We start from the raw sequence: 60,948 nt of genomic DNA on the forward strand, positions 1-60,948 counted from the left end.
TAGCACAAAGACTGTAAACAGGGGGAAACAGCTAGCCTGGCTCTGTCCACAGGTAACACATCCACCTACCAGCACTTCTAAAGTTCACTGATTAGCACATTATCGGTTCTTACACTATACTGATTAAACCAAAGAGAAAGCATGTGTTAATTAGTGGGCTTTAGGGGTGCTGCTGGGTGGATTTAGTTACCTCTGGACAGAGCCCGGCTACCTGTTTTTTTTTCATGCCAACATAGCTTCACATTTAGCACACGGACATGAGAGAGGTTTTACCTTTAAACTGCTACTGTTCGTTAAAAACAGTCTTTTGTTCATGCTGAGGTTGAAGACATTCTGTCTGAATCTTAATGTCTCAAACACTATAGGACTCTACACTAAATATTACAGTGAACCAGCAGGTTACAGGACACTACACTAAATATTACAGTGAACCAGCAGGTTACAGTGTTTTAACACAGACCTGTGCAGCTGCACGTCTATCTAAATGACTTCAGTAATTTGAATGCAGGCCTATTGTGTGACAAGTGTGCATTGTAAGTTGTATAATGTAGAATAACATAAACATAAATATTGGATCATAAATTGTGGTCATAAACTCTGAGAGTATAGGCTATTTCACAGCATTTATTTCATGTGGTTATCCTCATATTCTGTTTGGTATGGTTTATGGTACAGCATGGGAACACTAAGCCATATTGTGCTCACATGCTCACAATGCAAATATTAACACGCTTGTTTTTTTACAAGGTTTTATCATGGTCTCCATCTCAGTTTAGCTTGTTAGCATGCTAACATTTACTACATTTACTAAACTAAGTACAGCTGAGACTGATGTCATTAGTTTTGCAGGTATTTGGTCTTTAACCCGATGATGGTGCTAGAGGAAAAGTTAAAGGATCAACACAGTTGTTACAATTCATCCAGGACCAGGACTATATGAACCAAAATTAATGGCAATACATCAAATTACTGGTGTACTCAGAAATGGAGAAAATGTGAGGAAGAAGAAGAAGAAAGGCACTTTATCAATCCCCGAGGGGAAATTAATTTTTTTTACTCTGTTATATACAGGACACACACACACTTGCACAAACAGGACCTATATACATGCGTTAATGAAAGAGATGTCAGAGCGAGGGGGCTGCCCCTGACAGGAGCCCTAAGCAGTTGGGGGTTTGGTGCCTTGCTCAAGGGCACCTCGGCAGTGCCCAAGAGGCAAACTGGCATCTCTCCAGCGACTAGTTCACACTCAGTACTTGGTCCATCCGGGGACTTGAACCGGCGACCCTCCGTTTTCCAAGCCAAGTCCCTATGGACTGAGTTACTGCCGCCCCCAAGTGCACTCTAGGGTGTCCTTCCACCAGAAAAGACAGTATTGTGCCCTCTAGGCTACCCTCAAAAGTGAGAAAACATGATGCAGTGCCCTCTAGGGTGTCCTACATGCTAAAAAACTTTCTGCACACTGGTGCCTTTATTTTTTGGCCCCTGCTACTCACACAGCCTGAGTCACTGTGAATGGAATGTCAACCTCATGGTGGCATGAGATGAAAAGTTCTGGGTATCATCAAAGTCATTATGATTCATCCCTGGGGAACATAAATATCTCCACAAACTTTCATGTCAATCAATCAATTGTGGAGATATATTTCAGTTTAAAACTAAGTGGTGGTTAAAAAGCTCTACATGTAACTCGTTTACACACATGCTAGGATATACAGTATGGCCTGTAGCGGGCATAGTAAACACTGGTCTGTAGATGTATTATGAACAGTGGCACAGACCTGGTCACAATACATCAAATTCATTTATGACACAGTCTTAGCTCTGGTTGCACCATAGTCTGGATTGGAACAAATAATTCAAAACTCTTTGTATAATTGGTTGGTTTTCAGTATGTAACGTAAAGTTATGGTAACTCGGTCCCCTAAAATACTTTTTCAAGTTTTTGTATGTGTTGACATAAAAATTTCAATTTCAATTTATTTTTGTATAGCGTCAAATCACAACAGAAGTTATCTCAAGACGCTTTATATATAGAGCAGGTCTTAGACCGTACACCATAGTTTAGAGACCCAACAAGATCCACCAAGCGCACTGTGGCCAGGAAAAACTCTCCGATTACTGGGAAGAAACCTGGAGCAGAACCGGGCTCAGGGTGGGCGGCCATCTGCCGAGACCGGCTTGGGGGATAGACAGATAGAGAGAGAGAGAGAGAGAGAGAGAGAGAGAGAGAGGGAAGCAGCCACAATAATAGCCCAGCAGCTGTAATAACTAATACAAGTAAGACTAATAACACAAAACCAATAGTAGTGGATGTAAAAGAGTGATAATACAACTATCAGAATTAATATCATTGGGTTGTCCTCAGACGGGCTTTCCAGCGGAGCTTCCAGCTATCTCAGTCCACCATACATCTGGCTAGCTCGCCAGCATCTCTCCTCAGTACGTCCATGTATGTTGGTGTGGGATGTCCCTGTGACCGATGCCCATGCGTTGGTTCCCGCAGCATCAGCATGTTGCTGGGAGTTCTTGATGTCTTTGGCAGTGACCGAGAAGTCTCATTCTCCAGGCTGCCACTTTGTCGCTAAGTGTTGGTAGTCCCTCGTTAGCCTTGGTAGTCCCTCGTACAGACGGAATTACTGAATGATGGTAGCAGTTGGTATCAAGCAGGCACCGGACGCGGTAGCAGATGCAGCCACAATTCCGGTGACATCCAGATCCAGGTGAAACCCCGCTCCAAGTGTACCCCTGCTTCCAGGTATAACCTCGCTCCAGGTGTGACCCCGCTCCATGGTTATCTGCGAGACAAGGAGGCACAAGGACTCCGGGGAAGGAATGTAGTTAGTAACAATGAATGGGACATGAATATATCCAGAAGGAGAAAGGAGCTCAGTGTGTCATAGGAAGTCCCCCGGCAGTCTAGGCCTATAGCAGCTTAACTAGGGGCTGGTCCAAGACAACCCTAACTATAAGCGTTATCAAAGAGGAAAGTCTTTAGCCTACTCTTAAATGTAGAGACGATGTCTGCCTCCCGGACTGAAACTGGGAGCTGGTTCCACAGAAGAGGAGCTTGATAGCTGAAGGCTCTGGTTCCCATTCTACTTTTGGAGACTCTAGGAACCTCAGGTAACCCTGCATTCTGGGAGCGCAGCGCTCTAGTGGGGTAATAGGGTACTATGAGCTCTTTAAGACATGATGGGGCCTGACCGTTTAGCGCTTTGTAGTTGAGGAGGACGATTTTAAATTCTATTCTGGATTTTACAGGTAGCCAGTGCAGAGAAGCTAATACAGGAGTAATATGATCTCTTTTTCTAGTTCTTGTCAGTACACGTGCTGCAGCATTCTGGATCAACTGGAGAGTATTGAGAGACTTATTGGAGCAGCCTGATAATAAGGAGTTGCAGTAATCTAGTTTAGAGGTAACAAATGCATGGACTAATTTTTCTGCATCATTTTGAGACAGGATGTGCCTGATCTTCACAATGTTACGTAGATGAAAGAAGGCAGTCCTTGAGGTTTGTTTTATGTGAGAGTTAAAGGACATGTCCTGATCGAAGATAACTCCCAGATTCCTTACAGTGGTGCTGGAGGCCAGGGCAATGCCATCTAGAGTAACTATATCATTAGATAATTTGTTTCGGAGGCGCTCAGGGCCAAGTACAATAACTTCAGTTTTGTCTGAGTTTAACATCAGGAAATTGCAGGTCATCCAGGTTTTTATGTCCTTAAGGCATGCTTGAAGTTTAGTTAACTGGTTTGTTTCGTCTGGCTTGATCGATAGATATAATTGGGTATCATCTGCATAACAATGAAAGTTTCTGGAGTGTTTTCTAATAACATTGCCTAAGGGAAGCATATATAAGGTAAATAGAATTGGTCCAAGTACAGAACCCTGTGGAACTCTGTGACTAACTTTGGCGTGCAGGGAGGACTCATCGTTGACATGTACAAACTGAGATCGATCTGATAAATAGGACTTAAACCAACTTAGTTCAGTTCCTTTAATGCCAATTAAATGTTCCAGTCTCTGTAATAGGATGTGATGGTCAATGGTGTCGAAAGCAGCACTACGATCTAACAAGACAAGTACAGAGACAAGTCCTTTGTCCGATGCCATTAGAAGGTCATTTGTAATTTTCATTAGTGCTGTCTCTGTGCTATGGTGCATTCTAAATCCTGACTGATAATCTTCGAATAAATGATTGTTCTGTAGAAAGTCACACAGCTGACTGGCAACTGCTTTCTCGAGTATTTTGGAGGTAAAGGGAAGGTTAGATATAGGTCTATAGTTGGCTAGGACCTCTGGATCGAGAGTGGGCTTTTTAAGAAGAGGTTTAATTACAGCTACTTTAAAGGACTGTGGTACATAGCCTGTTAGTAAAGACACATTGATCATATCCAGTAAAGAGGTGCTAACTAAAGGTAAAACTTCTTTAAGCAGTCTAGTTGGAATAGGGTCTACAAGACAGATAGATGATTTAGATGAAGAGATCAGTGAAGTCAGTTTGTGGAGGTCGATAGGAGAAAAGCAGTCTAAATATATTTCAGGTTGTACAGCTGTTTCTAAGGTTCCTAAGTTTGAGGATAAATTGGTACCAATTGACGGTAGGAGGTGATTAATTTTGTGTCTAATAGTTAGGATTTTATCATTAAAGAAACTCATGAAGTCACTACTACTGAGGGTTGTAGGAATACATGGCTCAATAGAGGTGTGGCTCTCTGTCAGCCTGGCTACAGTGCTGAACAGAAACCTGGGGTTGTTCTTATTTGTCTCTATTAATGATGAGTAATGGGCTGCTCTGGCATCACAGAGAGCCTTCCTATATGTTTTAAGACTATCTTGCCAGACTAAATGAGATTCTTCCTGTTTGGTGGAACGCCATATCCTTTCCAGTTTCCTCGATGCTTGCTTTAATTTGCGTGTTTGAGGGTTATACCATGGAGCTGACTTCCTTTGTTTTATTAACTTCTTTTTTAGAGGGGCAACAGAATCAAGTGTGACTCGCAGTGAGTCTGTAGCACTATCTATAAGATGATCAATTTGGGTAGGGCTAAAGTTAGCATACGAGCCCTCTGTTATATTGAGACATGGTATTGAATTTAATGCTGATGGAATCACTTCCTTAAATTTAGCTACAACACTATCGGATAGACATCTAGTGTACGCACTTTTGTCTGATGGTGTATAGTCTAGTAATAACAATTCAAAAGTGATTAAATAATGGTCTGATAAAAGAGAGTTCTGTGGAAAAACAATTAAATGTTCAATTTCAACTATATGACATAACAAGGTCGAGGGTGTGGTTAAAGCGGTGAGTGGGTTTATGCACGTACTGCGAGAAACCAATTGAATCTAATAAAGAGATAAACGCAGTACGGAGGCTATCATTATCAACGTCCACATGAATATTAAAATCACCTACTATAATGACTTTATCTGTTTTCAGGACTAAGCTTGATAGAAACTCTGAGAATTCAGATAGAAATTCAGAATATGGACCTGGAGCACGGTACACTATAACAAATACAATTGGCTGTAGTGTTTTCCAGGTTGGGTGTGAAAGACTAAGAACAAGGCTTTCAAATGAGTTATAATTTAGTTTAGTTTTAGGGTTTATTAATAGGCTTGAGTCGAAGATGGCTGCAACTCCACCTCCTCGGCTGGTGTCTCGAGGAATGTGAGTGTTAATATGACTCGGGGGGGTGGATTCGTTTAGGCTGACATATTCTTCCTTACACAGCCAGGTTTCAGTAAGACAAAATAAATCAATGTGATTATCTGATATTAAATCATTTACTAGTAGATCTTTAGATGACAGAGATCTGATATTTAAGAGTCCACATTTAATTCTCCTGTTCTGTTGCTTTATTGCAGTGCTAGTGTTAGATTTTATTAGATTATTATGTTTAACTCCTCTTCTGTTTACTTTTGATCTAATTCATTTAGGTGGGGCAGACACAGTCTCAGTTAGGTTTGGGTTTAAGCTATGGGTGGGTAACTGCTCTAGTGGAAGCGCAGAGAAGTGTGAAAGACTGCAGCTCTGCTTCCTGGAATGACCTCTGGTTTGTCATGGATTTGGTACACTAACAATCTTGGTCAGATTTCTGGATAAGAGAGCCGCACCATCCAAAGTAGGATGAATGCCGTCTCTCCTAATCAGACCAGGAATTCCCCAGAAAGAGTTCCAATTGTCAATGAAGCTCACATGGTTTGCTGGACACCACCTCGACAGCCAGCTGTGGAATGACTTCATGCGGCTATACATGTCGTCACTGGTCAAGTTGGGGAGGGGGCCAGAGAAAACTACAGAGTCCGACATTGTCTTTGCGTATGCACACACCGACTGAACATTAACTTTAGTGACCTCCGATTGACGTAACCGGGTGTCATTACCGCCGACGTGAATAACAATCTTACTGTATTTACGCTTATCCTTAGCCAGCAGTTTCAAATATGATTAAATGTCGCCCGCTCTGGCCCCCGGGATGCAATTAACTATGGCAGCTGGCTTCGCTAACTTCACGTTCCTCAAAATGGAGCTGCCGATAACCAGAGTTGGTTTCTCAGCGGGTGTGTCGCTGAGTGGGGAATATCTGTTCGAAACATGAAGTGGTTGGTGGTGAACCGTGGGCTTCAGGGTACGACTATGCGTCCTTTGGGCAGTCACCCAGCCTCCCGGATGCTCGGGGGTGCCGGGGGGACGGCTAGCAGTAGCTACGCTTGGCCGGTCCGCACCGGCTAGGGGCTGGCTAACTACAGAAGCTAGAGATAAAGTGCGGAACCGGGCTTCTAACTCACTAACCCTCGCCTCCAATGCAGCAAGTGCACTACACTTAATACATGTACCATTAGCTCTAAAGGAGGCAGAGGAATAACTAAACATGAGACACACAGAGCAGGGGAGAGCAGGAGAGGGAGAGAGAACAGGAGAGCAGGAGAGAACAGGAGAGGGAGAGAGAGAAGCCATCGCTAACAGCTAAGCTACTGCTAAGCTACTGTTATGCTACAGTACGATAGCCCAGCTAGCGTTAGCCGAGCTGAATATGTGCGGTTAAGTCTCTAAAAAGGAGCGAGTTATGAGTGCTTAAGCAGAACTAGTGTAGATATAAATGTAGCGGGTAATTAGCCGCTGTAGTGAAGAGTATATAACTATATTGCCCTGGATGTGCTACAGCAGCTACAGAACAGTAACAGTACACAGAAAGACAGGCAACCGGAAATGAGGCAATACTCTTACCGCAAGCACGTCAGCACTAAAATACATCTGAGATGGATTTGCTTTTTTCTTTTTCTTTACCAAATGTCTATCTTGAGAGGTTTTGTTAGCCTGCTTGTTTGTAAAACATTTTCCACTATCTACTATAAAAATCATCAAGAAGTGTGTGGATAGAATAGACATCTGTGAAATATGTAAGGGATAATGTACAGCTAGCGGGTCATTGTTGTGAAAGAATCCCTGACAGGGCGATGCTACACCCTGATGCGCAGCGGAGGGGTCTCTCATCGCCCTGAAGGGGGTTATTTCACAACAATGACCCGCTAGCTGTACATTATCCTGCTTATTACACGGCTACTTACTGAAGAAATCAATATTTTGACACAAAAACGATCCTCCAGAGTCCGACATCAGAGCTGCGCCCATAGCAGCGGTCTGTTATACATAGCAACGGTCTGCTATAATTACAAACCGTAGAACGCCGTGATTGACCAATCAGAATTGAGTATTCAACACAGCCGTGTAATACAAAGCTATCAATTTCAGCACATGTTGATTAAGTTTTATGAGAAGGACCAACAGGAGAAGGTATGGATTACTGACATGTTCACATGACTAAGACTAGTTTCTCACAGATGTTACTATCCTAGTCTCTATTCCTGGTAAGAGTTATATGTGTGGTGGAGGACAGAGGACAGAGTGGCTGCTTGGCTTGTCCCCATGAGAACCACCTGCTTCAGAGGATGTTAAAGTCTAATCTAGCCTGCCTCTCCACAGCCTCACAAAGAAAGCAGTGTGGAGTAATCTCCAGCGCCTAATCTCTAACCTTAATCACTGAGACGCTGTAGAGAAAAAAAGCCACAGTCTTTTTGAACAAGCACCGCCAAATGGTGTGTGCAATTAATCTCCAATTCAGCCACACAAAACAGCCAATTTGTATGTTAAAGAAGGATGTTGGAGGAGGTAGAAAGGGCCAGTTGTAGTTGGACATTAAGGTCGGGATGAATGTGGTCTCCTTCAACAACAATCTGCCGCTTGGTGAATAGTGGTGTTCTGATGGTGAGCCATGTGGCAGGACGGAGAGAGGATATATGGCCTTGATAGAGGCACAGGGGCAGACAGAGCAGGGAGGAGGTGGGTACATGTAGAGGTCGGAGGTCAGAGTAAGGCATGATGGTTTCTCCTTTGTTCCCCATTATCTCCTGAAACACACAACTTGTTCTGGCACACGGCTGTTACACACTCTGCCATGGTGGTCCGACAGTAGACAGATGGCCAAGAGAATGTGTAACAAGTAGCAAATCTGGTGATTAGCTTCATGTATACTATGTTAATTATAGAACAATCTGACATTTTGAAGAAATGCTGGATTTAGCCCCAGAATTAACAAGAGTGGCACAATTTGGTCTGTTTGATTTCAGAAAGTCTCTAGATATGTTGTACTAGATATTTAGAGCCAAGTACATAACTGGTTGACCTCATATAGATGTAGCCATTGATAAAAGTAGCATCAGTGATTAAAATGTAACTAAATACATTTGTTCAAGTACTGAACCTAAGTGTAATACTTGTACTTTACTTGAGTATTACCATTGTATAAAACTTTATACTTCTATTTCATTACATTTCAGAGGGAAATATTGTTCTCATTTCTCTACTGCATTTATTTGAAAGTTGGAGTTACTGATTATTTAGCAGATTTTACATAGAAAAGCTCCTGAAATACAATGAAGTGCTAAAGATGACACCAGTGGTTACAAACCTTTTTGGCCCATGACCTCAGTGTCTGGATGTTTTAGATGTTTTAAAGTTGTTAGGAGTTCCACCATGACACATTTCCCCTCTTAACCTTTCACAGGGTTTCATTTCAATAACTGTTCATCATCCAGTATTTCACAAAAAACATAGATTAGATCAAAGTAAAAAATAAACTGATAACATGTATGTGTGAGAGCTTTGTTTTTTCTTCTTCCCTCTCCCATCAATCATCTCATATTGTGACCATTTGGAGGTTGAGAACTATGGGACCATTTCATGTCCATTGATGATAACGATAACATTTGTTTTTATCAAAAAATATAATACTTTACAGATTAGGAGAAAGCATATTATAAATCAGATAAACATATGTTTCATTACGGCCCGAGCACCGACAACCCCATTGAAACCGAAGGAATTAGGATTATATTTCTTCTCTCAAATGAATCGCCTTCTTGAGGGCCTTAACATGCTCGAAAAGTTGTTAAACTTTGCACACTTATCAGACACAATGCAAAATGTGTTATTTTAAGGGTCTCGGGCTTGGGTGTGGCAAAATGGCTCGCTAGCGCCCCCTAGAATATTGGAAAAATTCAGCCCCTCCCTCCTGTTTCACCTACATGAAATTTGGCAGACACATGTAACATGGAGACGCACAAAAAAGCCTCTTGTAGGTATGCCCAAAACCCAACAGGAAGTCAGCCATTTTGAATTTAATGTGACATTTTCGCCCATTTTTAGTGTTTTATAGGCCGTGTACTTTAGCAAACTCCTCCTACAGATTTAATCAGAGCGACTTGAAATTTCCCGACTTGAAAGGTCCCGGGCGTTAATCCTCCGTTCTCTCTAATATCAAGCGGGGATCGACTCCTCTGGTTCTATAGAAGTCTCTGAGAAAATGAGCCTACTTCTCTCTTGATTTATTACCTCCATAAACATGAGTTTATGGTCTCGATCGCTAGTTTCAAGTTATCTTCAATACAGCATGATGTTCATTTAGTAAATCACGGTCCCATTTAGAGTCAGATAGACCATAAAGCAGGGGATGCTTTAGGGCGGGGCTACCTTCTGATTGACAGGTCGTTACCACGGCGTTGTCCAATCTGGGAGTTGTTTTCATCTAGAACTTTAACCCTTTCACAGTGTGCTTTCACTTCAAAGTTAACTGGAACTTTTTGGTCACTTAAAAATGTTTTATTCAGCGTTGGATTGTACGTAGCTCCAACCTCTCCTGTCACTTCTGGTTGCAAAAAAACAAGATGGTGACGGCCAAAAAATAAGATGGCGAAGGGCAAAATGCCGAGCTCGAGGCTTCAGTACCAAACCAATGGGTGACATCACGGTGACTACGTCCACTTGTTATATACAGTCTATGTTCTCACAATGACTCTGCTGATTAGCTCATACTGTACCACAGCTCCCTCCACCCCTCCAACCTCCTCCCTTTGTACTAAACTTTCAGTATTGTTGATTTAACTAAGATTGAATGTTGGTGTATCTTGAGGGGGTATTAGTTCCAGTAGAACTAGCAACTGATATGATTGGCCGTTAGAGCACCGGGGGTAATGACTTGAAGTAACTGTGTGCATGTTGTTAGGGGGGCATTTCTTTTAATTTCACCTTCATTTTGTCAGGGGTGAGGAACGCCCTGATCACATTCACACAGTTACACATTCTCACCTGGAAGCTGCAGTGGGGGTAATAATAAGCTGTTCTGCTTATTGTTGAATGCAGAACAGCACTGTAGCCTACATGTAGGATCTGACGGTTGGTATTTGTCCTGCCTCTCCTCCATTGTGATTGGACGGCTGGGTAAAAAGTGACAAAAGCAGCATTTTATCCAAAGTTGAAAATTTTTCAACTCTCAGAAAAAGACACTTAACGTGCAGCGCTCAGCTCAGAATAGATGCTCAGCTCAGAATACCTCTACATGCTGCTGGTGTTTGTAGCATAGTATAAATATGTGGTGCTCCCATTGCAAAGAGTTGAAAAAGGAAAAAACGTGAACATAGCGGTTATGGCGGTCGCTTGCCATCCCCTGCGGTTTGCTTGTCAATAGCGCAGTATTGTAATATTGCGGTTATTGCGACAGCCCTAATTTGATAATCAGATGTGTGTGTCATTCTAACAGAGATCTACTGTGTAGTCCCTCGTCCAGTGTAAACATACCACAGCAACCAAGGCCTCGCCTCCGACTCTCGTAAAGATGCAGCCCACAGTCCAGGAGGGGCTTTTCATTACTCTTTCCGCCTTTAGCCTGGCTTTGATGAGGGGATTCAGAGATAAAGCTGTCTTTGCCGGGTGAAAACAGAGACACACATGCAGGAGGAGAAGGGAAGGTGTTCTGTTTCAGGAATTAGTGGTGAAAGGTTGTGAAAATAACACCAAGGCCCAAGCTGTGCGTGAAATCGTGAACAGAGGGATTAATGGGACTGTAAAAAGAGCATTAAAGTCCCCACCCCCACCCCACTTCACAAAGGTTTGTCTGAGGGTGGGACAACACACTGCTCTGCAATGTCTAGTGTGTGTGTGTGTGTGTGCAAGATGAATAGAGGCAATCGCCTCTAAAATTAGGCAGTCAAAGTTAACGTGATAACAATACGTTAACGCAAATTTGTTTTAACGCCACTAATTTCTTTAACGCATTAACGTAACTTGTGATTTTTAGGTTGTAGCGGCTCAGTTTTAAAGCTAGAGTGAAGATACTGGTATCATAGTAAACTATAAAACCTGATGAATCCATCGGTACCATGTCATACTAGCTTGTAGTGAAGGAGGTTAAATAACACTCCAAACTTACGTTAAACTTTGGCAAGGAAAAACTCATGTCCATTTTCAAAGGGGTCCCTTGACCTCTGACCTCCAGATATGTGAATGTAAATGGGTTCTATGGGTACATAGTCAGCACACTGACACACTGACAGCTGTTGTTGCCTGTTGGGCTGCAGTTTGTCATGTTATGATTTGAGCATATTGTTTTATTCTAAATGTGAAACCTGTGAGGGTTTCTGGACAATATCTGTCATTGTTTTTTTGTTGTTCATTGATTTACAATAATAAATATATACATACATTTGCATAAAGCAGCATATTTGTCCACCCCCATGTTGATAAGAAGATAAAATACTTGACAAATCTCCCTTTAAAAGGTACAATTTGAACAGATACAAAAATATGTGATTAATTTGCAATTAATGGCGATTAACTATGGACAATAATCAATCATTAAATATTTGAATCGATTGACAGCCCTAATAAAAACCAACAGTGATACAACCTCTTACCAGTTGGTAAGAGCTTTTACATTTGGTGTTCTGTTCAGTGTCTGATAGAAAATATCCTCCGGTAGATGGTTTGGACTTCTTAGAAACCGTTAAGATGAGAGAGAACCACAGGTTTCGTGTATACCATTTTAATGGAGTCAAGTGTACATTGTCAAAGTTAAATCATTATGTCATGACAATGCAGTTGTGATTCAACATCTCAAGATTTGAGGGAGGAGCCGATCCTATCTGACATTGGGTGAAGGCGGGGTACACCCTGGACAGGTCTCAAGACTATCACAGGACTGACACATAGAGACAGACCACCATTCACACTCCCATTCACACCTACGGGACATTTAGAGTCAACAATGAACCTAACCTGCATGTCTTTGGACTGTGGGAGGAAACCTGAGAACCCGGAAAAAACCCAGGCTAACACGGGGAGAACATGCTAACTCCACACAGAAGATCCCCAAGGGATTGAACCTGTGACCCTTTTGCTGTGAGGCAACAGTGCTAACCACTGCACCACCGTCTGACAATGATTCAGCTTTTATTGGCTAAAAAATAAACTGTTAACTGAGTGTAAACTGGTCGTCTCTCAACTCCAACTCTAATCTCCCGACTCAAGTTACTAATCGGACTATAAATAATTAGCAGCCCATGGAAGAGGAAGTCTTGTCCTGGATAACCACTGGTTACATCGGAACCAAAAATACTGGCCGTAAATATTTAGCCCTGAGGCTAAATCTTGTCTAGATCAATAACGGGTTCCAACATTCCCATCTACCTAGTACAGGTAGCAATAAACCCCCAGGAATTCATGCTGTGCATCAAAACCCCCAAATATGGAGATAAACTATGAAAAAAACAGCAGAGCAGCACCAAGACATGATTGTTCCCAGTAAGAGGGTTAAGATCTACCCCAATAATAAACCATGGGTCACCAAATCAGTTACGTCTAGCATAAAGAAAAAAAAAGTTGCTTTTCAACATGGAGTAGCATCAGATTTGCACTCAGCCACCAAAGAGCTTAAAATAGACATTTTGAAAGCAAACCCGAGCTATAAATCCAAACTGGAGAACAAGATGGCTGTTAATAACCTGGGGTCAGCTTGGTCCAGCATGAAAACCAGTGCTGGCCTCTAGAACACAATAAAATAGCACAAACATCACTTTTAAATAGCTTTAATTCAGATACTGAATTTGCTAATGCTCTTAATTGTTCTTATAATCGTTTTGATATGTTTGATTTTAGAAAAACAGCACTTTCCTATAAACCAGAGCCCTGGACCAGATGATATCCGCGGCCGTTTACTAAAGTCTTGTGCAAAAGAATTGAGCCTAGTTTTTAAATTATATTTGTAATCAATCTTTAGAAACACAGCATGTCCCCAAAGTCTGGAAGGATGCTGTTGTTGTCCCGGTTCCTAAATCCAACTGTCCCAAACTTTTAAATGATTTTAGACCAATTGCCCTGACCTCAATCCTAATGAAACTCTTGAAAAACTGGTACGGTCAGACATTTTAAAAAACACAGAACATGCACTTGATCCGCTGCAGTTGGCATATCGGCCTAACAGAGGAGTGGAGGACGCCACACTCACTCTGCTTAACCTGCTTTTTAAACACCTGGAGGGAAATGGGTGTCCTGCCTGGCTTTTATTCATTGACTTTTCCTCTGCTTTTAACACAATTCATCCCCACATTGTAACCCACAGGCTGTTAGAATATTTGAACTGAAGTAACACTCTTGTGGGCTGGATTTGAGACTTTTTAACCAACAGAACACAGAGAGTCAGAGTCAATGGGTTTTTATCAAACAAAGTGTGCTCTTCAACTGGCTCCCCACAAGGGTGCATGCTCTCACCCTTGCTTTCTATCCTTTACACTAATACTGTATGTGTCAGAGCACTTTTAAAAATCGAACTATTTTAAAGTATGCGGATGACTGTGATTGTTAGTCTGCCTCAGGGCAATGAGAGCAGCCATGGCCCTATAACTGATGACTTTGTCAAAAAAAACAAAGATATGATCATTGATTTTTAGAAGACATGCCTGTAAACCAGAAGTCACAACCATTAAGGGTCAAACTGTTGAAAATGTGCAATCATATTGTTACGTTCCCCTCCGTTTAAGGTCCAGGGGATGGAGGGAGTAACAAAACAAATTTGTAACCCGGGAATGAGAGGACTAGCAACAAGATTGTGTGAACAATAATCAGACAATTCATCAACAAAAAAATATGATAACAAAAATGTACAAACACCAAATGAAAACTACTCTGATATGTACAAGGACACAACTAAATAAGTATGGACGTAACCAATAATAAAACAATCAAATGAAAGCTAATGCTTAAAACTGCAGCGCAAAGCAACCCGAAGGTACTCAACTTAAATCTACTGCTCCACAGAGACAGCGAATGATCAGGGAGTAAAACAATTTAACACCACTTCCCAAAAATATAGCAATAAACACACTTCACAATAAACCACTGCCGACGCCGACTCCGACATACCCGCCAACCACGACGTCAACCCCCACACACAGTATCAAATACTGGCCACTTCTCCTCCGTTCTCCTGCCGTTATATACTCCGCCTTGATTACTGATCAGCTGCAGCCGTGTGCTTCCCTGGACTGCAGCTGCACAGGGGAGGAGGGCGGCACCTGAGGAGACAGAGAATAGGGCACAAAAGCACAACACACATGCAACACAGCACGGCACGTAACGCATATAAATACCTTGGGACTATCATTGACGCTACACTGAACTTTGAGGCACATTGTGAAGCCGTGTGCTAGAAGGGGCACCAGCGTCTGTTCTGCTTAACGGAAGCTGTCCTACTTCCTCATCAGAAAAACCATGATGACGCTATTTTATCGTGCATTATTTGAGTCTGTTTTATCCTTTTCTCTGGTGTCATGGTTTGGTAATATGCCTCTGAAGGACAGAAATAGACTGAGTCAGATTGTTAAATGGTCCAGTTGGCTGATTGGTGAGGCCCAGTTGAGTCTAGAGTCCCTGTATACCAGGCAGCTACGGCGGATAGCCAGCGATGACTCTCATCCTCTGTCCAGCCTCTCCCATCTGGTCGGAGGTTTCAGGTCCCAAGGTGTAGAACAAAGCGCTACAGGAACAGCTTTGTTCCAGCTGCAATTGTTCATTTAAATAAGTCCTAGCAGCATTTGCACATATTTATGGAAAGTTTATCCTATTGTCGTGTTATTGTGTCTTCTGTCCTGATATTTCAGTGTTTTTTTATATTGTTCTTGTGGCCTTCTTGTTGCTGGGTCCTGATCCCAGTAAGCCTTTGAGTACTCTTTGTCATGTTTTTGGTGTGTCTGTCTTTTGTCTGTGCTCTACTGCTTCATCTATTGTCAATACGGATGCCATCCTCTATTTCTGCTGCAAAACAAATCTACCTACGGGTACAAATAAAGTCACCTGAACCTGAACCTGAACCTGAACCAAAGATAATGAACAGATTTTCCATTTGTAGTAACAGCAATTTCATGGCTGTCTTTCAGTTTCTGGGTTGTTTCGAATAAACTGACGGTATCTTCCAGTAGGCAGACAATGGATAAAAAGAAAAAGATCTCAAGCATAAAGGAGGAATATTTAAGTTTTAAGATAATAGTTGATAAAGGATTGAAGACTGAACACGCAGAAACATGACATACATAAAACTCTTGTATTCCCTGCACTTACCCATCACGCTGTACCTGCAGATACAGTATGTGTTCTAGGTGTTCTGGTCGACAATGCAGTGTTTGTGTTGTTTTTTTGCCCAGCAAGGGCACAAAGCGCTTCTGTGTTGATTGCTGTGACATTTTCTGACATTTGAGCATATGGACACACATCTGAAATGGGACGGGAATACCTAGTGTGGAACGAGAACGGAGATAATCCCAAAAACTAACAGTGAAGTCTGTTGTCTGCTTTTCAGGGATCAATAGCACGAACATGCTGCTCTTTCCACAGCTGAGCTCCTGGTATACAGACACAAAGAAGGTTGACATATATATAACACATGGCTGCTCAGACACATGGCCTTTACCTGCACCATGTAGTGTGATTGTGGTCAAAGCTTTGTAAAAAGTCATTTGTTGTGTGTGTTTATCAAATCAAATGTGCTTCATAAATATTTACATATTGTTACTATATTAATAATATATAAATAGTATTTAAGTATCTACCTATCGATGGAGGAGGATTTATAGTAGTGTAATGTTATTACATTCAATCATTATAAATTCCTGTAAATGTGGATTAAGCACAGACTTTTACTTTTATGCCTGTTTTAATATTCTGCGACGTGCCGTTTTATATAATGTGTGACCGCGTTATTATTATAAGTATTATTAGGTTAGTTGACTCTAAATTTCTGTTATGGGTTAGTCAGACTGGCTAGGGTGGCTAGGCTAACAATTTCCAGGTTAACTTCGGCTAGCTCTATTATTAGCCTCAGGGTACATCGGCAAGTATCGAGTTACTTATATTCCTACATGGTTTATATTTTTTTCGCCATGTTGCGCTATATCAGGGGTTCTCATACTTATTACTCAAAGGTCCACATCTGATTTTTATTCAAGGTCAGAGGTCCAGAACGATGACCGCACCCCTTCACAATTACTGACAGGCAGTGTCAAAAACAGCTGCAGCGCAGCATAAACAATTCAGGCCATAATTCAGTCCTTTTGCCCTTTTATCATCTTCACGTTTAATAATGATCTGAGCTGAATTAGGCCCTGTCTACACCTACACAGATATCTTTAAGAACAGATATTTTCTTCGACGTATTGGCCTCTCGTCCACACAATCACAGTTTTGGGTCACAATAACGGATATTTTTGAAAACGCCGTCTATAAGGTGCAGATTTCTAAAAACACTGGTTCCTTTGTGATGTGGATGTGTAAAACAGAGCGTTGAGGACATGATTGCGTCCCCTCCTCATTTGGCGCCCATTGTTGCTTTGTGTAATGAGTATGCGCCAGAAACAATAACCAAGATGGCGGACTAGCGTCTTTTTTACGTTTTGTTAGCACCGCTCGGAATAGATACCTCTTTATATCTGAAAAATGTCCCAGTCACAGGAGGCCCATGCAGGAAGACATGAAACATGTGGAGGCAGAATGGTGATTAATGAGCTTTTGGGTGATTGAAGGCGCGGTTTGGAGCACTCAGAAGGGCGATGGACATAAACCTGAATGAACTCCCTTTTCTCATTTATGCATTATGATGGATGATCCAGGTACTTTATCTCTCGGCAGTCGAGCCATTTTGGCTTCATACGCCACTGAGCAGCTCTCCTAGGAATGAACGGGAGCCACCAACGCTGTATCCAGTTCTCTTCATACATCCATGGCCCCGCAGGCCCGTGTTGGAGGGGCCCCATTCAGACCGATCAGGGGTGGATAATACCAACATTATGGGGTCTTCATGAACCACAAATGCAGAGTTAATAAGAGCGACTTCACGCTCCTGGGCCTGGGCCCAGTAGGCCCGTTCGCTAATCCATCCGTGCACATCAACCAAACAAACCCCCCAAAAATACACTATCAGGACAGCCTATATCTTTTCTATGTAAAACTCTGGCAGGTTGGACAAAGTTTAACTTGCCTTTTTCATTTGCACAAAAGAAACTAGTGAGAAACACATGAAAACAAACTTCCAGCTCACGTTCCTGATAATGATACTGAGAAAATATTCAGCTTGGCTCCCTGTGGTTCTAGTGTCTGGACTATTGTTGATAAAAAAATGCAATCAATTTATCACTCTCAACACACTTAAGTCTAAAAAATAAACCTACCTTACATCCTCAACAGAAGCAATGCAGAATAATTTAGTGTTTAGTCCTGTGATTTTAGAATGCCAGGATGCATCTCTTGATTTGTGCTGTGATGTCCAGACTAGCGGCCACGATATGATCACCTTCTTTATTTGATTTAGGCCATTTCATATGTCACAATGAATTATTATTACGTTTTTGAGGAGACTGGCTGTAGATAGATAAAATGTGTGTGTGTGTGTGTGTGTGTGTGTGTGTGTACATCCTACAAGAACATTCTTTTAACCACCAGCAGGCCCCTCACCTGTCTGGACTCGGCTACAATGACGATCTCCGGTTTCCTCAGTGGCAGTGCTCCAGCTCCAGAGCTCAGTCGTTAACAGGACAACATTAGCTAACCTGCTTCTGTGCTTCCTGTTGTTGAAGCAGGAGGGGACGCCACCAAAATGTCCAACTTCTGTTTGAATCTGAAGTTTCAGACAGAATATCGTCCAGTAATATAGTACATAATATAATATATAAGTATAATATACAGGATGTAAAGAATGTGAATGCATTTCTTAGAAGGGAATTCATTGGTGGACGTCGGTTCCAAACTCAGAATGAACTAAAGAGAAAACAGAGCGGGTCCACTCATGTTTTTTGTCCCTAATCCCAATTTGCGTGATTGATTATTGATTATCTGATTACCTGATTGATAGTATAATATTAATATAAGATATCTAACTAGAAATCTCTGCAAGTGTAAGTGTCTGTGTTTCCGTCTCATATCTTGACAACCGTTCATCCGATCTACTTCACACTCGGTGGGTGTGTTGCTGGGGACACGTTCAGTATTAATAAACTTTGAATAAACAAGCATACAGCGCTCTGAGTAGCAGCGGGTCGGGGCTTTAGGGCTCTGCAGACTTAGTCAGGAGCATGTCCTCCTTTACTTACTGACTGCAGTTCACTGTTGCTGCTGGTTTCTGGATATACTAACGTTACAACCAAACTCTTCTTCACCTCCCTAGAGTCAAAAAGTGATGAGCGGTTCTCGACAACGCTGAAAGCAGCATTTCTGGGGGCCAAGCAATTGGCCCGCTCCAAATGGGGATGAGTTCTGAACTTTTCATATAAAGCAGTACACTCACTCACTCACTCACTCACTCATCTTCAACCTCTTATCCGGGGTCGGGTCACAGGGCAACAGCTCCAGCAGGGGACCCCAAACTTCCCTTTCCCGGGCCACATTAATCAGCTCTGACTGGGGGATCCAGAGGCGTTCCCAGGCCAGTGTGGAGATATAATCTCTCCACCTAGTCCTGGGTCTTCCCCGTGGCCACCTCTCAGCTGGTCATGCCTGGAACACCTCCCTAGGGAGGCACCCAGGGGGCATCTTTACCAAATGCCTGAACCACCTCAGCTGGCTCCTTTCAATGCAAAGGAGTAGCGGCTCTACTCCGAGTCCCTCACGGATGACTGAGCTTCTCACCCTGTCTCTAATGGAGACGCCAGCCACCCTCCTGAGGAAACCCATTTTGGCCTCTTGTACCCGCAATCTAGTTCTTTGGATCCTGACCCAGCCCTCATGACCATAGGTGAGAGTAGGAACGAAGATTGACCGGTAGATCGAGAGCTTTGCCTTCCGGCTCAGCTCTCTTTTCGTCACAACGGTGCGGTAAAGCGAATGCAAACCCCCCCCGCGCTGCTCCGATTCTCCGGCCAATTTCACGTTCCATAGTCCCCTCACTGTCGAGAACCCGAACACAGCTCTCGCTTTGGGCTACAGAGATTGGATGGCCCCAAGAAGTGACCCCCTCACCCCATACTCCCCTAGCACCCCCCACAGTATCTCCCAGTGCAGTGCTTACAAATAGGCCTAGATTAGCAAATAGGCTACACAAGCTACATTTATTGAAAAGTAATGAGTCAATTTAGTGTTTTCAGATCAACACTGACACATTGATGTAAGTTGCATGCAATTAATGAGCCCAACAACTGTACAAATGAAAGCATTGATACATGCTCAGCTTGTGACTGTGATATTTGTTGGTTAGTTATTTAGAGAGTGAAAATTATTATGATGAAGGTGAGACCGCTATGAAGCAGCGGTCTCATCACAAACATTGTGTAGTTGTTGGGGTCAGATGCTTGGTGACAGTGACTACTTAGTGGTGAACTGCTGTAGCTGGCGAGCTAACCGTTAGCTCAGTCACAATAGCTCCCAGAGCTTCTCTCTATTTTGTCTCTACTGTTGTGTTTACTTACTTCTCTCCGGCGTCTTGTTCACCTTTGCACATCATTGCATTCAATAACTTGTTATGAGGGCTGTCAAAGTTAATGCGATAACCCGTTAACGTTTTAACGCCACTAATTTCTTTAACGCATTAACGCTACTTGTGATTTGTAGGTTTTTAGGCTCAATGTTGAAGCTAGAGTGAAGATCCTGGTATCATCTGAAACTATAAAACCTGATGAATCCATCGTTACCAACTATGTCATACTAGCTTGTCATGAAGGAGGTTAAATAACGCTCCAAACTGACACAAAATTTTGGTGAGTAAAAACTGTCATGTCCATTTTCAAAGGGGGGTCCCTTGACCTCTGACCTCTAGATGTGTGAATGTAAATGGATTCTATGGGTACCCACGAGTCTCCCCTTTACAGACATGCCCACTTTATGATCATCACATGCAGTTTGGGGCAAGTCATAGTCAAGTCAGCACACTGACACACTAACAGCTGTTGTTGTCTGTTGGGCTGCAGTTTCCCATGTTATGATTGGAGCATATTTTTAATGCTAAATGCAGTACCTGTGAGGGTTTCTGGACAATATCTGTCATTGTTTTGTGTTGTTAATTAATTAACAATAATGAATATATACATACATTTGCATAAAGCAGCATATTTGTCCACTCCCATGTTGATAAGAATATTAAATACTTTCCAAATCTCCCTTTAAGGTTAATTTTGAACAGATACAAAATGTGTAATTAATTTGCAATTAATCACGATTAACTATGGACAATCATGCGATTAATTGATTAAATATTTTAATCGATTGACGACCCTACTTGTTACATTTAGTTTGAAGATATTAGCATCACTAATGTTGTTTAGAATTCTGCTGTAATTTGTCATTAAGAAATGAATCGTATATTTCCAGTAAAAACTAAGAACTAATCATTACCATAATGATTCATTGACATGGTATCTCGTAGTCTGTTCTCTAGTAATCATCATCATCTAATAGTCCACTGTACGCTTTTTTGGACATATATTTGATATAGATAGAGGAAACACAGGGACACAGGATTATAACTAGAACTGACCTGTGGTTTATTCTCTTTAAATGGAGATATGTAAAGTGGTGTAGGCTAGTGATGTTTGAGTTTAGATTTAAACACTAAATTGGTTTTGATTTGCTGAAAAAAATGACGAGTGAAAGTCTCTGCTTTGAGTTGGGGGTTGAACTCAAGGTCAGAAGTATCTGTCCATCACCCCTCCAGACCTCCACACTCTCACTTTCCATTGTGTCATTTAGACTCTGTCTAATCCAGTCCTGCTGGGAGAAGCTATTTCACAGTGTTTGCATTTTAAGACATCAAGCTCATTTCACAAAACTGCTGTTACATGCTTGTTAGGTGGTGTGGGGTGTGTTGAGCTGAAAAGCATCTGTAAATGATTTGTCAGTGAGGTGTCCTGCATGTCGGAGAAAGTCTTCTAACAAATGAGTGCAGAAGTTAACCTCATGGAGCCACCATTAGACATGCACTGCTACCTCTAACTGCAGAGAGGCTGTAGAGGGGGGGAGGCTTCTATTAGGAAACACTCAGACAAGTTAATCCAATTAGAACAACCAAGCGTTGTTACCAAGCGTTGTGAATGCAGACTAAAGAGAGCAACAGCCTCGAGGCTTCTTCACAGAGTCAGAGATCACAGGTTTATTGTGTTACTGGAGGCCTTACAAGACATGTACAGTCTTTAAAGGCCCAGACACACCAAACCCAAATCAGACAATTAGTGCCGGCTGTCACGTCGCCTCACGTCTCCTTTGTAATGGCCAACAAGTTGCATTTGAACACACCACAAAGACTACAGCCGACAGCCAGTTAGCACGTATATGCTCTGCGCCTCATGAGAGGAAATAACTCTCCTCACCAGCAGGTGGCGGTAGTCTGTATTCATCATTCAGAAAGAGAAACAGGAAGAGCGAGGACAGTGGATATACAAGCCGTTGTCATGATACGTACATGAACCATTTTCACGCCACTTTCACTCACCACTTAGCTTCATTCCAGATGTGCATGTTGTTGTGAAAACATCCGTGTGTTGGAATGATCAGATGAGACGAAGATGAAACATGAGAAGAGTCCTCTCTGTGTGTGTCCTCGTGACTTTACTCGTTGGCTTCTCACTTCCGTTTCTCTTCTCATACACTGATTGGTTGAAGATGAACAGCAAATCAGAGTGATTTCTCTCACCAACGGGCTCCACCGCCGATTCAACGTGCTGAATCGACCATCGGCTCGACGTGTCAGGGCCTTTAGATATCTGTCTTTGAGAGTTCAGCCTCCACCCAAATATATATATTATATATATATAAACCGGGAAAACAAAGTTTGGAAACTTGTGTTTGATGGATTATTTCTCTGTTGTTCCAATGCTAATGGTCATTGTATTTTACATGGTTGGAAAGCCTGTTTATTTACCTTTACAATGATGTCCAACTTGTAAGGATCATGTATTTGTGGGATGAGCAGCACAGCTGATTATGTGGGTAGCGCCCAAGAAATATTTGCCAAAATGCTCTGCCAATGGTAAACAGTGTATTCTCCTGTTGGTATTGACTCTTGTTTTGAGTTGTTTGGTGGATTGGATGATTGAACGCTCTCTCAGTAAGAAGGAACAAACAAGACATATTGGCTATTTGACACTTAATTCATTTAATACACCGTCAGGAGCCTCAGTAGCGATGGAAGATCCATACGCAGCCACAGCAGCCTGGCACCTCCTCCTCATGCTGGTCACCAACCTGGTCACACGTTGCTGTGGGATGGCGTTCCATTCCTCAACCAGGATTCCTTGCAGGTCAGCCAACGAGGTTGTGTTGGTCACTCTAACACGTATAGCACACCCAAGCTGATCCCACATGTGTTGAATTGGGTTGAGGTCTGGACTCTTGGCAGGCCGTTCCATCCTCTCTACTCCCACATTGTGGAGGTAGTCTGTGATAACCCTGGCTCTGTGGGGGGGGGGGGGGGGGGGGGGGGGCGTTGTCATCTAGGTCCCAGATTGTGGAGATATGGGATCCCCACTGGCAGCAGAATCTCATCCCGATATATCACTGCATTGAGATGGCTTTCAATGATGACAAGCCTTGTTTTGCCTGTGAGGGAGATGCCCCCCCCCCCCCACACCATGACACTGCCCTCACCCAAAAGCTGTTACTCCATCGGTGCAACAATCAGCATAGCGTTCTCCGTGTTGTCTCCATACTTTGACCCTGCCATCCAACTTTGGCAGACAGAACCTGGACTCATCACTGAACATGACATTCCCCCACATGTTCAGGTTCCATTGTCTGTGTTGTCGACACCAGCGCAAACGGGCCTGACGGTAAAGGGCAGTCATTGCAGGCATCCTGGTAGCCTTATGAGAATACACTGTTTACCATTGGCAGAGCATTTTGGCAAATTTTTCTTGGGCGCTACCCACATAATCAGCTGTGCTGCTCATCCCACAAATGCATTATCCTTACAAGTTGGACATCATAGTGAAGGTGAATAAACAGGCTTTCCAACGATGTTAAATACAATGACCATTAGCATTGTAACAACAGAGAAATAATCCACCAAACACAAGTTTATATATAAAGGTAAAACATGCAGGAAGTGGGACAGATTATAACACAAAGGAAAAATATGCAGGAAGTGGGACAGACTCAGTGCATAAATGATCTCAGCATCCTAAAACTATTACTGTGATAGGAGTCAGATGGAACATAACCAACTAAGCCTGAGTCTGAAGTTACACCTCCGACTGCAACCTGATCTCACTACAAAGTTTCACTTATTTCCATGAAAACAGATTTCAGTTTGTTTCTTCTTTGTTGCCCCCCCCCCCCCCACCAAGTCAACAGAATATGAAATTCCTCATTATTTGACAATGTCAACAATATGTCAAGACAAAGCTGGGTGAAGTAGGTGGATTAGTATAGTAGTATATATAGTATAGTATCTGTATACATTTGAGGGGTGGGGGTGGGGGTTCTCCCCCAAGATGAATGTGTTGTTGTTTATTAGGTTTCTGACCCATAACTACGCAATTTCACATAATTTTGGACCATTATTACTACAGAATAGATAACGTCCAAAATGTAAAGAGAAAACTTGCTGTAATTTGATGATAATTGCATTATTTACACATATTACAGCCTTCATTTGAACATTTAATTCTTATGGAAATTTTTGCCCTTTAAAATCATATTCTCTAAATCAAAAGAGCAGATTCGGAAAAAATGTAAAAACAATTTTAATTAATTCTATTTATTCTAGCCTATAGCCTAGACCCTGGGTTCTCCGCTCCACACCTCCAGACCTCCAGACCCTCTTACCTGCCCATTTCCAGTTCTCTCTGCTCTAGCACACCTGAACCAGCTAGCTCTGATCCAACTGTAACGGCTGCTGAGTTGCATCAGGTGTGTTCAAAGCATAACACAATGAGTATGTTACTAACTATTATTGTTCTGTTATTAATTTAGTTTTCACTGCTCGGGGCCAATAAACTAACGTAGATGACAGCGGTGCGTACGGTAGACGGGCTACCGGGATTATGGATTCACAGTGTGTAGAAACATTTATAGCACAGTCTTCTTGTACTTATTCAATACCGCTACAGTATATTGGCACTTAATTAGTGTGATGAACATCGTTTTATCACTGCTTATCATCGCACATTAGAAAACAACCGGCTCCGCCCCAGCCGTCTAACAGAATGACTGCTAGATGATTTGCTCTAATCTGTGATATAATGCATTGCTTCTGCGAGACGTGAACATTGTATTGATAAATTACATTAATTAAGCCCATGTATTAAGGCGCCATTGTCCACACGGCTCTCAACATGGTGACGGCTGAGCTAACGGTGTTAACAGCACAAACCGTGCTGACAGAGCTAACAGTGTTAACCTGGGGGGAACCATAGGGTGGGCGCTACACCCCCGCAACAACAGCGGCGGTTGGGACGGCGTTATCAGCCGTAACTGCCGAATGAGAGCAGTGTAGAGCAGCGGCCGTGAGCTAGCAAGTGGGGCACGCTCACATGCACTAACATGCACTAAAAGGCACGCGCAGCCGGCCGGCGACATCAACAAAGCACAGAGAAGCTCTGATCACAACTCAATTATATCAAATGCATTTAGATGTGAATGACAAAGCCAGATATTGTTTCATAATAAAAGGCTGATATCGTACCACATTATACTGGCCCAACCCTGGAGCCCTTCCCAGACTGCCTTGCTGTTGACATTGCTTCTTGCTCTCTTGCTGGTTTCATAGCAACGGCGTTTGTACCTAATGGGCAGAGTTACATCAGCCTCGTTGACGGTGAGTGAAAAACCCGTTGGAGAGGACAGAAGCTGCTAAAAGAAGAGCTAAAGTGAGGAATAACTAGCAGGATGAAAGGCTTTTAGTATGGAGGTAAAAGGCAAAGCAGAGTCCAGCAGCGGAGCAGACTGAGAGGACTAAAGCAAACAGTAACCGTTCATCAGGCTGGAGAGAAGACTGGCCCTCATCTCTGACCTCCACACAACCACTAATCTACGGGCTAAATTGGAGATTCTGCCGTATCGCTTTCCATCAGCGGTTTTATTTGCCGGTGTAGCGCCACAGAACCTGTCCAAATGTATGTACTGCAAAAAAGAAAAAAATAATCATCAAATTGAATCATAACCAGACTGCAATGGAATGCCCTTTGCAAAAAAGCATGTGTGAATTACATGGTGACAAACATGAAATGTTTTTCACATGTGAAATATTAAATTAGACATGTGTAACAGTGTATGCCACTTAATGTTGCTGTATGATTTGAGTTTTCATCACATGTGAAATGTCCAACAAAACAAATGTGCATATATGTCAATTTTTTATGTGAAATGGTGTTCCACATGTACAGTAATAAACATGTTAAACATTGGGAATGTGTTTGCACTTGATATATTCCTTTATAAAAATTGTGTATGTGAAATTCATGTCTAAGGTGTAATATTAAATGTAAAATGGTGTTTCACATGCAATATGAAATGTAAAATGGTGTTTCACCTGTAATATTAAATGTAAAATGGATGTTTCTACATGTGGCGTGAGATCACACAGTTCTTTATCATGTGAATTAATCACAGGTGAAATATCTATATATAAAACTAGGAACATTTTTTGGAAATCTGTGTTTGGTGGATTATTTCTCTGTTGTTCCAATGCTAACTGGCATTGTATTTTACATGGTTGGAAAGCCTGTTTATTTACCTTCACAGTGATGTCCACTTGTAAGGATCATGCATTTGTGGGATGAGCAGCACAGCTGATTATGTGGGTAGCGCCCAAGAAAAATGTTCCAAAATGCTCTGCCAATGGTAAACAGTGTATTCTCATAAGGCTACCAGGAAGCCTGCAATGACTGCCCTTCACCGTCAGGCCCGTTTGCGCTGGTGTCGACAACACAGACAATGGAACCTGAACTTGTGGGGGAATGTCATGTTCAGTGATGAGTCCAGGTTCTGTCTGCGAAAGTCGGATGGCAGGGTCAAAGTATGGAGATGACGCGGAGAACGCTATGCTGATTGTTGCACCGATGGAGTAACGGCTTTTGGTGGGGGCAGTGTCATGGTGTGGGGGGGGCATCTCCCTCACTGGCAAAACAAGGCTTGTCATCATTGAAGGCCATCTCAATGCAGTGAGATATCGGGAGAGATATGAGATTCTGCAGCCAGTGGCGATCCCATATCTCCACAATCTGGGACCTAACTTCATCCTCCAAGATGACAACGCTCGCCCCCACAGAGCCAGGGTTATCACAGACTACCTCCACAATGTGGGAGTAGAGAGAATGGAACGACCTGCCAAGAGTCCAGACCTCAACCCAATTCAACACTTGTGGGATCAGCTTGGGCGTGCTGTACGTGTTAAGCCTGGGGCACACTGCCCGCTTCAGGCTCGCCTGACGGCAGCGTCACATCGTGGCCGCGTGATGCCCACCTAGGGTGTTCATACTAGACGCGAGTTAGCTGCCTCTCGGGAGCGTGTCAGCTACCTGTCAGCTGTGTTTCTGATGCTGCTGTCAGCCCTTTCTTTCTACATAGAGTTTGCCTTTTAATGGCCATTTAACTTCATGATAAATATAATTTATATTTATTTTAGGCAGAGAAAGGTTCAGAAACGTGTGGTAATTAGTAAATAATAGTAATAATCCACAATTAAAACTCCGTACTGTATTCATTTATGATGCTTTCCAACTCTCTGCTTGTTCCACATCACTGTCCGGCACATATTTCAGAATAAAAGCCTTGTGTTAACGAATGAAGGAATTCTGTGCAAAGAAAACCCGCTTTAGGGTTTTTATTTCGAAATGAAAGCAGGAAGTGTTGATTTAAACCCCAAATTTTATAGATTTTTGGAGCCGACAAAGTGATTGCGATTTCCACAGCACTGACTGCTCATATTTCAGAATAAAAGCCTCGTGTTAACAAATGAAGGGATTCTGTCTATAGAAAAAACGCCTGAGGGCTTTTATTTTGAAATGAAAGCAGGAAGTGTTGATTTAAAAACAAGTTTACTTAACTTTACTTTTTTTTCATCTCCGTAACATATTCTACAGATAAACCTCGAAACTATAGTAAAGTCTTGCTGGTATGAAGTTAATATACAGTCACTAGATCACTTTCACTGTCTGTGACATATTCTACAGATGTCTAGACATGTAAACTGTAGTAATCTTGCTGGTATGATGTTCATATACTGTCAATAGATCACCTTCACTGTCTGTTGCTGCTGGGACACGCAGCCGAGAGGCGAGCGGCTCGCGTGTAAAATAGGCTTGTTACTGATAGAGAGTACAATCATCCAATCCACTAAACAACTCAAAACAAGAGTCAATACCAACAGGAGAATACACTGTTTACCATTGACGGAGCATTTTAGCAAATTTTTCTTGGGCACTACCCACATAATCAGCTGTGCTGCTCATCCCACAAATGCATGATCCTTACAAGTTGGACATCAATGTGAAGGTAGATAAACAGGCTTTCCAACGATGTAAAATACAATGACCATTAGCATTGTAACAACAGAGAAATAATCCACCAAACACAAGTTTCCAAACTTTTTTTCCGAGTTTATATCTCTATAACATTTGTTCACATGTTAAATGTGTTACACGTGATACATTCATGTGTAATAACAATGCCGTTCACGCCATGTAGTCTGTACTGACTGCAATGTAAATGCATCCGAGTGAAAATGCTACCCTCAGAGCTAGTGACGGAGTAGAACAAGTGAGAAAGACTGTTTACAGTGGACGGTAGGGGAGGTGGATAGGTCCAACAAACACACGACTTTTTTTGTTTGTTTCCCAAAGTGTAGTTGAGTTATTTTGAAGTTCTGTTAGTGACCTCTTGCCCTCAGACGGTAGAGATTTATCTTCAAACACAAGAACCTTAGAAACAGCTGTACAACCTGATATATATTGAGACTGCTTTTCTCCCATCGACCTCCACAAACTGACTTCAGTGATCTCTTCATCTAAATCATCTACCTGTCTCCTAGACCCTATCCCAACTAGACTGCTTAAAGAAGTTTTACCCTTAGTTAGCACCTCTTTACTGGATATGATCAATGTGTCTTTACTAACAGGCTATGTACCACAGTCCTTTAAAGTATACCTCTTCTTAAAAAGCCCACTCTTGATCCAGAGGTCTTAGCCAACTATAGACCTATATCTAACCTTCCCTTTCTCTCTAAAATCCTTGGGAAAGCAGTCGCCAGTCAGCTGTGTGACTTTCTACAGAACGGGTCGGGTCGGGTTGCTCAGGCGCTATCTGTTTGGCGATGCCTGAAAGCTGCGAATTTTATACTATAAAATTGACTTGACGTGTTTTCCGTACTTATGTTGTTTATGTCCGTATTTGACTTAGTTTGCATACTTAGTTTAAGCCATACCTTGCTGTTTTTCCTAAACTTAAGTAGTTTTGTTGCCTAAACATAACCGCGACCATTTCACGGTAACGTCGGCGTTAAATGACTCAGGAAAAGCTTATACAGTGTTATCATATGGAATGTCCTAAAAATGTTGTGCTATTTATACGCCGTCATAAGATCAGGTTGCAGCCAAAAAAAATATACCTATATACCTATATGTGAATTTACCACCAATGATTTCATGTATGATTTCTTACATTCCTCATGTGAACTGTGTTTTACATACTGTCTGTTTTTGGTAAGGAATTGTTGGACATTCGGCTCCCTAAAAAAATATTTGATTGTGTATGAACAGCCATGTTTGAATGTTTGATTAAAAATATTGGACATAAAAGAAAACATGACTCATCTCTGCAAAATGATTTTATTTTGTCCTCTTTTAGAATTTGCTTCAGTCAAAAACACACTCAATATACAAGCAGACGGGATTTGATTTCAGCTATATTTCAAAATCATAAAGAAACATTTACTCAATAAATACAGTTTTTGCCCATGTGCTTGAATGGGGTGAGATTTGTTTTTTTGAGCATATTTACAGTACACCATAAATAACTTTAAGAGATGAAGCACATTTCAGGCTTTGACAATATGAAAAAAAAAAAAATCCAAACTTGTATAAATATAGGTTCATCTAGGACTGAGGAGGACATGAAGAAGAAGAGAAATCCTGAATCCTGTTATACAAACATGCCCACATAACAATAATGAACAGTTGCTTCAGGGATCTGTCAAGATGAACATAATCAAGCTGCCTTACCTCACCTGGTATTCCAATGGGTTGAATTGCATATGGTCTGTCAGTCTTCCTACAGTCAATCACAAATGATTCCATAGCTTCTGTCATATACTTCTGGTAAAAAGTAATTTTATTTTCTTTCCAATCAAACACTATACCGAATATCAAAGCAGCAGACGTCCTGTGTCAACCATTAAAATATGTCCAACAATCAATCCATGGTTCTCACTGTACAATCATATTCATCATGCACCCAGAGAGTCATCAATGTATCTGCCTTTTTTTTTACTGCATTTACTTCCCTGCAAGATACCAAAACTGAGAGAACAGAAACATCTAGAGAATGGCTTTGCATATTAGTCTGTGAAGTTTAAAATGACACAGGCTTTATTTCAAGGCCAACCTGCGCTCTGCATCACTGCAAAGTGCACCAACCCTGTCAATTCTCCTCATCCAAATGCATTGAAAAACAAGGAGACCTCTTCACAAAATCTCCATCTCTTATAGTGCAAAAGGTTTCACACACTGGGGCGGATGTTAAAGCAGAACTTCAGCTGTTTTCTACCCAGCCCTGTTTGCCATTTTTCCATCATACTGATCAATTTGGACCAAAGCATTGTTTGTTTTTTTCACTCAAGTTTGACTTAGAAAGGAGGAAATCAGGTGACGTTATTATAGAGCAACAAAGTCAACGTAGGGAGGAGGTCAGGGTGGGTGAGTGGGTCGACAAAACACCGGGAGACTGCGGTTTGTTTCTGCTTTCAAACTGACAGTTAGGACCACGATTGTTTCCTAATCTTAACCACGTGGTTATTACCGTAGTGCAACCATGATGAGGAAGGTCCCCTAACATTTGAACCCAAACCAGGAAGGTCCACTAACCTTAAAGAAATACTTATTTTAATCTTTCCCTAACACCAACCAAATGCTATTTGTCCCTTAACCTAACCAAACCTGGTGGGGTGCTGTAGTATTACTGTGTGTAAATAAGCCTAATACCCGAAGCCCCGTTTCCACCAAGAACTTTCCCCTGTTACTAAGAACCTTTTGAGGAACCCATTGCGTTTCGACTGCAGGGACCAGGATCTAAATTAAGCTCCAGGAACATTTGATCAAACACTCACCAGATGATTTACTCTCTTAGTTTCATTTTCCTCCTCTGTATTTCATTCATTACATCCACCGTGCATCAGTAAATAGTCCTGCTAGGCAGCAGTAGATATTGTCGCAGTGAGACAAAGGCTAATGTTTATAGCACACTGAACGTCAGGCTGCAGAGAGTGTTTACCGCTGAGACCACCAGCAGCCCTCGTCACATGTCATGTTGCTTTTTCACATGTCAGCGGACTAATTTGCCTTCGCAGGTCTTTAGGCTGCGGTGTAAACACAGACAACAGTGGGCTGAAGGAACCTTTTGGTTCCTTTAAAAGTAGTTCCAGGGGCTAAAAGTCACGGGAACTTTTTGTGGAAACCCGGCTCCAGTGGATCCAAGCAGAATCGCTATCTGAACACCCTAACCCTATTTTTTTTAGCATGGCTGCTCATTGACTGGTGGAGCATCAAGCAGCTGTCATGCTTGACTGTTTGGGTCAACCACACTTTGGAACAGATCCCATTTTCCTTGGGTCTATGCAGGTCAGGTCTGAATATTTTTAGGTCGCTTTTGGATTGGGTCTCACTTGTTTGAAAATCTATGCATGCATCGGGTCTAAAATTTTGTACCAGATTTTGGGACAGAGAGAAACAAATCAGTTCATCAAAGTAACATAAAGTCAGTCTTAGATGAAAGGCTGCAATACATTAACACTATTTACCAGAATTACAGGCATGGCTAATTATGTGATCTTGTTGTTTCCACTCACCCGTTGAGAGAAACATGCACTGACTGTTGGAGTAAGGGTTAAATGAGCACTGACTGTTGGAGTAAGGGTTAAATGAGCACTGACTGTTGGAGTAAGGGTTAAATGAGCACTGACTGTTGGACTAAGGGTTAAAGCAACACTGACTGTTGGAGTAAGGGTTAAATCAACACTGACTGTTGGAGTAAGGGTTAATTCAACACTGACTGTTCTTTACAAATTGATGTTAGTGCAACATTTGGGGGGAAATGTAGCTACAATGTATTTCTATAATGAGGCAACAGTTTGAATAAAATGATCGGTATGATGGAAAAAGTGGCTAACATGATCCAGAACATGATCTAACATGATCCAGAATAACGATGGCTTGATGTTGTAACGGAGCGAACCAGCTCAGGCTGTGTGAGCGCAGTCCCACTACGGTGTTCGATGGGTGTTAGCTGCCGTTGCTGATGATGACAGAGGTGCCTTTATGTCCGGGGGTCTGCTCTGCTGGTATGCGGAGGTGAGGGGGTACATCGTAGTGGGTGGGGCCAGTGCTGGTGGAGGTGCAGTAGTCCCGCAGGCTCTCTGAGTCATAGAGGTGCTCCAGAGTGTAGCCCGTCAGGGAGTAGGCTTTATGCTTGTCTAAGTAGGGCCGTGGGCGGGCTTGGGAGGGGTAGAGGGCTGGGGCCGAGGTGGGGGAAGCCGAGCACGGACCCGGCCGACCAAATGGGTGGTGTAATGGCAAAGAAATGGGGGACAGGTCTGTTTGGAGGTAGTCTTTGGGCTTGTGGAGGTGCTCAGGACCTGGACTGCTGAGCCTGGACAGGGGGGCGGGACTAGGCACAGGGCTGATCACCTGACTCAAACCTCGACACACCACGGTCTGTAGCGGCAGGGGCCCTTGAGTATACTCGGGAGTGAAGCATGGGCCAGGGCCCTTGGGCAGCCCATTGGCCGGCCCCAGTGGGGCATCCAGAGGGCCCTTGCGCAGATGAAATCGACTCTCTTCTTCCTTAATCATCTGCTGCGTGGCCCGGATCAGCGTCTCAATCTTGCTGGGTTCCTGGGAGCTACAGCGGTAGTGGTCAGCTTGGTACCGTTCCCCTGAGTCACTGGCTGAGCCTCCATCTGGAGAGCTGACCACGCTATCCTCGTCCCAGTGGCCCCGGCCTGTAGGAGGACACAGTGAGAACAGTCAGTGCAGAGGAAACAAGATTCAATACTTCACTGAGCTCACACAAATCAAGGACAACAAGAACCCCACCTTACATACAGTGACCACCTAACTTTAATAAATCATCTAAACAAGCATTCCTATGGGGATGCTATCAGTACCACAACCAGCTATGATGTATACCATGGTAGTCATACCCTCACAGTGTCTTACACACAGGAATAACAGCAGCACATTCATGATTTCAGAGTTAAGGGCACTAACTGTCTCTGGGTAGATGCTGTTGCAGAACCTGGCTGTCCCAGTTCTGATACTTCAGTCTTTTATAGGAAGGGAGGAAGTTAAAAATATATTTAGCTCAATGAGAGGAGTCATGAAGATTATTGTGTCCCTTCTTCTGTGGTATAATAGTGTAGGTTTCAGCAGGGGGTGGCAGCTCCTGGCCTATGACTTTTGATTCTATGCGTACCATCTTGTCCAGACACTTCCTGTCTTGTGCTGAACTGTTTCCGTACCATTGACATTGGACTAGCCCAGAGACATTGGACTAGCGCAGAGACATTGGACTAGCACAGAGACATTGGACTAGACAGAGACATTGGACGAGACAGAGACATTGGACTAGACAGAGACATTTGACTAGTGCAGAGACATTGGACTAGCCCAGAGACATTGGACTAGCGCAGAGACATTGGACTAGCACAGAGACATTGGACTAGACAGAGACATTGGACGAGACAGAGACATTGGACTAGACAGAGACATTTGACTAGTGCAGAGACATTGGACTAGGACAGAGACATTGGACTAGCGCAGAGACATTGGACTAGCACAGAGACATTGGACTAGCACAGAGACATTGGTCAAGCGTTTTATCACCTCTCGTGGCAGTGAAGATTTGCCACTTGTAACTTGGAAGTACTTTTTTCAAGCTTAAATGGTTTGAATCACCTAATACCCAAATGACAGAGTCTGGGTTTCAGTGTTCTGTGTCCATGATGTGGGTCGTGAGTCTGAGGAGGAATGTAAACAGCTATCAATGTAAAAGATGCAAATTTCTCGGGAACATAAATTGGTCGTCATCTGATGGTCAGTGCCTCTAATTCTGCAGAACATTGAGAGACTCTACCTTTGATTAACATGGAGGCAGACGCCACCGTCCCGTTGTATCAGTGACTCTGAAGTGCGACCGGCCTCCACCGGGCTGGTGGAGGTGTACCAGAGTTCAGCACAGAACTGAGCAGTCAGCATAGTCCTTCCTTGGTCTGATTGAGGATCGCACCTTTGAGAGTATCATGCTCTGTAATGGCATGCGATACCGATGCTTTCTGTACAACACAAGAACGTCAGCCCTTCTGCTGCGTTTCCTGGGCTCATAGGTGGAGATGCTACATCGTTCAACTGAGTCACTGGACGTGTAGAGCAACTTGGGTTTGAGGTCTTGCATCACGTACCGTTATCCTTAGAAGATAAGTTCTTTCATATTTGAAGGAAAAACGTATAAGAAAAAACCCAGAGAGAGCAATGCCATGTCGCTATAGGACGGTGCCATTGTCAAGAAACACAAGCCCAGATTGTGGAGATATGGGATCGCCACTGGCTGCAGAATCTCATCCCGATATCTCACTGCATTGAGATGGCCTTCAATGATGACAAGCCTTGTTTTGCCAGTGAGGGAGATGCCGCCCCCCCACCATGACACTGCCCCCACCAAAAGCTGTTACTCCATCGGTGCAACAATCAGCATAGCGTTCTCCACGTCGTCTCCATACTTTGACCCTGCCATCCAACTTTGGCAGACAGAACCTGGACTCAACACTGAACATGACATTCCCCCACATGTTCAGGTTCCATTGTCTGTGTTGTCGACACCAGCGCAAACGGGCCTGACGGTGAAGGGCAGTCATTGCAGGCTTCCTGGTAGACTTATGAGAATACACTGTTTACCATTGGCAGAGCATTTTGACAAATCTTTCTTGGGCGCTACCCACATAATCAGCTGTGCTGCTCATCCCACAAATGCATGATCCTTACAAGTTGGACATCATTGTGAAGGTAAATAAACAGGCTTTCCAACCATGTAAAATACAATGACCATTAGCATTGTAACAACAGAGAAATAATCAACCAAACACAAGTTTCCGAACCTTTTTTTCCCAGTATATATATATATATACAGTATATATCATTGTTAGCAGCCATGGCTGACCTTCACTTTCTCTTCCACAGGTTCCTCTTAATTCTGCACAATGAGGATCTGCTAGTTACATGGCACAACAGCAGCATATAATGCATGAAGACAGAGCGTGTTTACTGTGTTGACTGTCATGGGGACAACACACCAGTCAACAGCTCCAGTACCCCAAGAAGCACCTTTAATCTATCTATCAGGGTTCAGTCTAAAACTATCAAGGCTTTAACTGACATGGCCCAGGTGTTAGTCCTCACCATTGTAGCTGTGGATGGCTGTGATGTGCGGCACGCTGCTGTCATATCCCTCGTGGTTCTCCAAGGAGCTCTTGCTCAGTGGTAGGACGGACCGGGCGGTGCCCCACCACGCGTCTCTGCCAGGCGGAGGTGCTCCTAGAAAATATCGCCCCGCCTCACATCGGCCTCGCTCGCAACTCTGGCCTTGACCCTGCGTGTGGAGGTGTGTGTAGCTGTCGCCAATGGTGTGATGGTGCTCTTCAGACAAGTTGTAGCAGAGCGTGCGGGGATCAGGGAGCTGCCTGTACACACAGGAGGTGTCCAGGCCTTCACTCTGCTCCAGCAGCTGAGGGGAAGCTGAGTCGGTGAGGGGGCTGCTGCCCCATGGACTGTCCTGGTCCGACTCTGACCGCTCCGCCTGGAAACTAGGATACTGCAGTGAGAAATGTGGGTAGAGAGACAAAAAAATTATAATTATAGAAAGCCTTTAAATGATGTGGCACACCTTCTAGGAGCCACATGTTTTAGATGCTCAGCTGACTATATTTTTTCTTATCAACTTATCTTATCAAGCTCAGATATCAGCAAACCAAGCAGCTGTTTAGGACGTCGCAGCCACCAGATGCTCCAAAACGAGCTCATTCTAGATCTGAGCACCTCTTTTCATTTATTGAAGTATTATTGTTAGGGCTGTCAAAGTTAACGTGATAATAACACGCTAACGCAAATTTGTTTTAACGCCACTAATTTCTTTAACGCATTAACGCAACTTGTGATTTTTAGGTTGTAGCGGAGAAGAGAGACAAATCTCCCTTTAAGGTACGTTACAGATAAAAAATGTGCAATTAATTTGCGATTAATTATTTGAATCGACTGACAGCCCTAATGTAAGTACAATTATGCAACTTGTTTTCATGTTAGCACTGTTCCTACCTCTACTGGTTCCCAGTGAGACATACTACAGCACCTTCCAAAATCAGCCAGAAATAAAAAATAAAAAGACTCATTTGGGTCCAAGTATATTGGTTAATTAGCTATGTATACTTCGTGTCTAGAAAAAGTCCCCAGGAAACAGATGAAATTGCGGGTCATGTGACACACTTTGGCCCAGAAACACATCTTCCTGTATGGAGCCATTACAAAAGAAACAGCTGTACAACAATGAAGAAAATTTACCTAGCGTCACAAATACTCTGAAAATAATTATATAAAAATAGAAGAGACCTATCAGGAAGCACCAGCAGACCCCCAGGTTAGCCAAGGAAGGTAAAGGAAACATCCATCACAGTCTACAGATGACGTTCTGGCTCTACTCTGGTCTACCACACTGGCAGTAGCTGTGTGCACATAGTTTTCCCGTGAAATGAGGGATTATTACCAACATCTTGGGTGCTCTCTACTGTGGTTTATCACATTCAGGGTTGCGGTGGCAGCGAGCTCAGTAAGCTAGACGTCCTTCTGCCCAGCCACATCCTCCACTTCTTAGATCCTGAGGGGTTCCCAGGCTACATGGTATAAATAAACCCTCCAGGAGAACCACCTCTGCTGACTCCTTTCAACGCCTAAGAGGCAACAGCTCTACTTTGAGCTCACAACGCAACACAAAGTTTTCAACTTCCTCCCAGGAAATGAAGTTTGAGACCACTGCTCAAGTCAGCATCACATAATGTGTGTGATGTGAAGCTAAATGACAGTAATCCAGTAAGACATGACATCCTCACCTGTGTATATGGCGAGAGTCTAGCTTTGGTCTTGGGCCGGGATACTCTGCTCTTGGGAGTTCTGCAGTTCTCCGTAAGGCTGGCGGTGCTGCTGCTGTAGGGGAAAGAGGCCTTGGACGTGGCCTGGTCCAGAGAAAGCTGGAGGCCTTTATACTCCGTCTCCCTACAGACACAAGCATACATTCCATGTGGTGCATTCACAGTAATGTTTATGTATGTCATAGATTTAATACAGTCTATAATCGCAGAAGAAGAATCCCAGTACCCTGGGATGGCTGTTTATTAAAGAACACAAACAGCCCATGTGGACCTGCGGGGGCAAAAACACATTAACATCTGTTTAGCAATTAGAGCCTCATCACGGTGCTGAGAGGGCCTGCATGTGTGCATGTGTGCGTGTGTGTGTGTGTGTGTGTGTGTGTGTGTGCGTGCGTGTGTGTGTGTGTGTGTGTGTGTGTGAGGGGTGGGGGTGTGCTCAGAGGGCTGAACGGCTGTTGGGATGCTTGTTTTACCAGAAGGATTGCAGCGAGGCCTTCAACAAACACTCTACAGAGGGAAAGCTGTCCAATCAAACACACTGGGAGATTAAAGGCTATGTCTGGATAAAGCAGGCCCATAGGAGAAGCTGGGGTGTCTCACTACTGGGAAATGGGAATTGATTTCTCACTAAAGCGTTCTACAGATCTCACCGTGGATGATGAATCAAGTTTTGGAACAGAAAACCTGGACAGAGTTTACTGGAGACAAACAGTGATCCATCTCCCCTCGGTCTCAGTCTCTCTCCACACTAACACACATCATACACACATTCATACATTCATACATACATGCAGACACACTTCATAGAATCTGCATCACTTACATTTGGAGAGTTCTGAAATATCCCATTTATGAAGTACTGCTAATGTAAATGAAGTTCTGCTATTGTAAAAGAAGTAGTGCTACTGTAACCATGATGCTGACAGCCCTACACTGTCTTCAGCTGTAGTCAGCCATGTACAGTATTCTGTTGCTATTGGGAAAATCACTTTTGTGCGTTTTTAAGGGGAAGTAAGATGTAGATTGTCTCACTCTGTCTAGGGAACCAGTAGAGGTAGGAACAGTGCTAACATGAAAACAAGTAGCATAATTGTACTTACATTAGGGCTTTCAGTCGATTCAAATACTTGATCGTGATTAATTGCAAAATAATCACACATTTGTTATCTGTTCTAAATGTACCTTAAAGGGAGATTTGTCAAGTATTTAATACTCTTATCAACATGGGAGTGGGCAAATATGCTGCTTTATGCAAATGTATGTATATATGTATTATGGTAAATCAATGAACAACACAAAACAATGACAGATACTGTCCAGAAACCCTCACAGGTACTGCATTTAGCATAAAACAATATGCTCCAATCATAACATGGCAAACTGCAGCCCATCAGGCAACAACAGCTGTCAGTGTGTCAGTGTGCTGACTATGTACCCATAGAACCCATTTACATTCACATATCTGGAGGTCAGAGGTCAAGGGACCCCTTTGTAAACAGACATGACAGTTTTTCCTCAACAAAATTGAGCGTAAATTTGAGCGTTATTTAACCTCCTTCACGTCAAGCTAGTATGACATGGTTGGTACCGATGGATTCATCAGGTTCTATAGTTTACTATGATACCAGTATCTTCACTCTAGCTTTAAAACTGAGCCGCTACAACCTAAAAATCACAAGTTGCGTTAATGTGTTAAAGAAATTAGTGGCGTTAAAACAAATTTGCGTTAGCGTGTTATTATCTCGTTAACTTTGACAGCCCTAACAATAATACTTAAATAAATGAAAAGAGGTGCTCAGATCTAGAATGAGCTCGTTTTGGAGCCTCTGGTGACTGGGACGTCCTAAACAGCTGTTTGGTTTGCTGATATCTGAGCTTGATAAGATAAGTTGATAAGTTGAGAAGAAATATAGTCAGCTGAGCATCTAAAACATGTGGCTCCTAGAAGGTGTGCCACATCATTTAAAGGCTTTCTATAATTATAATTTTTTTGTCTCTCTACCCACATTTCTCACTGCAGTATCCTAGTTTCCAGGCGGAGCGGTCAGAGTCGGACCAGGACAGTCCATGGGGCAGCAGCCCCATAAGCTGATAAGAAGAAATAACTTCTCTCTTTGGTTCTGTGAAACATTTCAGCTCAAAGCATGTTAGATGTCTTCAGATAGAGAGAGATGTATAAAGTTTATGTGTATGTGGTGATGTAAGTGTATTTATGCATGTATGTGTAACTATGTTACTATGTTAACTATAACCCCAGGAAGAGTATCTGTTACCATGGTAACTACTAATATACAATAAACCGGGGACAGTTTATGACAAGGAGCACTGATCTGTTCTGTTTTATATATATATATATATATATATTTTTCAGAATGAATGGTTTGGTCTATTAAACCTCAGGAAATAGTTAAAATGTCATCATCATTTTCCAGAGCCCAAGGTCACGTCTTCAAATGAGTTGTTTAGTCCAAAGACCACCAGTCCCAAACATGTTCTATCCTCTAGGACATAACTTTACAGTCAGCCAGTGTTTGGTGTATCGGCTTGAAAAATGATATTTGATTGTTTATCCAGAATATTTGCTGATGAATTTTCTGTTGGTCAGCTGACCGTTTCAGCTCTGGTCTATTATGTATACATAAGAGTGGTCATTGGTTAATACGTTCATTGTTTTACGACCCCTGGTGAACAGTCTGTGTGTGAGGGGATCATCTCTATCGGTTTAATAAAAAGAACAGGTAGCACTCTAAAGTAGGGATGTCCATAATTAACCGTTTAACCGTTAACCGACATTAAGCATTTTAACAGATTAACGCTATCTGTTAAAAAGGTTAAAAGAAATGTTAATAGTTAACTCAAACGCTGAGCGCCTCAGAGGAGCGGCTCGTCTCTTTAAGGAGAAAAGCTGGCATACCTTAACAGCCCAACTTAAGAGGCGGAGCCGGAATTGCAGGATACAGGAAGTCGGCTCCGGTCTCTGGCTCGCTTGAGCGGAGCGGAAGAGTTGTAGTTTTGTAGCATTTATTCACCAACAAATAAACTACACACACTGCTACACCTACGTTCACAACTAGAACGCCACCAACAACCTCACACCCACTGCTAGAGCTTGGCGATATGGCCTAAAAATGATATGTATATATTTTTAGGCAATATCGCGATACACGATATACTGTATATCGCGATATTTTCAAATATCCTCTAAGCACTTCATAAATGCTCGATTTAACCCTTTGATGCATACAATCACACCAATATGACGATTCTTGTAGTCCCTGCAGCACACTGTATGTCTGCATTAAAACCTTCTTGTATATATTCATTAGTGGTTTCTATTGAAACAATTTTAATCTTGCATGCAAAAAGGGGGAAATCACAAGTTCAATTTAATAAAACAGTATCCAACATTTTTCACTTTAACCAAATAGTTATCTGGCAATACATGCGTTATAAATTTTATTAATACGTAACACACACACCGTTTTTAATGGCGTGTAATAAGTGTAAAGTAACTTAACTTAAGTGTCTTAATGAGTCTTTTGAATCAGGGCTTTTCAACTACGCTGACCAGCGTTGTGATGTAGTTTACAGCGGCCGTGATTTCTTTGCATTTTGCATTTTTTTGTCATATGGGATTGCTTTGGAAAGCGAGGAAGCCAGAGTCATTCTGGTTCTTGGCTGGTTCTGGTTGCTTTGGTCGTGTTCTCGCTACCGTACTCGCTTTGACGCTTCAGTTCTGTCGTTTTCTCCGGGCTCCGGGCTCCTTCTCTCTCCGCTGCTTCCCTCCATAAACAAAAACACACCGGTCGATTACGTCACACACTCGCCCAGGAGAGAGGTCTGGATGGAGGCGGAGTCTGTGACATGTGTGTGTATCTGTGTGTGAGAGGGAGCCGGAGGGAGAGAAGGAAATGCCAAAGCAAGTTTCAAAGCGAGTCTCATGTCGGCGGGGGGGCTTAAAAACATTACACGATATGGTCGTTTTATATACCGCGCATGGGACAAGCCGCGATACATCGACTATATTCAATGTATCGCGCAGCCCTACTCACCGCCAACACACACACACGGTCTGTTGGAGACTTTTACTGGGAAAGTGGCTGCATGTCCGCGACACTATACGCAACATCGTAGCTGCTAAGTTAACGCTCCCGGAGCACAACAGATATTGGTTGACGGGAGTCCCCAGTTCACCAACTGGGGACTCCCGTCAACCAATATCTGTTGTGCTCCTGCAGCTGGTAGGAAGCACAAATGTTGTCGGTTAACGGTTAATAATCGGTTAACGAGGGTCGGTTATCGGTTAAAAAACGTTTTCAAAATGAGCAGCCTTACTCTAAAGCATTGGTTCCTAAAAGCCCTTAAAATGAAGCAGTATGTACCAGACTTTTAGAAGCCTGCTGAGGTGAAATGATCAAGTAGGTCACAAGAAGAAGGATAAGGATATACTGGCTGATAATTATCTGGTGATTCTTCAGATGTATTTTGTGAGGAGTCCCATCTCCCAGGTTGAGAACCAGCACTCAACATGACTTTTAATATATGAAGGCAACACGTAGAGCCCTGTCCTTCCTTAGTTTTGCTCATGTATACAGTACATACATTGTTAAACTCACTAAACGTGACCAAATGTAGATACAGTGTGTCAATGAAAGTGTTGGTGTCGGGTACTGATGTTCACATAAACTAAGAGGGTCGGAGTGTGTGCGTCTGACAGCAGAGTGACGAGCTTGTGAAGCGCTGATGCGTGTGTGCGTGTGTGTGTGTGCGTGTGTGTGTAGAGTGGCTTTGTAGTAACAAACCTAACTCACACAAGTGATGAAGCGCTGATTACACAGACTAGTAAAACATGTGGATACGTGCTTCTCGACAGACGTGCCTTATTCAAAGGTTGTGGTCGCAGCGGCAGGCCCACAGACCCGGGATCAGGAGGTGCACAGGTTATCAGAGCTCCACACACAGTGGGAGGTCACATGCAGGTGAAGTGGCCTTATCAGCTGTGCTATCTATGGCTGTATACACTAAAGCTACGGGGCAAACTAACTGCTCCTGACAACAGCACACCTCCTGTCTGTCTTTTGTCCCATGCAGCATACTGCCTCATGTCCACCATCAGCGTGCTGATCAGTCCATACAGTACCTCAACGAGATTTACAAACTCAGAACAAGGAGGGAAATAAGGCTTCATTCCCCTCACAGCAAGCTGGAGCCCATAAACGCTCATCAAGTTTACAGCCTATCAATTAAAAGGCCATAAACACAAAGCTGTTATGGATTTGATGTAGGAGGTAGAGGAAATGTGTGCCAAGCTGTTCTCTGCCTCTGAAGGCAGCCGGCCGGGCTGCTTAATGGAGGCTTTTATGGGCCTCGTTCATTCACGCGCTCCCTCGTACATCTGTGAAATATGCACATCAGGGGTAATAAAATAATAGGATAATAGGCCAGTAAATGGTGTCCCTCACTTAGTAATAGGAGCGTGGCTCATGTTCTGCCATGATTACAGTTTGATTTTATTGGAGGGAAGTAGTAATGAAGATTTTAGTGGCTGCCCAGTGCTGTTGGGCTGTTAGCGCTGCATAAAGGTCCAATCCCAGCCCAGTCACTGGGCTTCAGCGCCTGTCTCTGTTTATATATTGTGCAGTTAGTAGAGCTGCCAGTCTTAGATAAACTCTAGCAGGTGACTGCTGCCACCACAGAGAGGCCTACACAGGTAACAGCCAACACATGAGCACACTTAGCAAACTTAGTAACTAAGGGCTCAGACACTCTGACACAACGGGCATACAAGAGAGCAGACACTGTGATAGAGCAGGAATGTAGGTAGACCTGTGTACCTGTGCATCAGGTAGAAAGAACAGAAAAGGTTTCCTAAAAGGAATCATAATAACTAGGGCTGTCACCGTTATTGAAAAGGCTCTTTGTATCTCTTCGTATGATAAACCACTGGGTTCTCATGTCATACTAGGGCTGTCACAGTTAACGCCATAAGAACGCGTTAACGCAAATTCATTTTAACGTCACTAATTTATTTAAGATATTAACGCAACTAGTGATTTTTAGATTTAAAAGTTGTAAAGCTAGAGTGAAGATACTGGTATCATATGAAACTAGAAAATGAATCCATCGGTACCAACCATGTCATACTAGCTGGTAGTGAAGGAGGTTAAATAACGCTCCAAACTGACACTAAATGTTGGAGAGGAAAAACTGTCATGTCCATTTTCAAAGGGGTCCCTTGACCTCTGACCTCCAGATCAGTGAATGTAAATGGGTTCTATGGGTACCCACGAGTCTCCCCTTTACAGACATGCCCACTTTATGATAATCACATGCAGTTTGGGGCAAGTCATAGTCAAGTCAGCACACTGACACACTGACAGCTGTTGTTGCCTGTTGGGCTGCAGTTTGACATGTTATGATTGGAGCATATTGTTTTATGCTAAATGCAGTACCTGTGAGGGTTTCTGGACAATATCTGTTATTGTTTTGTGTTGTTAATTGATTTACAATAATACATATATACATACATTTGCATAAGTATTAAATACTTGGCTAATCTCCCTTTAAGGTTCATTTTGAACAGATAAATGATGAATCACGATTAAATATTTTAATAGATTGATGGCCCTAATAATCACATTTCCTTTGTTTCCAACTCAGTCTAGAACAATAAAAACAGAATATGACTTTACAAACTTTCTTCATTGCCACATTCTGCAAACCAGGTTTCAACAAACACGTCATATTGCCAATTAACCTCCAGTTAATTACTTCAACGCAACTGTTTGTGTAAATCTCTCGTACGAACACTCATTATCTTATCAAAGCACAGAATGACAGTAGAGCAGAGACCTGAGCCAACCCTCTCTCTCTGCCCTGGAGCTGCCACATACCAAACCACCTGACTGACAACTCATCTACAGATGAGGACAGACGAAGCAACCTACAGTCACGTTTGAGCAAACAGAGGCAGATACTCACGTGAGGACGTAGTTGACACTGACGATGCAGTGAGGTCGGGATGAGCGGCTGTTGTGTACGATGGTTGCATAACTCTGGACCCAGACCCAGCCACCAGGCTTGGCCAAGAAACGGTAGTACTTAGTGGTGACCTGACCTTTCACCAGCACTACGAGATCAAGACACGGGCAAGAAATTAATAAGTACTGTGGGGGAAAATACTAATTATAGTATAATTGTTATAACTATTATTAACACACCAAAATACAGCAGATAACTGCAAAAAGGTAATAAATGATAAAAATCAGACTAATCTGGCCTGACACAACATAATGTAACATAAGAAAACATAATTTACTAAAACACTGTATAGCCAGGTGTGTGTGTGTGTTTGTGTGTGTGTGTGTGTGTGTGTGTGTGTGTGCGTGTGTGTGTGTGTGCATGCGTGCGTGTGTGCGTGTGTGTGTGTGTGTGCGTGTGTGTGTAGAGTGGCTTTGTAGTAACAAACCTAACTCACACAAGTGATGAGCACATCTGAGGTGGAAGGAGTCACAGCTGTGAACATGATGATACAGAGTCTTCTCTATGAGATCCTGAGGCTCGTAGCCTGTCAGCTCTGCAACCCTGAGCAACGCACGCACACACACATTCACAGGGTTCATTAAGCCTTCCTACATTTACACGCTCACACGCTCACACGCTCACACACAGAATATAGAACAATATAGAAATAATGCAGAAGAAGTCAGAGCGCTGCCGTAGAGAACGTACCGCGAGTCGAGGAAGATGAGCTTCATGTCCAGGCTGGCTCTGAACATGAACATGTTGCTGTGCAGTTTGATCTCAGTGACAGCGCTGGGCGGCAGCGAGTGACCGACGGCCACCAGCCCCACGTTCTGATAGCAGCCGTCAAATGGGGACGCGTCCAGGCTGTACTGACGGATCTTCAGGTAGCCGCTACAGTGGATCACCTGGGCCAAGAGTTCACAGACGGATACAGAGAGTATAAACATCAATCCGTACATGTTCCAGTCGCCCTTCAGTCCTACTCAGGGTCATGGGGTCACGAGGTCACGGGGTCACGGGGTCAGGGGCCTCTGTGTCACCCAGGCCAGTGTGGGGAACTTTTCTTGACCAAGACAATTCAGCATGTCACCTGAGCATTAGTAAGGCTTTAACTTTACCGCATCATGAATAAAGTTCTCTTTCATTTTAGACCGCTCCAGCACAGTGAGGGAGCCAAAAAACACCTGGGGCCTCACGTATAAACGGTGCGCACGTACTAAAATGTTCCGTTCGCTGTGTTTCACGCACACGCCGGGATGTATAAAAATCAACATGACGTGAGAATGTGCGGACTGTGCCGCAAACTCTAGACCAGTCGTGAGAATGTGCGGGTCGTCCTGCAAACTCTGTCGTTTGGCAGTGTCAAACTATAAAGTACTGAAACTTGCCAAATGTTTAAAAATAATTTTTCCACTCAACTTACTGAGCTTTGTTTATGAAGTGGGACAAAAAAAAACAACACATATTTCTTCACTAGTTTGCGCATAATATTTAACATCAGAGAGACACAACAAAAACACATTTAAACTAATTTCCCAGAGATGACATGCCTTAACCACTGTGCCAAAAACAAAATCTTGTGCTGCACAATGTGGCAAACCAACGTTGAGCCTGTGCTCCAGGAGCTTCAGATGGATGAACTGGACCCTGGCCCACCTAACAATGAGCCAAATGCAGCAGCTATACAGCGCCGTTTGGATGAGATACACAGAATGTAAAGCAACAAGGTGAGTTGAGACAAACATTTATTTTTTAACAAGGTCTTTTACTGTCTGACTTATCTCACCAAGAACGTCATTCATTCTTTTTAATTTGTTGCATATATATATATATATATATATATATATATATATATACAGTATATCCTTCATTGTATTAATCTCTCTCTGTGACTCCAGCACAGCGTTAGTGAGGACGTGGCCAGACCAGCGCTCCTCAGCAGTCGAGGCCCGGGGCGCAGTGGATCCGTGCGCCTTCGGGAGCGCACGGTCAGCTGCTGTGGAGACACGTTGCGTTTGTTACTGATTTCCGAGGGAAGCCCATCAAATAAAATATGTTTTCTAGCTTCCACCTCAGTAACAAGCACTTTAATTTCACACATCGTGAAATTCTTCTTTTTTGTTGCTTTCCCAGCCTGATGTGCCATCGTTATTTGGACAATAGGTGACAGCATATTAACGTGAAATTGAGCACAGCTCAATTTCACGTTAACTGGGATGTATAAAGGAAAGGTGTGCAGGAACAGGTGTGCAGGAACAGGCGTACGCACGGTTTTATACTGGTGGAAATTTCTGTGCTTATGTACTTTTCCAATTTTGTGAGTACGCCATCTTCCAGTGTGAAAGCTGCGCAGTCTTTTATACATGAGGCCCCTGGTTGTCTGGCAAAAAAGTTGAACCTGGCTCAACTTCAAACGCGTGCTAGTGGACATCCCCAGTAGATTAGTTGGTAACGTGTATTTCTACTGTTGACGGAAGATAAAAAAGTTGCAGCATTGATAACTTTCCAGAGTTGTTAAATCCTGTCTCTTCATATCTCTTCATATGACAAACCACTGAGTTCTGTGTTCTCATGTCATACTAGGGTTGGCAAAGGTAACGCCATAATAACACATTAATGCATTAATGCATATTTGTTTTAACACCACTAATTTCTTTAAGGCATTAATGCAACTTGTGATTTTTCAGCTGTAGTGGGCTCAGAGTGAAGATATTGGTATCATAGTAAACTATAAAACCTGATGAATCCATCGGTACCAGCCATGTCATACTAGCTTGTCATGAAGGAGGGTAAATAACGCTGCAAACTTACACTAAATTTTGGTGAGGAAAAACTGTCATGGCCATTTCCAAAGGGGTCCCTTGACCTCTGACCTCCAGATCAGTGAATGTAAATGGGTCCTATGGGTACCCACGAGTCTCCCCTTTACAGACATGCCCACTTTATGATAATCACAGGCAGTTTGGGGCAAGTCATAGTCAAGTCAGCACACTGACACACTGACAGCTGTTGTTGCCTGTTGGGCTGCAGTTTGCCATGTTATGATTGGAGCATATTGTTTTCTGCTAAATGCAGTACCTGTGAGGGTTTCTGGACAATATCTGTCATTGTTTTGTGTTGTTAATTGATTTACAATAATACATATATTCATACATTTGCATAAAGCAGCATATTTGTCCACACCCATGTTGATTAGAGTATTAAATACTTGATTTGATCTCTGTGAGGTTAATTTTGAACATAAAAAAATTTGATTAATTTGTGATTAATTGTGATTAAATATTTTAATCAATTGACGGCTCATCTGAAAACATCTGAGGAGAGAAATAGGCATTACAGTAACAGAATATTGATTCATATTTGATCAGCGCTGCCTAGTTTGACTTTTGATCAGAGTTCAAGCAGTGATTGACAGCTGCTGTAGAGACTGCTCGGCTCTGATTGGTTGTTTTTGTTGGGGCGTGGTGGAATCTTGATAATACCATTAGGAGCACTAGGAGGACTCAGAGGAACATGATGTTTCACAGATTATCTGTCTCATGTTCTACTGTCAGGATCTAGTGACAGTTTGATTAAAAAAATAACTTTTTATCATATCTGCTCAGAGTTACCAACTGCAGCTTTAACGTCAGTAATCAACTGGGAAAGTTTCATGGAGATATCTATGAGTTCATTCTTTACCTTGTCACCTGTCGTGTCTCCCCTTACAACGCAAACATCCACAACAATCACCATCAATCTATTTGGAGGTTCAGCCTAAACATCACATGTGGTCTGAGCATTTATCATACAGGAATGAAAACAGAATCCCTAAAAATGTAATACAAGATTTCCGAGTTTGACTTTTAGGAATGTGTGATGGATTTGATTTTAATGAATTGATATGACTTGACATTGACCAGAACATGTCATCTTCCCATTAGTCAATTAAAAAGTCAAAACATCAAATAAAGACAGCAGCACAGTCCTATCACCTTGTAGCCTCCACAGGTCAGACCAGCATTTCTTTTAGCCAGGACACATTTCATTCTCAGAAAGAAGGAGCGTTCCATCTCATATTCTGCAGGAAATTAAATAAAACAAATTATTGATGCTGCGTGATGATGTCATATGTCATATACAGAGCAACATGCCAGGGTGGTGGATTACCGTGAACAAAGTGTGAATGGTACGGCTGGTGTGCTGTGAGGACGGCTGTCATCTCGTCATGGTCTGCTGGATGGATGTATTCATAAATGCTGTTTCCTGTCAACTCTACCTGTTGGAATGAACATTCATCTCAGAACTGGGACACTTCAGGGCCTCCGTACTGGAGGAGGCCACCGTACCAGAGGAGACCTCAGTACCAGAGGAAACCTCAGTACCAGAGGTAACCACCTTACTGGAGGAGACCTCCGTACCGGAGGAGACCACATTAAGTTTGTCAAACCTACCTGCGACAGGCCCAAGTGGACTGATGCTGTTTCTGATATGTACATTATTTTCCCATCTGGAGCCACCACAAAAATGAAGCCATCTAATGTCTGAAAGAAACAACATAAATACTGTTATTATATCAGATACCAACAAAAGACCTTTTAATGAAATCACTGTTACTGGGTTGAATCTGTTTGCATGTGTACACAATATAATGTCTCCTTATTATGACTGCATATCATTAAACTTGAGATAAGACTGATTGTTGTAACAACATCATGATTTGAGGAGAGGCTAACTAACAATGTCATGTTGAAGGAAACACTGAGTTCATATAGAGAACTAATACAGCCTAATGCAACATACAACATACAGCAGCCCTGCAGTAAATCCTTCCTGTGAGAGCTGTTGATTCAACATCACGATTTGAGGAATGTTGCTTTAAAGGAACCGTTGAATGAAACACTGAGTTCATATAGAGAACTAATACAGCAGCCTAATACAATAATAATATCAATAACATCCCTGCAGTAAATTTATATCTATGTATTTATTTGTTAGAATGATCCAGTCTTTTCCTCACAGTGAGGCCTACAGCTGATTAATTGAACACTGGTATCAGATCAGTACTCAGTATCGGCTGATACTCAAGGCCCAGGTATCACTATCGGTATCAGTATTGGTATTGTATCGGTATTGTATCGGTATTGGTATCGGGACTGAAAGAGTGGGCTTGGTGCATCTCTAGTTGTATCAGACTGCATTGGGTTGAGCCAGGTGGGGCCCAGCCAGGTGGAGCCCAGCCAGGTGGAGCCCATCTATACACTATGAGTAGAAGATTAAACTATTATCAGCATTTGTAATATTAACTGTTATTACACAACTGTGTTGAATACTAGATTCTGATTGGTCAATCATGGCGTTCTGCGGTCTGTAATTTCTGTATAGACGACCGTTGCTATGTATCGCAGAGCTTTGCTAAGTATAACAGTCTGTTGCTACGTATAGCAGACCGTTGCCACGTATAGCAGACCGTTGCTACGTATAACAGACCGTTGCTATGTATAGCAGACCGTTGCTACGTACAACAGACCGTTGCTACGTACAACAGACCGTTGCTACGTATAGCAGACCGTTGCTACATACAACAGACCGTTGCTACGTACAGCAGACCGTTACCACGTATAGCAGACCGTTGCTACGTATAACAGACCGTTGCTATGTATAGCAGACCGTTGCTACGTATAACAGACCGTTGCTATGTATAGCAGAACGTTGCTACGTATAACAGACCGTTGCTATGTATAGCAGAACGTTGCTATATATAACAGACCGTTGCCACGTATAGCAGACCGTTGCTACGTATAACAGACCGTTGCTATGTATAGCAGACCGTTGCTACGTATAACAGACCGTTGCTATGTATAGCAGAACGTTGCTACGTATAGCAGACCGTTGCTACGTATAGCAGACCGTTGCTACATACAGCAGACCGTTGCTACGTACAACAGACCGGTTCTACGTACAACAGACCGTTGCTACGTACAGCAGACCGTTGCTACGTACAGCAGACCGTTGCTACGTACAGCAGACCGTTGCTACGTACAGCAGACTGTTGCTACGTACAGCAGACCGTTGCTACGTACTACGTACAACAGACCGTTGCTACGTATAGCAAACCGTTGCTACGTACAGCAGACCATTGCTACGTACAGCAGACCGTTGCTACGTACAGCAGACCGTTGCTACGTACAGCAGACCGTTGCTATGGGTGCAGTTCAGATGTCGGACTCTGGAGGACCGTTTTTGTGTCAAAATGTTGATTTCTTCAGTAAGTAGCCGTGTAATAAGCAGGATAATGTACAGCTAGCGGGTCATTGTTGTGAAAGAATCAACGATGATCGCTGTACATTATGCCTTACATAAATGAGGAACGTTGTTCATAATAATAATCTCAAAAAGAATTAGCCCTGTAGTTCTGTAGCCCTGCAGCCCTGTAGCCATGTAGCCCTGTAGCCTTGTAGTTCTGTAACCCTGCAGCCATGTTAGCCCTGTAGTTCTGTAGCCCTTCAGCCCTGTAGCCCTGTACTCCTGTAGTCCTGTAGGCCTGCAGCCCTGTAGCCCTGTAGCCCTGTAGTTCTGTAGCCCTGTAGCCATGTAGCCCTGTAGTTCTGTAGCCCTGTAGCCTTGTAGCCCTGTAGCCATGTAGCCCTGTAGTTCTGTAGCCCTATAGCCTTGTAACCCTGCAGCCATGTTAGCCCTGTAGTTCTGTAGCCCTGTAGCCTTGTAGCCCTGTAGCCATGTTAGTCCTGTAGCCCTGTAGCCTTGTAGCCCTGTAGTTCTGTAGCCCTGTAGTCCTGTAGCCCTGTAGCCCTGTAGTTCTGTAGCCCTGTAGCCCTGTAGTCCTGTAGCCCTGTAGTTCTGTAGCCCTGTAGTCTTGTAGTCCTGTAGCCCTGTAGTCCTGTAGCCCTGTAGCCCTGTAGTCCTGTAGCCCTGTAGCCCTGTAGTCCTGTAGTTCTGTAGCCCTGTAGTCCTGTAGTCCTGTAGCCCTGTAGTCCTGTAGTCCTGTAGCCCTGTAGTTCTGTAGCCCTGTAGTCTTGTAGTCCTGTAGCCCTGTAGTCCTGTAGCCCTGTAGTCCTGTAGCCCTGTAGTTCTGTAGCCCTGTAGTCCTGTAGCCCTGTAGTTCTGTAGCCCTGTAGTCTTGTAGTCATGTAGCCATGTAGCCCTGTAGCCCTGTAGTCCTGTAGCCTTGTAGTCCTGTAGCCTTGTAACCTTGTAGTCCTGTACCCCTGTAGTCCTGTAGCATTTTAGTCCTGTAGGCTTGCAGCCCTGTAGCCCAGTAGTTTTGTAGTCCTGTTGGCCTGTAGCCCAGTAGCATTGTAGTCATTTAGGCCTGCAGCCCTATAGCCTTGTAGTCCTGTAGTCCTGTAGTCCTGCAGCCCTGTAGCCCAGTAGTCTTGTAGTCCTGTAGGCCTGTAGCCCTGTAGCCCAGTAGTCTTGTAGTCCTGTAGGCCTGTAGCCCTGTAGCCCAGTAGTCTTGTAGTCTTGTTGTCCCGTAGGCCTGTAGCCCTGCAGCCCTGTAGTCCTGTAGCCCTTTAGCCTTTTAGTCCTGTAGTCCTGTAGCCTTTTAGTCCGTTAGGCCTGCAGCCCTGTAGCCCTGTAGCCTTGTAGACCTGTAGCCTTGTAGTCCTGTAGGCCGCCAGCCCTGTAGGCCTGTAGCCCTGTAGTCCTGTAACCCTGTAGTCCTGTAGCCCTGAAGACCTGCAGCCCTGTAGCTCAGTAGTCCTGCAGCCCTCTAGTCCTGTAGTCCTGTAGTCCTGTAGCCCTGCTCCATTGTGTTGCTGCTGATGGGGGGCTGTAGGACAGACTGAGGCTCTGTACGTGACCAGGAATGTGTTCAGCTCATTTCACCCTTAAAGCAGAAGAATGAAGGCAGCAGGAGGCAGACGACACTAAACACACGCACGCGCGCGCACACACACACACACACACACACACACACACACACACACACACACACACACACACAGTGTACCTATAGCTGAATGGCAATAATAATAATATAGATATCAATGTCCTGTTTGGGGGAATCTTCCAAAGAGCTATAAGCTGAATGTGTAAGAGATGGGAGCCCAGCTCCTGACTGACTACCATAATAACCAGTGTAGTGAGCACATGTAAGAGATGGGAGCCCAGCTCCTGACTGACTACCATAATAACCAGTGTAGTGAGCACATGTAAGAGATGGGAGCCCAGCTCCTGACTGACTACCATAATAACCAGTGTAGTGAGCACATGTAAGAGATGGGAGCATAGCTCCTGACTGACTACCATAATAACCAGTGTAGTGAGCACATGTAAGAGATGGGAGCCCAGCTCCTGACTGACTACCATAATAACCAGTGTAGTGAGCATATGTAAGAGATGGGAGCCCAGCTCCTGACTGATTACCATAATAACCAGTGTAGTGAGCACATGTAAGAGATGGGAGCCCAGCTCCTGACTGACTACCATAATAACCAGTGTAGTGAGCACATGTAAGAGATGGGAGCCCAGCTCCTGACTGACTACCATAATAACCAGTGTAGTGAGCACCTGTAAGAGATGGGAGCCTAGCTCCTGGCTTACTACCATAATAACCAGTGTGGTGAGCACCTGTAAGAGATGGGAGCCCAGCTCCTGACTGACTACCATAATAACCAGTGTAGTGAGCACATGTAAGAGATGGGAGCCCAGCTCCTGACTGACTACCATAATAACCAGTGTAGTGAGCACATGTAAGAGATGGGAGCATAGCTCCTGACTGACTACCATAATAACCAGTGTAGTGAGCACATGTAAGAGATGGGAGCCTAGCTCCTGACTGACTACCATAATAACCAGTGTAGTGAGCACCTGTAAGAGATGGGAGCCTAGCTCCTGGCTGACTCCATCCAGAGAAGTGCTGCGGCTCACGTGACCCCAGGACTCCCCGAGACCTGGCAAACAAATCACACGCACAGTAAATTAAAATCATTACAAGAAACAAGTTCATCTTTTACCATGAAAGCAGAGGGTTAATAACATGTTGTAACAGCATGTAAAGAGAGGGTCTAATTCTACAGTTTAGCCTATACAGTAGGTCTGTTATGAAGAGTAGAAGTTCTCATTCAGTCTACAGTCTACAAACATCATTTTATTGTAGAGCCATTATCACTACAACTGATGAGGCTTTAAACTGATAATGGTAACAATAATGTCTGTTTGCTGGTTTTACAGACTAATAGAGTATATTGTTCAGTACTACATAATTAGTGAAGATCTTTTCAATTTTAAGACTTCACACACATTTAAGTGCATCATATGATCAGGAAAAATAACTATTTCGATGACAATGCCAAGAATACGAAGATTAACACGGGTTAATCCTTAAATATAATATAAATATGAGTCCTACATGTTATATATTTTTGTAAATATACTCTACATACACACTCAGTCAATTTACTTCTCTGCACAATTCATATTGTTTATTTTTACTGTACATACACGTTTTGTTTATGTTATTGGCATCGGTGCTTTTTTACATAGACACATATATATATAATTTATATATATACATACATACATCAAAAGTTATTCAGGTGATTGCTGTCTTTCCATGAAAAAAAATTGAAAGTTATTTTCAAAATTCAAATTAGAAATGGAGAAAGAAAAAGAGTGATTTTGAAAAATCCTTAAAAATGTAATATAAAGTCATAAAGTTCCTTTGACACCTAGTCTATCCATTCATATAGCCACATGTGTCTACTGTGATTTGTGCCTGTATGTTACAACATATATATATATATATAGCCCTTATACACCTATTTTTTCACTACTTGTGTACATAAGTCCTGTCTATTCTTTATTCTAATAATCAACAACTAAACGGAGTGCTGTAGTATGTAGGCTGCACAGAGAGCTGGTAGTGATGGTAGATAACGTGCTGAGTCTGCAGGAGGACATGTCACTGAATAAAACGGCTCGTAGACTGTAGACTGCAGCTTAGCTGTCTGATGTCCCGGTTTGATGTCCCAGTGTGCAGCCTGCACACACCAAAAAAGTTACACTCGGCTTTTTAAATAATAATAATAATAATAATAATAATAACAATATATATATATATATAAAATTATATATATATAAAGCCTTCACAACAGTCGTAAAAATAACACGTCAGATGGCGCGAGGCTCAGAGCAAACAGCGGTATTATTCTCATGGAAATCCCGCTCTGCACCGCAAATAGGCGGCGGGAGAGGCCCGCAGCCAGCGGCCCGCAGCCTCCCGCAGAGGCCCGCAGCGGCGTGAGAGGCCCGCAAAGGGGGAGAGGCCCGCAGCGCAGCGGCCCGCAGAGGCCCGCAGCCTCCCGCCTCAGAGAGACTTCACCATTACCTAAAAACACACAATCTAATGAGCCACCAGAGGAAAACTACACCGGCTTCTACTACAGACAGAGACAAACAGGACAGAGCTGAGAGATAATAACGGATAATAACGGATAATAACGGCCCCTAGTTACAGTATAGTGAATTTATCATTTGGCTATCTCTATATATACGCTTCACCTAGTTATTACAGAAATACTCAATAATAATAATAATAATAGTAATAATAATGATAATAATAATAATAATAATAATAATAATAATAATAATAATAATAATAATAATATAACAACAATGATAAAGTATTATTGTTATAATAATAATAATGATAATAATAATAATAATAATAATAACAATACATTATTACTGTTATAATAATAATATTTGTATTATTATTATTATTATTATTATTATTATCAATATTATAATAATATTGATAATAATAACTACTATTATTGTTGCTAGTATGAGGCTATATATAAAACTATAAGAGTGCTGTGCTTCAGTTGGAACCAGAATAAAACGACCAATCATTGAGTTTAGTTCACATTTCCTTCAGCAGACTAGAAGTGAGAATATGTATTATTGTTGTGATAATAATAAATCAAGTCTGTAATATTATGGAGGTTCTTGTTGGTTAAAAACATCCTATAATGAGAGACAGTGAAAGGAGCGGTGTTGGTGCAGAGAGCTGCAGAGAGCTGCAGAGGACCAGGTCCACAGAGAAACCAGCAGCACGCGTGCACGATGATAGAAATGTACATTTGGAGCGCACGTGCTTCACAGCACCACGGTGTCTATGAAGAACTATATGCTGACACACACACACACACACACACACACACACACACACACACACACACACACACACACGAGTTATTACAGAGGCTCATTAGGGTCCAGAGTGTAGCTGAGGGCTGCAGGCCTGCTGTGGACCAGAACCTAGACCTGCTGCAGGCCTGCTGTGGACCAGAACCTAGACCTGCTGCAGGCCTGCTGTGGACCAGAACCTAGACATGCTGCAGGTAACGAGCAGCTCACCTATACGAACCGAACCTGAACACAGAGCGCAGCTGCTAATACAGGAAGCTGAAGTTAATGAAAGTTAATGAAGCTCCTGAAGAGAGCAGACTTATTATTTATTATTCTATTTTCATCCAACGTATTGTTTTATCATATAAACCAACACAAGATGTTATTTAGGATTTCATTACTCCATATCTTTCAGACCAGACGTGGGACTCAGTATCATTTACCAATAACTCCACTTTCATATATATATATATATATATATACAGGCTACATATACATATACAAATAAATCGCAAGAACGCAAATAAATGAAATAGTTTATTTAAATTTAATTTAAATAATTAAATTTAGTAATTTTAAATTGTTGATAAATTGTACAAATCAACTCTATCGAAGTCCGCTCAGGTCCGCCACGTTTTAATAACAGCGTATTCATATTTTAATCATCATAACCTCGACGATTAAAATGTCGCTGTGTTCAGTTTACACATTAGGACACATCATTAAAGAGCCATAATAACAATAACAACAACAATAACAATAACAATACTACTACTAGTACTACTACTACGAATAATAATAATAATAATGATAATAATGATAATAATAATAATAATAATAATAATAATAATAATAATAATAATAATAAAGGTTTTGTTGCTAAGAGCGGGTAAGCAGCAGCGCATTCATGTTTATTGGAAATCAGTCTTGTATTAAAAGTCCCAGTGACGTTGAGGGTTTGAACGTGTTGAGAACGCAGTAAAACTCCTTACATAATAAATATAATTAATATAATAAAGTAGCTCAGTCGATCCATTTCAATGTGAGGTCATTATATACAAAAGCGATGCATAATCCTAGAAAAACCCGCCACACATTAATGGTCCAACTCAAAGTCCATCTGCTGACTACACAACATCACACGTTGTTCACTTGATCCTCACAACATGCTTTTGTTTTGTTAACAATCAGTGTTGGGTTAGGGTGTTGTTTTGATTTGATTTGATTTGATGCTTGTTTTCTGTATGTTTGTGAGTCTGTCTGTAGAGGTTACCTTTTTGTTTGTGATGAAAATTAAAAAAAGAAATAAAAAATGAAAAAAGAAGCGGTGTTGTATGTTGTTGTTGTCACAGTAAACAAGATGTAAAGTATAAATGTGATCAAACCCTTCCTCTCTGACTCAGTGTGGGGAGTCATGTAATTTAACCCAGGATGGACAACATGGCTGAGGTCAGAGGTCACCCTAGTGACCATTCTGAGTTGTCATAAATAACCCCCCCCTCTTGGTACACTCCAAAATCAGAAGACTTTTAGCTTTTCTTCTCCACTAAGCAAAAACACTCCAGCCCTCTCAGATGGGCTTCTTCACGCCTAATTCATCACATGTGGCTCCTGGTGGAGTGGATGGGGGTGTGGGGGTGTGGGTGTGTGGGGGTGTGGGGGTGTTGGTTTGTGGGGATGTTGGTTTGTGGGGATGTGGGGGTTCTTTGAGTAAAAAGGTGCCAGTTCACCAGGGTGAAGAGGTCCGGCCTTTAAAACAGCAGAGTGTGTAAAGGTGTGCAGACTGTCCCTTCAGTGATCCACAAAGCTTCACATGCAACAGCCTGACCCACAGAGACATCTCCAGTCATGTACAGTGTTACTGAGAGCTCAGTGTATTCATGCTTGGAGGGAAGACGATGCTACAGAGTCATACCATCACAACCCCCTGACTGAAGGGAACCGGAGCCTGACCCTAACCCTAACCCTAAAGCTTTTCCTTTTTTATATATATATATATTGTATATCTTGGTTTGCCATGTTTTAAGCACTTTTATCCTATAGCACTTCACTGACCCCCTATAATATAATATTATATATGTGTGTCTGCCTGTGTTTGTATGTGTCATGCCTTCTCATTCTATTAATTCTGTGCAAAAAAATACTTTTAAACAAAATAAATAAATAAATAATAAATAAGTCTATTTTAAAGATTATAACACTATTTTATTTTTTTTAATTCTTATCATGAACGGCCGTGACAACATACCTCCTTTTCATTCCTATTTTATCCTTTCTAAGACCAGGGGAGATACCATGGAAATCAGGAGAATTTTGATAAAAATATGACACTCCCATGGCCCCAACTGTGGTTGTACCTCTTAAACAGGTTACACCTTTTTATTATATCTTTTATTTTTTATCTTTTTAAATTATTTTAATTAAAATCAAAATTATTTAAAAAAAAATAATTTAGATTTAGATTTTGATTATTTTTTATCAATTTTATCTTTATTATTTTGTATGGGATTTTAACCAAAAAACTATGGTTTTAACAAAAGAACCCTTTTAAAATGCCCACAAGGCATACCACTACCCCCCTGTGCCCATGCCCCTCCGTGCACCCAACTTGGATGCAACGTTTTAACCCTAACCTAAGCCTAACCTAAGCCGTTGGAGCCTTCTCATCACTCACATTCGTCCTGATTCCACACTCAGTATTTACTGCTCAGGTTAATGCTGTGGTTCCATAATAAGAGGTTTCTGTCAACATGTTGCTTTATAAGAATCTCTGGTTTTCACTCGAACCTCGATGGCATCCAGTGATGTAAATTACAACTTGGTGCTGACTGGATGGAAAATAACTAATATTAATAACCTGAATCTGCCTCATATGCTGATTGAACAACATTTACATTTAAAGCTCTTTTCTCACCTCTTTTTAATTTCTATTTTTGGACTAACTTTGCTGAATATATAGAAGGCTAAAGGGCTCATTCGTCATGCTTCTTTCCTCTGGTTTGTTTCACAGTGATTGAATATTAATAATATGATTAGAAAATTAATAATCAATACAGGCTGCCTTTCCAGTCAGGTCCTCTGTGTCCATGACTCCTTTGTGTTTTCTTTGTCCTACACGCACGCAGCCTGCTTCTCTCTACAAACACCTCCATATGTTGAGGGATCGCACGTGCACATCATACTAATATCCGCGGCTCTGCAGCAATCACGCTGGATGGAGCCCATCAAGCCCATCACAGCTCATCTGCTGCCGGGGGCCGCACGGACACACTGATGGACTGAGGGACAGGAGACTCTACACTCATTTCTTACCGACATTACCGGGAGGACAAACTAAATCAGAAGACTTTATTCTATTGAATGTTAACACGATGAGACGGGTCTTATAAATAATATAATTATATTAATTATAAACTCCAGAGAAACATATTTAATAGGACAGATGTGAAACACCAACATAATGTAGACATTTTTAATCATTATTAACTATTAATTTAACACTATTTTCTACATGTTTTAACCGCCTAGAGATATCTCCTTTAGAGGAACGCGAGAAACAAAAAAACTACACTTAAAATAAATGATGCCTACTGATGTGTGTCCTTTTAGAGCCTATAATTTGTATTACGTTTTATTTTCATTATAACATATTTGAAAGGACGAGAAATTGATTTTTCATTCCGGTAAAATTATGAAAAAAGCGGAGTTACAAATGAGCAGCCAGTAAGGACAGCAGAAAAATAATAAATACTTATACTTATTATTCTAAATGTATTAGGCCTATTTAATATCAAGACAAATAGTGAATAATAAAAAACGCATACAAGCCACAGAGCAAATCAAATCAAATAGGATTGGTACTATTCCTACTAGCCTCATACTGAAAGTATAATAACAATAGTCCCGTAGCTTCATAATAAATATAACACCCGTAATTATAGTAAAAAGAGGATAAATACGAACTTATTTTATTATATATAATTGTATCTATAATTATCTATAATTGTATAACTGTTATAATAAATATTTAGTTGATTATATTATAATTTTCTTATTTAATTAACCTTGCTGGTTGCTGCTTTTATGCTCATATTTTTATGTTAGCTTTTTATCCGTTTTTTATATTGATGCTTTTACCATGTAGCACTTTGAGATTTGTTTCAAATGTAAAGTGCGTTACAAATAAAATGTATTATTATTATTATTATTATTATTATTATTATTATTATTATTATTATTATTATCTTATGATTATTTTTATTCTTCTATGTAGTTTTCTATTGCCACTGTGTGTAGGCTGCATGCAGCTGTGTTACCTTGAGGGAAGACTATCCTCATCTTCAGGTAGCTGGTGGTCAGCCGGATGATGGACGCTTTGTCCAGCTGGGAGGTGATGGCAGACGGAAGAGGCAACAGTTTGGCCAGTTCATAAAACTCACTGTTCTCCTTCTCCCGCCGGGTCCGGGCCGCGTTCTTAGACTTCTCCTTCATGGTCTGGTCTCTGGTCTCTGGTCTCTGCTCTCTGGTCTCTGTCTCTGGTCTCTGGTCTCAGTCAGTTCCTGTCCAGGTGTCTCATAGCAGGGGACGTCTGTAGATGTGTCCCTCTGCCTCAACACGTTCCCATACTGTATTTCCAGGTGTTCCGAAGGAAGCGGCTAATTCCTGGATGTTTGAGGGTTCTAGTGCGCCCTGTGGAGGACTCAGCGCGCACTGGGATCCATCACAGTGGAGGCTCAGAGGGACTGTGGAACCGCATGAGGCCCTGCAGGGTGGACCATGAGGAACATGAGGAACATGAGGAACATGGACTTTAGATCACAGGTATCAGGCTCTAGAACACCACATAGAGTCTCTGATGGACACTCACAGCTGAGGACACTTGTTGGAATCTGTCCACACAAATCTAGTGGCGGGATTTTAAACTCACATTTAAATATAGTTCCATGCTTGTTCTCTTACCTCCGCACAGACACCCGGCAGCTCGCTACTCTGAGGCCCGTCGGGCTCCACGGTGTCCGGGCAGAAGGTCTTCCATCCCGGGTTCGGGTTCGGATGGACAGCAGCGCATCCGGAGCCTCCTCAGTGCTGCAGGCTCCAAGACCCGCCCAATACAGGCAGCTCTGCTCCTATTGGACGAGTGGAGACCCTGTCCAAGTTGCTATTGGCTACTCTATATAATGACGCGCTCCACGAGGAACGGGGATTGGCTGGCGGTGAAAATGTTCACCTCAGAGTCTGTTCACTCTCTGCTGGGAGAAACCTGTCTCAGTTCTCCCTCAAATCATCTCACTCAACACATTTATTATCAACATAAATACTAAACAACAAAAATACATATGTAGTAAAGATTATTATTTAACACTCTCTTTAGGGTTGGGGTTATATAGATTGGCCTCTTAGCGTTACTTATTTCAATTTTCACAGTTAGTAAAATTGTTATTTCCACAGTAAAAATCAAACAGAACAGGATATGGGTTAGCCCTCAGTAGCAGTGTTTTAATATTTCATACAGCAGATTGAAACACTTTTCCATGAGAAAGTTAGTGGTGGTCTATAATGTGACCTGTTAATAAC

At 42.5% G+C, this 60,948-nt stretch overlaps 1 protein-coding gene across 3 annotated transcripts; it reads right to left on the reverse strand.

Annotated features, from left to right (window-relative positions):
* Positions 1-29,621: 29,621 nt before the first annotated feature.
* sim1a (SIM bHLH transcription factor 1a) lies at positions 29,622-60,650 on the reverse strand. Of its 3 annotated transcripts, XM_037784202.1 has the most exons (12): positions 60,334-60,650; positions 59,691-60,136; positions 53,050-53,132; positions 48,672-48,761; positions 48,388-48,496; positions 48,213-48,298; positions 44,944-45,143; positions 44,690-44,796; positions 44,194-44,341; positions 37,174-37,336; positions 35,474-35,885; positions 29,622-33,021 (listed from the first exon to the last, which is right to left on the reverse strand). In XM_037784202.1, the coding sequence occupies exons 2-12, from the start codon at positions 59,863-59,865 to the stop codon at positions 32,303-32,305; spliced, it is 2,292 nt and encodes a 763-aa protein (XP_037640130.1). In that variant the 5' UTR covers positions 59,866-60,136; positions 60,334-60,650; the 3' UTR covers positions 29,622-32,302. The 3 variants fall into 3 exon arrangements, with proteins under 3 accessions (XP_037640130.1, XP_037640131.1, XP_037640132.1); XM_037784203.1 differs by lacking the exons at positions 53,050-53,132; positions 59,691-60,136; positions 60,334-60,650 and adding an exon at positions 52,750-52,773; XM_037784204.1 differs by lacking the exons at positions 53,050-53,132; positions 59,691-60,136; positions 60,334-60,650 and adding an exon at positions 52,750-52,771 and having other exon boundaries at positions 48,388-48,492.
* Between the last annotated feature and the right edge of the window lie 298 nt (positions 60,651-60,948).

Source organism: Sebastes umbrosus, chromosome 11, assembly GCF_015220745.1.
Source record: "Sebastes umbrosus isolate fSebUmb1 chromosome 11, fSebUmb1.pri, whole genome shotgun sequence".
Lineage (NCBI taxonomy): Eukaryota > Metazoa > Chordata > Actinopteri > Perciformes > Sebastidae > Sebastes > Sebastes umbrosus.

What these genes read in the sequence shown, in the direction of transcription:
- sim1a (XM_037784202.1), bottom strand. Translation starts at nt 59,865, where the DNA reads ATGAAGGAGAAGTCTAAGAACGCGGCCCGGACCCGGCGGGAGAAGGAG. An exon ending in TAGGCTCCCATCTCTTACAG is followed by an intron (nt 48,762 to 53,049) that starts GTGCTCACTACA and finishes TGTTTCTTTCAG; the next exon opens with ACATTAGATGGCTTCATTTT. An exon ending in TCCACTTGGGCCTGTCGCAG is followed by an intron (nt 48,497 to 48,671) that starts GTAGGTTTGACA and finishes TCATTCCAACAG; the next exon opens with GTAGAGTTGACAGGAAACAG.